This window comes from Salvelinus fontinalis, chromosome 39 (genome assembly GCF_029448725.1).
Source record: "Salvelinus fontinalis isolate EN_2023a chromosome 39, ASM2944872v1, whole genome shotgun sequence".
NCBI classification, from domain to species: Eukaryota; Metazoa; Chordata; class Actinopteri; order Salmoniformes; family Salmonidae; genus Salvelinus; species Salvelinus fontinalis.
The window spans coordinates 3,160,200-3,232,288 of record NC_074703.1 but is presented as its reverse complement, the minus strand read 5'-3'; the positions used below and the strand labels follow the sequence as shown (position 1 = coordinate 3,232,288).

General features: G+C 43.5%; 2 protein-coding genes across 5 annotated transcripts in view; one reads left to right on the top strand and one right to left on the bottom strand.

The window, feature by feature from the left end:
- Window positions 1-631, bottom strand: part of LOC129838868 (ras-related protein Rap-1b) — a 125,683-nt gene extending 125,052 nt beyond the window's left edge. The window contains exon 1 of the mRNA XM_055906101.1: window positions 523-631. The gene's annotated coding sequence lies outside the window, so the exon portion shown is untranslated. The remainder of the gene's footprint in view (window positions 1-522) is intronic.
- Window positions 632-32,935: 32,304 nt separating this feature from the next.
- On the top strand, window positions 32,936-61,054 carry mdm1 (Mdm1 nuclear protein). Of its 4 annotated transcripts, none has more exons than XM_055905190.1 (13): window positions 32,936-33,100; window positions 33,912-34,017; window positions 35,739-36,040; window positions 36,369-36,509; window positions 38,305-38,493; window positions 39,882-40,024; window positions 40,532-40,628; window positions 42,316-42,354; window positions 46,791-47,005; window positions 47,367-47,597; window positions 49,234-49,373; window positions 57,663-57,731; window positions 59,155-61,054. In XM_055905190.1, the coding sequence occupies exons 1-13, from the start codon at window positions 33,083-33,085 to the stop codon at window positions 59,262-59,264; spliced, it is 1,800 nt and encodes a 599-aa protein (XP_055761165.1). In that variant the 5' UTR covers window positions 32,936-33,082; the 3' UTR covers window positions 59,265-61,054. The 4 variants fall into 4 exon arrangements, with proteins under 4 accessions (XP_055761165.1, XP_055761166.1, XP_055761167.1 ...); XM_055905193.1 differs by lacking the exon at window positions 32,936-33,100 and adding an exon at window positions 33,165-33,334; XM_055905191.1 differs by lacking the exons at window positions 57,663-57,731; window positions 59,155-61,054 and adding an exon at window positions 50,580-50,813.
- The last annotated feature ends 11,035 nt before the right edge of the window (window positions 61,055-72,089 follow it).

Genomic DNA, 72,089 nt, shown 5'->3' with positions numbered 1-72,089 from the left:
TGATAACCGCTTGAATAATTCCAGGCGTCCTGTTATGGTAATTGATAAGAATTCAGTGTCCCAAAGAACGTGTTTAATTCTAGACAATCGAATAACTTTTCCATTTCCGTTGTAACTTCAACCCCGTCACGGGAAGGATATCGGTCAAAACGCTGTTATTTTTGTTATCCAACCGCGCGACCGAGAACTGTGGCTGGATACAAACCGCGGAGAATGCCGCGTTCTGCATTATGCATGACAAGAAAGAAATTAATTGTCTGACAAAACATTATGAGTTGGATTGTTTCACTCTCTGCTCCGCCATATTCTAGGCATTTGACCTGCGCTTCCGCAAACCGTGTGTTGTGCATCCCCAGAAACCGGTCTCCGGTTTTCATTTGCAATAATGGATCATTCTACCTCAAAAACTGGCATCATGTGCGCCTATTACGCATTATCCCGAGCGGCCTAAAACGCCGCAAACATGCCACAGATAGTAACAAAATCTCAGCCAATAGAAATGTGTGTAGATACGGTACTTACAGTTATCCTCCGTAGCTCCAATCTGTTAGCACCTCTAGTCGCTCGGTCTGTCGCTTCTCTCTGGGTGAGGTTTTGCGTTTTCTCATGACGTTGCAGCCTCGTTTTGAAACGAGCACCGCTCTCGACAGTGCTCAGCTATTGCAGTAGCTGTAACATAGCCTAGTGTAGACATTCCGCAATACATGATTTCATACCAATAATATCTGATTGACAAACAATGAGCTTTATTATACAATGCACCATAGGAAGCCTACCCCAGCATTCAGTGGAGGCTCCTCAAGGGAGGACCATCCTCCTCAGGGAATTTAATAAAATATTTAAATAGTGACAAATAAAACAAGGTATCCTCTTTAGATAAAACTATATTAAATATATTCACTTGACCAAATAATTGATTAAAATACACTGTTTTGCTATGAAGGTTTACATTAACTAGGACTTGCCTAGTTTTTAAAAACAAGGTTAAATGAGCCTCAACAGCACTCTGTAGAGGAGCACCAGATGACAGCCAGCTCCCATCCTTCCACCTGGGTGCATTGACTTAAATACAAAGCCTACACTTTTACATTTTAGCAGTCACTCTTACGTAGAGCGACTTACAGTAGTGAGTACATACATTTTCATACTGGTCACCCGTTGTAATCAAACCCATAACCCTGGCTTTACAAGCACAATGCTCTACCTAACTGAGCTACACAGGACCCAGGAGGCTCATGGTTCTCACCCGCTTCCATAGACTTGCACAGTAATTATGACAACTTCTGGATGAAGGGGAAGCAAGAGAGAGAGCTGAGCTATATTGCGTTGTATTTTCTTTCACTTAGCTAGCGAATGCAGCTTAGTAGTTTAGCCTACTGAAACACCCTGCTCAAACAGAGGGATGCTACGTTAGCTAGCTGGCTATGACTATCCAACACTGGAACTCTTCCAAGTCAAATTAAGCTTTTGGTTTTATTCATTTATTGCTACTGCAGGGGGCTCTGCTAAACTGCTTGCTGACTGTACACTGTACTGCGTGATGATTATTAGCGGGTTTACCAACGAGTTAGTTCTAATAGCTATGTTGACTCTGACGTTAGCTAATATTAATGGTGACCACGATGTAGGCTGTGTGTAGCGGTTAGCGGTTATGATATGAAGGTTTGGCTTGGAAAGTTTTTTTTCGCCTGCTCACAGACAGCTGAATGTTGTGCTCTGAAGTCCACAAGTGAAGGGAAAAGGTGAGAGGAGGAGAGCGCAAAGATGCGAGGAATTATAGCTACAACGATCAAAGTGATCATGCTGTTTGTACGTGGCTGCTATGAAAGTGAACTGTTTGCGTGTGATCAGGGGTGTATTTATTCAGCCGATTCTGTTGAAAAACGTTTCTTAAGCGGAACGAAACTGGGATAAACATAACTGAATTTGTCCAATAGAAACTCTCGTTTGCAACTGTTGGACTAATGATTACACCCTAGATCAGCTAGATGCAGACAAGAGTGTTCAAGGAGGTATTGAATGTGTCACTGTCTGTCACAAATTTCTCTCGACCTGTGCACCTACCATGTAAACGTTCATTCACAGGCAAGGTTGTATGATGGGTATAGGGAAAATGTGAGTATCATGTAGACGCCTAAACCTGTCGATGTTACATTGAGCTGGGTGAATGGAATATGAATGACAGTCATCCAATAGGCTGTAAAATAAAATAAGAAAATGATCGTCCTCTCTCAGCTTAAACGGCAGTGACTGCCACTGCTAGGATTATGGTCCTGATCATTATTTATCATATATATAGGACCAATTAACAGCTGTCTATTCATTCACCATAACATACACATGATCATTACTCATCATACATATAGGACCAATTAACAGCTGTCTATTCATTCACCATAACATACACATGGTCATTACTCATCATACCTATAGGACCAATTAACAGCTGCCTATTCATTCACCATAACATACACATGGTCATTACTCATCATACCTATAGGACCAATTAACAGCTGTCTATTCATTCACCATAACATACACATGGTCATTACTCATCATACCTATAGGACCAATTAACAGCTGTCTATTCATTCACCATAACATACACATGGTCATTACTCATCATACCTATAGGACCAATTAACAGCTGTCTATTCATTCACCATAACATACACATGGTCATGTTTGTCACCTTCAAAGTCAAAATCATTGTGACCCTGGTCATATTGTCTGGGGGTTTCTGGGTAATATGCCTCCACAATTTAGTCCTTTTGACATTCTCTCTGTCTTCATCTGCAATGTCTCTCTGTCTGGTTGTTGTAGGACTTTATACATTAGTGAAATGAGATTACAGCTCCAAATGTGATCCATGTTGCTGCTCTATCCGGTCTGTTACTGTGAGCTCTGTGACTGTCCGGGACACCAAGTCACAATACAGTACAGTGTAGCTGTGAGCTCTGTGACTGTCCAGGACACCAAGTCACAATACTGTACAGAGTAGATGTGAGCTCTGTGACTGTCCGGGACACCAAGTCACAATACTGTACAGAGTAGATGTGAGATCTGTGACTGTCCGGGACACCAAGTCACAATACAGCACAGTGTAGCTGTGAGCTCTGTGACTGTCCAGGACACCAAGTCACAATACTGTACAGAGTAGATGTGAGATCTGTGACTGTCCGGGACACCAAGTCACAATACAGTACAGAGTAGATGTGAGCTCTGTGACTGTCCGGGACACCAAGTCACAATACAGTACAGAGTAGATGTAAGATCTGTGACTGTCCGGGACACCAAGTCACAATACAGTACAGAGTAGATGTGAGCTCTGTGACTGTCCGGGACACCAAGTCACAATACAGTACAGAGTAGATGTGAGATCTGTGACTGTCCAGGACACCAAGTCACAATACAGCACAGTGTAGATGTGAGATCTGTGACTGTCCAGGACACCAAGTCGCAATACTGTACAGAGTAGATGTGAGATCTGTGACTGTCCATGATGGGGTGAGGAGAGGGAGATGGGGTGAGAGGAGGGAGGTTGGGGTGAGGAGAGGGGGATGGGGTGAGAGGAGGGAGGTTGGGGTGAGAGGAGGGAGGTTGGGGTGAGGAGAGGGGGTTGGGGTAAGGAGAGGGGAATGGGGTGAGAGGGGGGAGGTTGGGGTGAGGAGAGGGGGATGGGGTGAGAGGAGGGAGGTTTGGGTGAGGAGAGGGGGATGGGGTGAGAGGAGGGAGGTTGGGGTCAGGAGAGGGGGGGTTGGGGGGAGGAGAGGGGGATGGGGTGAGAGGGGGGTTGGGGTGAGGAGGGGGGAGGAGAGGGGGATTGGGTGAGAGGGTGGGGGTTGTGTTAAACAGCTGTTATCTAAATCTTTCTGAAGTGGCCCAGTAATTTGACATGTGAAGTGACACCGTCTGCAGAGAAGCCGACCCTGTCAGATACATGTGAAGTGACAGCGTCTGCAGAGAAGCCGACCCTGTCGGATACATGTGAAGTGACAGCGTCTGCAGAGAAGCCGACCCTGTCGGATACATGTGAAGTGACACCGTCTGCAGAGAAGCCGACCCTGTCGGATACAGACCACCAGATGTACGCCTCAACAAAGCAAAACCATAAGTGTCGTTTAGCCAAATTCAATTATCACGCTGGATTACCGTGGTTCAAACGGTAACACGCCCACCGTCTCCCTCCGACACGGTCCCCGTCTGAACAGCCGAGCGTGTTACAGGGGTAACGCGCCCACCGTCTCCCTCCGACACGGTCCCCGGTCCCCGTCTGACCAGCCGAGTGTGTTACAGGGGTAACGCTCCCACCGTCTCCCTCCGACGCGGTCCCCGTCTGAACAGCCGAGCGTGTTACAGGGGTAACGCTCCCACCGTCTCCCTCCGACGCGGTCCCCGTCTGAACAGCCGAGCGTGTTACAGGGGTAACGCTCCCACCGTCTCCCTCCGACGCGGTCCCCGTCTGAACAGCCGAGCGTGTTACAGGGGTAACGCTCCCACCGTCTCCCTCCGACGCGGTCCCCGTCGTGTTACAGGGGTAACGCTCCCACCGTCTCCCTCCGACGCGGTCCCCGTCTGAACAGCTGAGCGTGTTACAGGGGTAACGCTCCCACCGTCTCCCTCCGACGCGGTCCCCGTCTGAACAGCCGAGCGTGTTACAGGGGTAACGCTCCCACCGTCTCCCTCCGACACGGTCCCCGTCTGAACAGCCGAGCGTGTTACAGGGGTAACGCGCCCACCGTCTCCCTCCGACGCGGTCCCCGTCTGAACAGCCGAGCGTGTTACAGGGGTAACGCTCCCACCGTCTCCCTCCGACACGGTCCCCGTCTGAACAGCCGAGCGTGTTACAGGGGTAACGCTCCCACCGTCTCCCTCCGACGCGGTCCCCGTCTGAACAGCCGAGCGTGTTACAGGGGTAACGCTCCCACCGTCTCCCTCCGACGCGGTCCCCGTCTGAACAGCCGAGCGTTACAGGGGTAACGCTCCCACCGTCTCCCTCCGACGCGGTCCCCGTCTGAACAGCCGAGTGTGTTACAGGGGTAACGCTCCCACCGTCTCCCTCCGACCCGGTCCCCGTCTGAACAGCCGAGTGTGTTACAGGGGTAACGCTCCCACCGTCTCCCTCCGACCCGGTCCCCGTCTGAACAGCCGAGTGTGTTACAGGGGTAACGCTCCCACCGTCTCCCTCCGACGCGGTCCCCGTCTGACCAGCCGAGCGTGTTACAGGGGTAACGCTCCCACCGTCTCCCTCCAACACGTTACAGGGGTAACGCTCCCACCGTCTCCCTCCGACGCGGTCCCCGTCTGAACAGCCGAGCGTGTTACAGGGGTAACGCTCCCACCGTCTCCCTCCGACGCGGTCCCCGTCTGAACAGCCGAGCGTGTTACAGGGGTAACACGCCCACTGTCTCCCTCCGACAGGGGTGGTCACGTCTCCAGAGGGACGGAGACCACATCACGACTCCCTCCTAAATGGCATTCTATTCCCTATGTAGTGCACTACTTTTGAGCTGAGTCCTACGGGGGAATAGGGGTGTCGTTGGGGATGTTGCCGAAGGCTGAGCAGAACAGAGGGAGTGGGCTCACATTCCTACTGCAGGAGAAGCATACTTGGCATTCCTACTGCAGTCGGTCAGTCAGTGAGTCTCTCTCAATGAGCCTTTTGATTTCTATCGGGCTCTCAGACTTACATGTTAGTCATTTAGCAGACGTTACGTGACTTGCTCCAGGGCACATCGGCAGATTTTTCAACCAGTCGGCTCTGGGATTCAAACCAGAGAGAGAGAGAGAGAGAGAGAGAGAGAGAGAGAGAGAGAGAGAGCGAGAGAGAGAGAGAGAGAGAGAGAGAGAGAGAGAGAGAGAGAGAGAGAGAGTCATTCAGAAAGAGAGAGAGAGAGAGAGAGAGAGAGAGAGGGAGGGAGAGAGAGACAGAGAGAGAGAGACAGAGAGAAGGAGGGAGAGACAGAGAGAGAGAGAGAGACAGAGAGAGAGAGAGAGAGAGAGGTGAGACAGAGAGAGAGAGAGAGGGAGAGAGAGAGAGATGCAATAGCACTCTGTGAGACAGGGCCACTTTCACTCAGCTGGAAGTTACTGGCAGAGCGCTGGGATTTGGTTGTTTGAAGAAAAGTGTGTTGAAGTCACGCAGAGGAAGAGTGGTGTCAGAGTGCTGGTGTCAGACCAGGGTTGTGCTTCTGGCACGGTACATTCAGGACAGGCAGCTACTAACCCTACTGCTGATAGTCAAGACCATCTCTATCACCGGCATATAAAGCTCCAGGCCTCAGGATCTCTGAATACCTCTCTCTCTCTCAGTACATGCTGAAACATGCAGAGGGTAGCGTGTCTATCGAGGGAAAATCCTCTAGAAACCTTCTATTGCTCTGCTATACAATCAGGAATTCTGGACACATCAGTGGATTATCACACAGGAAACCATATAGAAAATATTGATACAACATTTTTTAAATTGAACATAGGAGTTGACAATGACCATAGGAGTTGGCTATACACCACAAACAGATCTGGGACCAGCCTGGAGCTGTAGCGTTTAGCTAATCATGTGGAATATCACCAGGAGCCGTGCCAATACAGCATAGCTCTCTGTCCTCTACCACCTCCTCCTCAACAGGAAGGATACAGCAGGAACTCTCTGTCCTCTCCCACCTCCTCCTCAACAGGAAGTATACAGCAGGAACTCTCTGTCCTCTACCACCTCCTCCTCAACAGGAAGTATACAGCAGGAACTCTCTGTCTTCTCCCACCTCCTCCTCAACAGGAAGTATACAGCAGGAACTCTCTGTCCTCTCCCACCTCCTCCTCAACAGGAAGTATACAGCAGGAACTCTCTGTCCTCTACCACCTCCTCCTCAACAGGAAGTATACAGCAGGAACTCTCTGTCCTCTCCCACCTCCTCCTCAACAGGAAGTATACAGCAGGAACTCTCTGTCCTCTCCCACCTCCTCCTCAACAGGAAGTATACAGCAGGAACTCTCTGTCCTCTCCCACCTCCTCCTCAACAGGAAGTATACAGCAGGAACTCTCTGTCCTCTCCCACCTCCTCCTCAACAGGAAGTATACAGCAGGAACTCTCTGTCCTCTACCACCTCCTCCTCAACAGGAAGTATACAGCAGGAACTCTCTGTCCTCTACCACCTCCTCCCCAACAGGAAGTATACAGCAGGAACTCTCTGTCTTCTCCCACCTCCTCCTCAACAGGAAGTATACAGCAGGAACTCTCTGTCTTCTCCCACCTCCTCCTCAACAGGAAGTATACAGCAGGAACTCTCTGTCCTCTACCACCTCCTCCCCAACAGGAAGGATACAGCCTAGCTGTCTCTCTTCTCTTGTCTTCCTTCTGGGGCGGAGCCTAGCTGTCTCTCTTCTCTTGTCTTCCTTCTGGGGCGGAGCCTAGCTGTCTCTCTTCTCTTGTCTTCCTTCTGGGGCGGAGCCTAGCTGTCTCTCTTCTCTTGTATTCCTTCTGGGGCGGAGCCTAGCTCTCTCTCTTCTCTTGTCTTCCTTCTGGGGCGGAGCCTAGCTGTCTCTCTTCTCTTGTCTTCCTTCTGGGGCGGAGCCTAGCTCTCTCTCTTCTCTTGTCTTCCTTCTGGGGCGGAGCCTAGCTGTCTCTCTTCTCTTGTCTTCCTTCTGGGGCGGAGCCTAGCTCTCTCTCTTCTCTTGTCTTCCTTCTGGGGCGGAGCCTAGCTCTCTCTCTTCTCTTGTCTTCCTTCTGGGGCGGAGCCTAGCTCTCTCTCTTCTCTTGTCTTCCTTCTGGGGCGGAGCCTAGCTCTCTCTCTCTTCTCTTGTCTTCCTTCTGGGGCGGAGCCTAGCTCTCTCTCTTCTCTTGTCTTCCTTCTGGGGCGGAGCCTAGCTCTCTCTCTTCTCTTGTCTTCCTTCTGGGGCGGAGCCTAGCTCTCTCTCTTCTCTTGTCTTCCTTCTGGGGCGGAGCCTAGCTCTCTCTTCTCTTGTCTTCCTTCTGGGGCGGAGCCTAGCTCTCTCTCTTCTTTTGTCTTCCTTCTGGGGCGCAGCCTAGCTTTCTCTCTCTTCTCTTGTCTTCCTTCTGGGGCGGAGCCTAGCTCTCTCTCTCTTCTCTTGTCTTCCTTCTGGGGTGGAGCCTAGCTCTCTCTCTCTTCTCTTGTCTTCCTTCTGGGGCGGAGCCTAGCTCTCTCTCTCTTCTCTTGTCTTCCTTCTGGGGCGGAGCCTAGCTCTCTCACTTCTCTTGTCTTCCTTTTGGGGCGGAGCCTAGCTCTCTCTCTCTTCTCTTGTCTTCCTTCTGGGGCGGAGCCTAGCTCTCTCTCTCTTCTCTTATCTTCATGACATTTGTCCATGATCATCTATTCTTAGGCTGTCCCAAATGGCACCCTATTTCCATATTAAGTGCTCTACTTTTGACACATACTGATAGTTAAGGGTTCATGAGGAGAAGAAAGGAGACAGGAAAAGAGAGTGTTTCTGGAGAAGTTTCTAGTGATGAAGAGGCAGAGGAAGGACGTGTGTCTTAGAGCCATCTGTTTCTGTGAGAGAGTGCTTCTTCAACCACTACTTACTGACACATGCCCACTTGACCACTGTCAAATGTAGTGCACTAACATGGAAAAGGGTGGCATTTGGGACACCCAGTATAGTGAGTTATCAACAAGTTAAATCCTATGGAATATATTACATTTGAGTATCATAACATGAAGCATCGTGTGGAGCCCGGCGTAACCAGTTAACACAGCTACCAACTAACCCGGCTATGAACACGTTACTCTGTAATTACCAGGCAACCACGCAGTCACACGACCCAATTTGCTAAGCAACAACTAGGTAAACACAATGTGATGTACAAGCTCACTTCCTGTGACCAATATGTTAGCAGCTCAAAGGATGGTGAACACAACGTGCTGTAACATGGACAGTGGTTTGACAGTGTTGCAACATCAAGCATGTATTCTTCAGACAAACCTAACATCCTACTAAACATCCTACTAGACATCCTACTAAACATCCTACTAAACATCCTACTAAACATCCTACTAGACATCCTACTAGACATCCTACTAGACATCCTACTAGACATCCTACTAGACATCCTACTAGACATCCTACTAAACATCCTACTAGACATCATTATAAACATCCTACTAAACATCCTACTAGACATCCTACTAGACATCCTACTAGACATCCTACTAGACATCCTACTAAACATCCTACTAGACATCATTATAAACATCCTACTAAACATCCTACTAGACATCCTACTAGACATCCTACTAAACATCCTACTAGACATCATTATAAACATCCTACTAAACATCCTACTAAACATCCTACTAAACATCCTACTAGACATCCTACTAAACATCCTACTAGACATCCTACTAAACATCCTACTAGACATCCTACTAAACATCCTACTAAACATCCTACCAAACATCCTACTAAACATCCTACTAGACATCCTACTAAACATCCTACTAGACATCCTACCAAACATCCTACTAAACATCCTACTAAACATCCTACTAAACATCCTACTAAACATCCTACTAAACATCCTACTAGTCATCCTACTAGACATAATACTAGACATCATACTAGACATCCTACTAGACATCCTACTAGACATCATTATAAACATCCTACTAGACATCCTACTAAACATACTACTAGACATCCTACTAAACATCCTACTAAACATCCTACTAGACATCATTATAAACATCCTACTAAACATCCTACTAAACATCCTACTAGACATCCTACTAAACATCCTACTAAACATCCTACTAGACATCATTATAAACATCATACTAGACATCCTACTAAACATACTACTAGACATCCTACTAAACATCCTACTAAACATCCTACTAGACATCATTATAAACATCCTACTAAACATCCTACTAAACATCCTACTAGACATCCTACCAAACATCCTACTAGACATCCTACTAGACATCATTATAAACATCCTACTAAACATCCTACCAAACATCCTACTAAACGTCCTACCAAACATTCTACTAAACGTCCTACTAAACATAATTCTAAAAATCCTACTAAACATCCTACTAGACATCATTATAAACATCCTACTAAACATCCTACTAAACATCCTACTAAACATCCTACTAAACATCCTACTAAACATCCTACTAAACATCCTACTAAACATCCTACCAGACATCCTACCAGACATCCTACTAAACATCCTACTAAACATCCTACCAAACATCCTACTAAACATCCTACTAAACATCCTACTAAACATCCTACTAAACATCCTACTAGACATCCTACTAGACATCCTACTAGACATCCTACTAAACATCCTACTAGACATCCTACTAAACATCCTACTAGACATCATACTAGACATCCTACTAGACATCATACTAGACATCCTACTAAACATCCTACTAGACATCCTACTAGACATCAAACTAAACATCCTACTAGACATCCTACTAGACATCCTACTAAACATCCTACTAAACATCCTACTAAACATCCTACTAGACATCCTACTAGACATCCTACTAAACATCCTACTAGACATCCTACTAAACATCCTACTAGACATCCTACTAGACATCCTACTAAACATCCTACTAGACATCCTACTAAACATCCTACTAGACATCCTACTAAACATCCTACTAAACATCCTACTAGACATCCTACTAAACATCCTACTAGACATCCTACTAAACATCCTACTAAACATCCTACTAAACATAATTCTAAACATCATACTAGACATCCTACTAAACATCCTACTAAACATCCTACTAAACATAATTCTAAACATCCTACTAAACATCCTACTAAACATCCTACTAAACATCCTACTAGTCATCCTACTAAACATAATTCTAAACATCCTACTAGACATCCTACTAAACATCCTACTAAACATAATTCTAAACATCCTACTAAACATCCTACTAGTCATCCTACTAAACATCCTACTAAACATCCTACTAAACATCCTACTAGACATCCTACTAGACATCCTACTAAACATCCTACTAGTCATCCTACTAAACATAATTCTAAACATCCTACTAAACATCCTACTAGTCATCCTACTAAACATCCTACTAAACATCCTACTAAACATAATTCTAAACATCCTACTAAACATCCTACTAGTCATCCTACTAAACATCCTACTAAACATCCTACTAAACATCCTACTAGTCATCCAGCCAAAGTAAAAGTAGGTTATAGATGTCGTGAAATAAAACCTTCATAAACCGTTTATAAGACGTAGGTCTAAAAGTCTTAAGACAAAATGCCTGCTGTAAGGAGACTCTGGATCACCCGTTTAGGCTACGACTTGGCTTATAATGATTTGTGAAGCATATATGTAGTGCTCTTCACGAATGCCTTCATAAAGCCTTAAAATGGTAATTAGTTGTCTGTTAAAAAGAGGGACAGTAGCAACAGGAAGGAACACTGTTAGAGATCTGTTAAGGGGCCTCCGTCAACAGAACAGTATAATTAAACTACAGGAATGAACGACAGAGAGAATGTTTGTTTCCCCTCTTTCCGGAGAGTTCTGGAATGTTGCTGATTGGCGGTGCTCGTCGACAGACCTCATCTTCCCTGACGGACATACAGGGACACGGCGCCGGTTGGACACGGCGCCGGTTGGCCACGGCAACCAACCAACCGCTGGCCCGGATGAAGGGAATGGGGATCCGAGAGTGAGCTGAGGGGTAAAGGGGAGAGGCCTAGTCACTTCCTGTCAGAGAGCAGGAGAGGAGCGTGTTCTGAAAGAGGAAGGGTTTGTTGGGAAATGGAGCTGATAACATGAAAATCCTGGTGAAGCTACGAAAATGTACTGACAGCAGGGTTGTTATACTGATACTCACACAAAGTGTGAAGGGAGAGAAGTCAGAGGACAGACACACACACACACACACACACACACACACACACACACACACACACACACACACACACACACACACACACACACACACACACACACACACACACACACACACAGACACAGACACAGACAGAGACAGACACACACACACACACACACACACACACACACACACACACACACACACACACACACACACACACACACACACACAATGCTTATGTTACTAGCTCTTAACGATACAGTAAAATGTCAAGCAAGTACATAAATAATCAAAAGATCTGAATCAAGAAATGTTGTAACAAATCCAACGAACAACCCAAATAACACTGTAACAGTAATCCAAATGAACAACCCAAATAGCACTGTAACAGTGATCCAAATGAACAACCCAAATAGCACTGTAACAGTGATCCAAATGAACAACCCAAATAGCACTGTAACAGTGATCCAAATGAACAACCCAAATAGCACTGTAACAGTAATCCAAATGAACAACCCAAATAGCACTGTAACAGTAATCCAAATGAACAACCCAAATAGCACTATAACAGTAATCCAAATGAACATCCCAATTAACACTGTAACAGTGATCCAAATGAACAACCCAAATAGCACTGTAACAGTGATCCAAATAAACAACCCAAATAGCACTGTAACAGTAATCCAAATGAACAACCCAAATAGCACTGTAACAGTAATCCAAATGAACAACCCAAATAGCACTGTAACAGTGATCCAAATGACCAACCCAAATTGGACTGTAACAGTAATCCAAATGAACAAACCAAATAACACTGTAACAGTGATCCAAATGCAGTCTATACGTATCTACACCGGAGGAGTTTACACAAGATATACTAGAATGATATGTACGGCAGTAGATATACTAGGAATGATATGTACAGCAGTAGATATACTAGAATGATATGTACGGCAGTAGATATACTAGGAATGATATGTACAGCAGTAGATATACTAGGAATGATACGTACAGCAGTAGATATACTAGGAATGATATGTACAGCAGTAGATATACTAGGAATGATATGTACAGCAGTAGATAAACTAGGAATGATATGTACAGCAGTAGATACACTAGGAATGATATGTACAGCAGTAGATACACTAGGAATGATATGTACAGCAGTAGATACACTAGGAATGATATATACAGCAGTAGATACACTAGGAATGATATATACAGCAGTAGATATACTAGGAATGATATGTACAGCAGTAGATACACTAGGAATGATACATACAGCAGTGAGATATACTAGGAATGATATGTACAGCAGTAGATATACTAGGAATGATATGTACAGCAGTAGATACACTAGGAATGATATGTACAGCAGTAGGTCTATTAAGGTGAGCCATGTATAAATAAATAAGCGGTGTGTATAAACGGTGTCACTAAAATTCCATGTACAGCAGTATAAATATTATAATGAGCTATGTGTCGAGAATACAGTGTATAAATACACAGTAACTAACCCCATGACAAAATGGACAGAATTACAGGAAATTAGCTTCTGGTCCAGTGTCCGAAATAAGAATATATATATATATATATGTGTATATGATGGTGTGTATAGACAGTAGTTATACAGGATGGTGTGTATAGACAGTAGTTATATAGGATGGTGTGTATAGACAGTATAGACAGTAGTTATACAGGATGGTGTGTATAGACAGTAGTTATACAGGATGGTGTGTATAGACAGTATAGACAGTAGTTATATAGGATGGTGTGTATAGACAGTAGTTATATAGGATGGTGTGTATGGACAGTAGTTATATAGGATGGTGTGTATAGACAGTAGTTATATAGGATGGTGTGTATAGACAGTAGTTATATAGGATGGTGTGTATAGACAGTAGTTATAAAGGATGGTGTGTATAGACAGTATAGTCAGTAGTTATATAGAATGGTGTGTATAGACAGTAGTTATATAGGATGGTGTGTATAGACAGTAGTTATATAGGATGGTGTGTATAGACAGTAGTTATATAGGATGGTGTGTATAGACAGTATAGACAGTAGTTATATAGGATGGTGTGTATAGACAGTAGTTATATAGGATGGTGTGTATAGACAGTAGTTATATAGGATGGTGTGTATAGACAGTAGTTATATAGGATGGTGTGTATAGACAGTAGTTATATAGGATGGTGTGTATAGACAGTATAGCCAGTAGTTATATAGGATGGTGTGTATAGACAGTATAGACAGTAGTTATATAGGATGGTGTGTATAGACAGTATAGACAGTAGTTATATAGGATCGTGTGTATAGACAGTAGTTATATAGGATGGTGTGTATAGACAGTAGTTATATAGGATGGTGTGTATAGACAGTAGTTATACAGGATGGTGTGTATAGACAGTATAGACAGTAGTTATATAGGATGGTGTGTATAGACAGTAGTTATATAGGATGGTGTGTATAGACAGTAGTTATATAGAATGGTGTGTATAGACAGTAGTTATACAGGATGGTGTGTATAGACAGTAGTTATATAGGATGGTGTGTATAGACAGTAGTTATATAGGATGGTGTGTATAGACAGTAGTTATATAGGATGGTGTGTATAGACAGTAGTTATATAGGATGGTGTGTATAGACAGTATAGACAGTAGTTATATAGGATGGTGTGTATAGACAGTACAGACAGTAGTTATATAGGATGGTGTGTATAGACAGTAGTTATATAGGATGGTGTGTATAGACAGTATAGACAGTAGTTATATAGGATGGTGTGTATAGACAGTAGTTATATAGGATGGTGTGTATAGTCAGTAGTTATATAGGATGGTGTGTATAGACAGTATAGACAGTAGTTATATAGGATGGTGTGTATAGACAGTAGTTATATAGGATGGTGTTTATAGACAGTAGTTATATAGGATGGTGTGTATTGACAGTAGTTATATAGGATGGTGTGTATAGACAGTAGTTATATAGGATGGTGTGTATAGACAGTAGTTATATAGGATGGTGTGTATAGACAGTAGTTATATAGGATGGTGTGTATAGACAGTATAGACAGTAGTTATATAGGATGGTGTGTATAGACAGTAGTTATATAGGATGGTGTGTATAGACAGTATAGACAGTAGTTATATAGGATGGTGTGTATAGACAGTAGTTATATAGGATGGTGTGTATAGTCAGTAGTTATACAGGATGGTGTGTATAGACAGTAGTTATATAGGATGGTGTGTATAGACAGTATAGACAGTAGTTATATAGGATGGTGTGTATAGACAGTATAGACAGTAGTTATATAGGATGGTGTGTATAGACAGTATAGACAGTAGTTATATAGGATGGTGTGTATAGACAGTAGTTATACAGGATGGTGTGTATAGACAGTAGTTATATAGGATGGTGTGTATAGACAGTAGTTATATAGGATGGTGTGTATTGACAGTAGTTATATAGGATGGTGTGTATAGACAGTAGTTATACAGGATGGTGTGTATAGACAGTAGTTATATAGGATGGTGTGTATAGACAGTATAGACAGTAGTTATATAGGATGGTGTGTATAGACAGTAGTTATATAGGATGGTGTGTATAGACAGTAGTTATATAGGATGGTGTGTATAGACAGTAGTTATATAGAATGGTGTGTATAGACAGTAGTTATACAGGATGGTGTGTATAGACAGTAGTTATATAGGATGGTGTGTATAGACAGTAGTTATATAGGATGGTGTGTATAGACAGTAGTTATATAGGATGGTGTGTATAGACAGTAGTTATATAGGATGGTGTGTATAGACAGTATAGACAGTAGTTATATAGGATGGTGTGTATAGACAGTACAGACAGTAGTTATATAGGATGGTGTGTATAGACAGTAGTTATATAGGATGGTGTGTATAGACAGTATAGACAGTAGTTATACAGGATGGTGTGTATAGACAGTATAGACAGTAGTTATATAGGATGGTGTGTATAGACAGTATAGACAGTAGTTATATAGGATGGTGTGTATAGACAGTATAGACAGTAGTTATATAGGATGGTGTGTATAGACAGTAGTTATACAGGATGGTGTGTATAGACAGTAGTTATATAGGATGGTGTGTATAGACAGTAGTTATATAGGATGGTGTGTATTGACAGTAGTTATATAGGATGGTGTGTATAGACAGTAGTTATACAGGATGGTGTGTATAGACAGTAGTTATATAGGATGGTGTGTATAGACAGTATGGACAGTAGTTATACAGGATGGTGTGTATAGACAGTAGTTATATAGGATGGTGTGTATAGACAGTATGGACAGTAGTTATATAGGATGGTGTGTATAGACAGTAGTTATATAGGATGGTGTGTATAGTCAGTATAGACAGTAGTTATATAGGATGGTGTGTATAGACAGTATAGACAGTAGTTATACAGGATGGTGTGTATAGACAGTATGGACAGTAGTTATACAGGATGGTGTGTATAGACAGTAGTTATATAGGATGGTGTGTATAGACAGTATGGACAGTAGTTATATAGGATGGTGTGTATAGACAGTAGTTATATAGGATGGTGTGTATAGACAGTAGTTATATAGGATGGTGTGTATAGACAGTATAGACAGTAGTTATATAGGATGGTGGGTATAGACAGTAGTTATACAGGATGGTGTGTATAGACAGTAGTTATATAGGATGGTGTGTATAGACAGTAGTTATATAGGATGGTGTGTATAGACAGTAGTTATATAGGATGGTGTGTATAGACAGTATAGTCAGTAGTTATATAGGATGGTGTGTATAGACAGTAGTAATATAGGATGGTGTGTATGGACAGTATAGACAGTAGTTATATAGGATGGTGTGTATAGACAGTAGTTATATAGGATGGTGTGTATAGACAGTATAGACAGTAGTTATATAGGATGGTGTGTATAGACAGTAGTTATATAGGATGGTGTGTATAGACAGTAGTTATATAGGATGGTGTGTATAGACAGTATAGACAGTAGTTATATAGGATGGTGTGTATAGACAGTAGTTATATAGGATGGTGTGTATAGTCAGTATAGACAGTAGTTATACAGGATGGTGTGTATAGACAGTAGTTATATAGGATGGTGTGTATAGACAGTAGTTATATAGGATGGTGTGTATAGACAGTAGTTATACAGGATGGTGTGTATAGACAGTAGTTATATAGGATGGTGTGTATAGACAGTATAGACAGTAGTTATATAGGATGGTGTGTATAGACAGTAGTTATATAGGATGGTGTGTATAGTCAGTATAGACAGTAGTTATACAGGATGGTGTGTATAGACAGTAGTTATATAGGATGGTGTGTATAGACAGTAGTTATATAGGATGGTGTGTATAGACAGTAGTTATACAGGATGGTGTGTATAGACAGTAGTTATATAGGATGGTGTGTATAGACAGTATAGACAGTAGTTATATAGGATGGTGTGTATAGACAGTAGTTATATAGGATGGTGTGTATAGACAGTATGGACAGTAGTTATATAGGATGGTGTGTATAGACAGTAGTTATATAGGATGGTGTGTATAGACAGTATAGACAGTAGTTATATAGGATGGTGTGTATGGACAGTAGTTATATAGGATGGTGTGTATAGACAGTATAGTCAGTAGTTATATAGGATGGTGTGTATAGACAGTATAGACAGTAGTTATATAGGATGGTGTGTATGGACAGTAGTTATATAGGATGGTGTGTTAAGACAGTAGTTATATAGGATGGTGTGTATAGACAGTATAGACAGTAGTTATATAGGATGGTGTGTATAGACAGTAGTTATATAGGATGGTGTGTATAGACAGTAGTTATATAGGATGGTGTGTATAGACAGTAGTTATATAGGATGGTGTGTATAGACAGAATAGACAGTAGTTATATAGGATGGTGTGTATAGACAGTAGTTATATAGGATGGTGTGTATAGACAGTAGTTATATAGGATGGTGTGTATAGACAGTAGTTATATAGGATGGTGTGTATAGACAGTAGTTATATAGGATGGTGTGTATAGACAGTAGTTATATAGGATGGTGTGTATAGACAGTAGTTATATAGGATGGTGTGTATAGACAGTAGTTATATAGGATGGTGTGTATAGACAGTATAGTCAGTAGTTATATAGGATGGTGTGTATAGACAGTAGTAATATAGGATGGTGTGTATGGACAGTATAGACAGTAGTTATATAGGATGGTGTGTATAGACAGTATAGACAGTAGTTATATAGGATGGTGTGTATAGACAGTAGTTATATAGGATGGTGTGTATAGACAGTAGTTATATAGGATGGTGTGTATAGACAGTATAGACAGTAGTTATATAGGATGGTGTTTATAGACAGTATAGACAGTAGTTATATAGGATGGTGTGTATAGGCAGTAGTTATACAGGATGGTGTGTATAGACAGTAGTTATATAGGATGGTGTGTATAGACAGTAGTTATATAGGATGGTGTGTATAGACAGTATAGACAGTAGTTATATAGGATGGTGTGTATAGACAGTATAGACAGTAGTTATATAGGATGGTGTGTATAGACAGTAGTTATATAGGATGGTGTGTATAGACAGTAGTTATATAGGATGGTGTGTATAGACAGTATAGACAGTAGTTATATGGGATGGTGTGTATAGACAGTAGTTATATAGGATGGTGTGTATAGACAGTAGTTATATAGGATGGTGTGTATAGACAGTATAGTCAGTAGTTATATAGGATGGTGTGTATAGACAGTATAGACAGTAGTTATATAGGATGGTGTGTATAGACAGTAGTTATATAGGATGGTGTGTATAGACAGTATAGACAGTAGTTATAGAGGATGGTGTGTTAAGACAGTAGTTATATAGGATGGTGTGTATAGACAGTAGTTATATAGGATGGTGTGTATAGACAGTAGTTATATAGGATGGTGTGTATAGACAGTAGTTATATAGGATGGTGTGTATAGACAGTAGTTATATAGGATGGTGTGTATAGACAGTATAGTCAGTAGTTATATAGGATGGTGTGTATAGACAGTATAGACAGTAGTTATATAGGATGGTGTGTATAGACAGTAGTTATATAGGATGGTGTGTTAAGACAGTAGTTATATAGGATGGTGTGTATAGACAGTAGTTATATAGGATGGTGTGTATAGACAGTAGTTATATAGGATGGTGTGTATAGACAGTAGTTATATAGGATGGTGTGTATAGACAGTATAGACAGTAGTTATATAGGATGGTGTGTATAGACAGTATAGACAGTAGTTATATAGGATGGTGTGTATAGACAGTAGTTATATAGGATGGTGTGTATAGACAGTATAGACAGTAGTTATATAGGATGGTGTGTATAGACAGTAGTTATATAGGATGGTGTGTATAGACAGTAGTTATATAGGATGGTGTGTATAGACAGTAGTTATATAGGATGGTGTGTATAGACAGTAGTTATATAGGATGGTGTGTATAGACAGTAGTTATACAGGATGGTGTGTATAGACAGTAGTTATATAGGATGGTGTGTTAAGACAGTAGTTATATAGGATGGTGTGTATAGACAGTAGTTATATAGGATGGTGTGTATAGACAGTAGTTATATAGGATGGTGTGTATAGACAGTAGTTATATAGGATGGTGTGTATAGACAGTAGTTATATAGGATGGTGTGTATAGACAGTATAGACAGTAGTTATATAGGATGGTGTGTATAGACAGTATAGACAGTAGTTATATAGGATGGTGTGTATAGACAGTAGTTATATAGGATGGTGTGTATAGACAGTATAGTCAGTAGTTATATAGGATGGTGTGTATAGACAGTAGTTATATAGGATGGTGTGTATAGACAGTATAGACAGTAGTTATATAGGATGGTGTGTATAGACAGTAGTTATATAGGATGGTGTGTATAGACAGTAGTTATATAGGATGGTGTGTATAGACAGTATAGACAATAGTTATATAGGATGGTGTGTATAGACAGTAGTTATATAGGATGGTGTGTATAGACAGTATAGACAGTAGTTATATAGGATGGTGTGTATAGACAGTAGTTATATAGGATGGTGTGTATAGACAGTAGTTATATAGGATGGTGTGTATAGACAGTAGTTATATAGGATGGTGTGTATAGACAGTAGTTATATAGGATGGTGTGTATAGACAGTATAGACAGTAGTTATATAGGATGGTGTGTATAGACAGTAGTTATATAGGATGGTGTGTATAGACAGTATAGACAGTAGTTATATAGGATGGTGTGTATAGACAGTAGTTATATAGGATGGTGTGTATAGACAGTATAGTCAGTAGTTATATAGGATGGTGTGTATAGACAGTAGTTATATAGGATGGTGTGTATAGACAGTATAGACAGTAGTTATATAGGATGGTGTGTATAGACAGTAGTTATATAGGATGGTGTGTATAGACAGTAGTTATATAGGATGGTGTGTATAGACAGTAGTTATATAGGATGGTGTGTATAGACAGTAGTTATATAGGATGGTGTGTATAGACAGTATAGACAGTAGTTATATAGGATGGTGTGTATAGACAGTAGTTATATAGGATGGTGTGTATAGACAGTATAGTCAGTAGTTATATAGGATGGTGTGTATAGACAGTAGTTATATAGGATGGTGTGTATAGACAGTATAGACAGTAGTTATATAGGATGGTGTGTATAGACAGTATAGACAGTAGTTATATAGGATGGTGTGTATAGACAGTAGTTATATAGGATGGTGTGTATAGACAGTATAGACAGTAGTTATATAGGATGGTGTGTATAGACAGTAGTTATATAGGATGGTGTGTATAGACAGTAGTTATATAGGATGGTGTGTATAGACAGTAGTTATATAGGATGGTGTGTATAGACAGTAGTTATATAGGATGGTGTGTATAGACAGTATAGACAGTAGTTATATAGGATGGTGTGTATAGACAGTAGTTATATAGGATGGTGTGTATAGACAGTATAGTCAGTAGTTATATAGGATGGTGTGTATAGACAGTATAGTCAGTAGTTATATAGAATGGAGTGTATAGACAGTATAGACAGTAGTTATATAGGATGGTGTGTATAGTCAGTAGTTATATAGAATGGAGTGTATAGACAGTATAGACAGTAGTTATATAGGATGGTGTGTATAGACAGTAGTTATATAGGATGGTGTGTATAGACAGTAGTTATATAGGATGGTGTGTATAGACAGTATAGACAGTAGTTATATAGGATGGTGTGTATAGACAGTAGTTATATAGGATGGTGTGTATAGACAGTAGTTATATAGGATGGTGTGTATAGACAGTAGTTATATAGGATGGTGTGTATAGACAGTAGTTATATAGGATAATGTGTATAGACAGTATAGACAGTAGTTATACAGGATGGTGTGTATAGACAGTATAGACAGTAGTTATACAGGATGGTGTGTATAGACAGTAGTTATATAGGATGGTGTGTATAGACAGTATAGTCAGTAGTTATATAGGATGGTGTGTATAGACAGTAGTTATATAGGATGGAGTGTATAGACAGTATAGACAGTAGTTATATAGGATGGTGTGTATAGACAGTAGTTATATAGGATGGTGTGTATAGACAGTATAGACAGTAGTTATATAGGATGGTGTGTATAGACAGTATAGACAGTAGTTATATAGGATGGTGTGTATAGACAGTATAGACAGTAGTTATATAGGATGGTGTGTATAGACAGTAGTTATACAGGATGGTGTGTATAGACAGTATAGACAGTAGTTATACAGGATGGTGTGTATAGACAGTAGTTATATAGGATGGTGTGTATAGACAGTATAGTCAGTAGTTATATAGGATGGTGTGTATAGACAGTAGTTATATAGAATGGAGTGTATAGACAGTATAGACAGTAGTTATATAGGATGGTGTGTATAGACAGTAGTTATATAGGATGGTGTGTATAGACAGTAGTTATATAGGATGGTGTGTATAGACAGTATAGACAGTAGTTATATAGGATGGTGTGTATAGACAGTAGTTATATAGGATGGTGTGTATAGACAGTAGTTATATAGGATGGTGTGTATAGACAGTAGTTATATAGGATGGTGTGTATAGACAGTAGTTATATAGGATAATGTGTATAGACAGTATAGACAGTAGTTATACAGGATGGTGTGTATAGACAGTATAGACAGTAGTTATACAGGATGGTGTGTATAGACAGTAGTTATATAGGATGGTGTGTATAGACAGTATAGTCAGTAGTTATATAGGATGGTGTGTATAGACAGTAGTTATATAGGATGGTGTGTATAGACAGTATAGACAGTAGTTATATAGGATGGTGTGTATAGACAGTATAGTCAGTAGTTATATAGGATGGAGTGTATAGACAGTAGTTATATAGGATGGTGTGTATAGACAGTATAGACAGTAGTTATATAGGATGGTGTGTATAGACAGTATAGACAGTAGTTATATAGGATGGTGTGTATAGACAGTAGTTATATAGGATGGTGTGTATAGACAGTAGTTATATAGGATGGTGTGTATAGACAGTAGTTATATAGGATGGTGTGTATAGACAGTAGTTATATAGGATGGTGTGTATAGTCAGTAGTTATATAGGATGGTGTGTATAGACAGTAGTTATATAGGATGGTGTGTATAGACAGTATAGACAGTAGTTATATAGGATGGAGTGTATAGACAGTATAGACAGTAGTTATATAGGATGGTGTGTATAGACAGTATAGACAGTAGTTATATAGGATGGTGTGTATAGACAGTATAGACAGTAGTTATACAGGATGGTGTGTATAGACAGTATAGACAGTAGTTATATAGGATGGTGTGTATAGACAGTATAGACAGTAGTTATATAGGATGGTGTGTATAGACAGTAGTTATATAGGATGGTGTGTATAGACAGTATAGACAGTAGTTATATAGGATGGTGTGTATAGACAGTAGTTATACAGGATGGTGTGTAGACAGTAGTTATATAGGATGGTGTTTATAGACAGTAGTTATATAGGATGGTGTGTATAGTCAGTAGTTATATAGGATGGTGTGTATAGACAGTATAGACAGTAGTTATATAGGATGTTGTGTATAGACAGTATATGAATAGAAAAGGTGTGTACAGCAGTAGTTATATATAGGATGAGCCTGAACTAGAATACAGTATATAGTGTTCGGTTCAAAACTAGATAAGCTTAACCGAGTTTAATTCTTCCCAAAGGGTCGATACAGCTGCATTCAGACAAAACATGTTTCCACCAACACAAGTATATATACTCCAGTTTAGATGCTCTCCTTCTTCTGTCCAACCCTTTACATCTGTTATGGTTCGACAGGAAGAGGAAGTGATGGGGTAATTTTCACGCCCTGACCTGAGAGATCTCTGTTTTCTTTATATTTTGGTTAGGTCAGGGTACTGGGGGGAGGCTAGTAACAGTGACTATAGTTTAGGGTACTGGGTGGAGGCTAGTAACAGTGACTATAGTTTAGGGTACTGGGTGGAGGCTAGTAACAGTGACTATAGTTCGGGGTACTGAGGGGAGGCTAGTAACAGTGACTATAGTTCAGGGTACTGAGGGGGAGGCTAGTAACAGTGACTATAGTTCAGGGTACTGAGGGGGAGGCTAGTAACAGGGCCTCAGTGGTCTCTCTCTACACCAGGCACTAACAGGGTCCCAGTGGTCTCTGGGTCTCTCTCTAGAGCAGGCACTAACAGGGCCCCAGTGGTCTCTGGGTCTCTCTCTACAGCAGAACAAGGCCCCAGTGGTCTCTGGGTCTCTCTCTAGAGCAGGCACTAACAGGGCCCCAGTGGTCTCTGGGTCTCTCTCTAGAGCAGGCACTAACAGGGCCACAGTGGTCTCTGGGTCTCTCTCTAGAGCAGACACTAACAGGGCCCCAGTGGTCTCTGGGTCTCTCTCTAGAGCTGGCACTAACAGGGCCCCAGTGGTCTCTGGGTCTCTCTCTAGAGCAGGCACTACCAGGGCCCCAGTGGTCTCTGGGTCTCTCTCTAGAGCAGGCACTAACAGGGCCCCAGTGGTCTCTGGGTCTCTCTCTACAGCAGAACAAGGCCCCAGTGGTCTCTGGGTCTCTCTCTAGAGCAGGCACTAACAGGGCCCCAGTGGTCTCTGGGTCTCTCTCTACAGCAGAACAAGGCCCCAGTGGTCTCTGGGTCTCTCTCTAGAGCAGGCATTAACAGGGTCCCAGTGGTCTCTGGGTCTCTCTCTAGAGCAGGCACTAACAGGGTCCCAGTGGTCTCTGGGTCTCTCCCTAGACCAGGCACTAACAGGGTCCCAGTGGTCTCTGGGTCTCTCTCTAGAGCAGGCACTAACAAGGCCCCAGTGGTCTCTGGGTCTCTCTCTAGAGCAGGCACTAACAGGGCCCCAGTGGTCTCTGGGTCTCTCTCTAGAGCAGGCATTGAAAGGGCCTCAGGAAGGATATGCCTGTATCATAACATGTTGCTTGAAGAGTTTGATACTGGTTCTCTATAGTCCATCCACCTCCATAACACCTGGACATGTGATGAGGGTCACCACACTGTTACTTCACCCACTCAGACGTGACAGATGGATGACAGAGAGGGAGCGAGAGAAAAGGTCAATGGTTGTCGCGTGGCTTTGTAAACAGCCCCTCCAGAAAGTGAGTCCATTATGTGGCATTGTATACAGGCCCTGAAAGAGCAGGCTCTCATCAGTAAGATAGGAGTACTGGAGCAGCTATGACTCAGAGAAGCATTGCTCACCCTCCTCCCCCTCCTCCTCCTTCTCCTCCTCCCCCTCTGCCTGGGATCGAGGTCAGACAGCGCTAATGAAGTTACTCCAAGTACCCTTTTTACGTGTCCAATTCAATGCCCTCCCTCGCTTTTCTCTCATGTTTTTCTCCAGTGTGTGTGTGTGTGTGTGTGTGTGTGTGTGTGTGTGTGTGTGTGTGTGTGTGTGTGTGTGTGTGTGTCTATGTGTGCACGTGTGTCCTACACAAGCAAATAGAATCATGAATCCATTGTTCTTCCCACATGAAAGTTTCCTCACCAGGGGTATTAACAGATCACTGATGTCCACATGAAAGTTTCCTCACCAGTGGTATTAACAGATCACTGACGTCCACATGAAAGTTTCCTCGCCAGTAGTATTAACAGATCACTGATGTCCACATGAAAGTTTCCTCACCAGTGGTATTAACAGATCACTGATGTCCACATGAAAGTTTCCTCACCAGGGGTATTAACAGATCACTGATGTCCACATGAAAGTTTCCTCACCAGTAGTATTAACAGATCACTGATGTCCACATGAAAGTTTCCTCACCAGTGGTATTAACAGATCACTGATGTCCACATGAAAGTTTCCTCACCAGTAGTATTAACAGATCACTGATGTCCACATGAAAGTTTCCTCACCAGTAGTATTAACAGATCACTGATGTCCACATGAAAGTTTCCTCACCAGTGGTATTAACAGATCACTGATGTCCACATGAAAGTTTCCTCACCAGTAGTATTAACAGATCACTGATGTCCACATGAAAGTTTCCTCACCAGTAGTATTAACAGATCACTGATGTCCACATGAAAGTTTCCTCACCAGTGGTATTAACAGATCACTGATGTCCACATGAAAGTTTCCTCGCCAGTAGTATTAACAGATCACTGATGTCCACATGAAAGTTTCCTCACCAGTGGTATTAACAGATCACTGATGTCCACATGAAAGTTTCCTCACCAGGGGTATTAACAGATCACTGATGTCCACATGAAAGTTTCCTCACCAGTGGTATTAACAGATCACTGATGTCCACATGAAAGTTTCCTCACCAGTGGTATTAACAGATCACTGATGTCCACATGAAAGTTTCCTCACCAGGGGTATTAACAGATCACTGATGTCCACATGAAAGTTTCCTCACCAGTAGTATTAACAGATCACTGATGTCCACATGAAAGTTTCCTCACCAGTGGTATTAACAGATCACTGATGTCCACATGAAAGTTTCCTCACCAGTGGTATTAACAGATCACTGATGTCCACATGAAAGTTTCCTCACCAGGGGTATTAACAGATCACTGATGTCCACATGAAAGTTTCCTCACCAGGGGTATTAACAGATCACTGATGTCCACATGAAAGATTCCTCGCCAGTGGTATTAACAGATCACTGATGTCCACATGAAAGTTTCCTCGCCAGTGGTATTAACAGATCAATGATGTCCACATGAAAGTTTCCTCAGCAGTGGTATTAACAGATCACTGATGTCCACGTTAAGGTTTCCTCATAATTTTCCTTCCTCATAATTTTCCTTCCTCATGATGCCATCTAGTTTGTGAAGTACACCAGTCCCCCTGCACCAAAGCACCCCCACAACATGCCACCCCCGTGCTTCACGGTTAGAATGGTGTTCTTCGGCTTGCAAGCATCCCCCTTTTTCCTCCAAACATAACGATGGTCATTATGGCCAAACAGTTCTATTTTTGTTTCATCAGACCAGAGGACATTTCTCCAAAAAGTACGATCTTTGCCCCCATGTGTAGTTGCAAACGACAAGGTCTTTTGCTGTTGTTCTGGCATTGATTTTCACTATTCGCACCAAAGTACATTCATCTCTAGGAGACAGAACACGTAACACGTATGACACGCGCGGTATGACGGCTGCGTGGTCCCATGGTGTTTATACTTGCATACTATTGTTTGTACAGATGAACGTGGTACCTTCAGGCATTTGGAAATTGCTCCCAAGGATGAACCAGACTTGTGGAGGTCTAGAATTTTTTTTCGGAGGTCTTGGCTGATTTCTTTTGATTTCCCCATGATGTCAAGCAAAGAGGCACTGAGTTTGAAGGTTGGCCTTGAAATATATCCACAGGTACACCTCCAATTGACTCAAATGATGTCAATTAGCCTATCAGAAGCTTCTAAAGCCATGACATCATTTTCTGGAATTTTCCAAGCTGTTTAAAGGCACAGTCAATTTAGTGTATGTAAACTTCTGACCCACTGGAATTGTGATACAGTGAATTATCAGTGAAATAATCTGTCTGTAAACAATTGTTGGAAAAATGACAAAGTAGATGTCCTAACCAACTTGCCAAGACTATAGTTTGTTAACAAGAAATGTGTGGAGTGGTTGAAAAATGAGTTTTAATGACTCCAACCTAAGTGTATGTAAACTTCCGACTTCAACTGTATGTGTTCAGCACTTTTGAAATCTACAGCGACAGAATTCTGAACATGGGCCATTCTTACAGTATTCTCCCTGTACACCAAGTCAGAACCGTAGGATAAATAAAGAGGGCATATAAGCAGACAATGAAAGCTCTTACAATATTCGATGACGATATTTCTCTAAAACAGGCTATAGGCTACATGTGCACCACCAAGTCAGAACAGTAGGCTAAATCATGAAGGGGAAAGGGACAAAATTATTCGGGGAGGCACATGTGCTACTAACAGCTTACTACACAACATACACTTAGTATTACTTTCTTAGCTACAGTATACATATCTCCCTGGCATATTACCTCATTTATGCAGCAGCATACAAGACATTTTTGGACTCACCTTGTTGTGCTCTGCTCACTTAAACAGGAAGGTGGCGTGGCGGTCCTTCATGGGCAAATTTAGTCAAAGTCTGGCATTCTCTGGATTTATGGTGCTTTCAAGAAAACTGGGATCTCTGAAAAAAAACAAGGTTGAATCATGACGTTAGTGATCTTCAGGTCGGAGCTCTAGAAAGAGGCCCGAGTTCCCGAACTTGAAATTCAGAGTTGGATGACTGTTCAAAACTTTTCCAGTTGTCTTGAAATCACTGAAGTCTCACATTTCCCAGGTCCGAGTTTCCAGTTGTCTTGAACTCACTGAAGTCTCACATTTCCCAGGTCCGAGTTTCCAGTTGTTTTGAACTCACTGAAGTCATGCTGGATTTACAGCATGACCAATGTCGAATGTTTATCTATTTAAGCTTGGAAAAGAGACCCTTCAACCCAGACTTGGACCACACATCCACTCCATTGAATAGCAGGCTCGTGACTGCTTTGCAATGCTTGCAGTTAGTCACTGATTCCTTCCAAACCACTCATTGTTGAATTTGCAAATTTCAGTCCAATCAAAGCTACTGTAGATATAACGTGATTTGAGGTCATTTTATCTGTGGCCAATGACCTTGGGCCTTCTTGGATGGGCACTTCTAATGTAACTCTACTTCCTTCTACCTTATTGTGGTCATTACTATAGAAATGGCAGTTCTTTGACCTGTTGCCCTCATGTCTTTATATGTCATTTATATCAACTCAGTTACACCACTAGGTTCTCCCTCGTTTCAGTAGAATCCCCATTTTGTCTGTCTAATCAGACTAGTAAAAAACCAGCTGAAATCAAAACCAGCTGAGATGTATTGATCAGGTGTGCGTCCCCAAATGGAAGCGTGTTCCCTATGTAGTGCACTACTTTTGAGTCCTGTGGGCCACTATAAAGGCAATAGGGTGCCATTTGGGATGCAAGCCTAGTTCTATGCGTGCTATACTTCACCTTTCGGTCAGCTCTCACTAAAGCCTCTGTCCATATGAACGCGATGTCACTGATGAGCTCTGACAGGAATGATTGTTACAACTCCTGTTATCCACACTCAAAGAGGGTGTGTGTGTGAGAGAGTGTGTTTGTCTAAGGGTGATTAGGGGCCAGCAGAGGAAGCATCTCTCTCTCTCTCTCTCTCTCTCTCTCTCTCTCTCTCTGTCTCGGTCTCTCCCTCCCTCCTTCTCCATCCCTGCTCTGAGGTATATCAAAGCCTGCGTTGTCAGGGAGACAGCCTGCATGCATTAATAGTGTGTTTTCTCTCTCTTAATTAGCAGTGTAAATATTCTCTCCCTTTTCCCTCTCTTTCTCTTCCTCCTTCTCTTCGTCCAGTCAGCCAATAGGATTGTAGCCCTGGAGTCTCAGCCAATAGTATTGTAGCCCTTGAGTCTCAGCCAATAGGAGTGTAGCCCTGGAGTCTCAGCCAATAGTATTATAGCCCTGGAGTCTCAGCCAATAGTATTGTAGCCCTGGAGTCTCAGCCAATAGTATTGTAGCCCTGGAGTCTCAGCCAATAGTATAGTAGTCCTGGAGTCTCAGCCAATAGTATAGTAGTCCTGGAGACTCAGCCAATAGTATTGTAGTCCTGGAGTCTCAGCCAATAGTATAGTAGTCCTGGAGTCTCAGCCAATAGTATAGTAGTCCTGGAGTCTCAGCCAATAGTATAGTAGTCCTGGAGTCTCAGCCAATAGTATAGTAGTCCTGGAGTCTCAGCCAATAGTATAGTAGTCCTAGAGTCTCAGCCAATAGTATAGTAGTCCTGGAGTCTCAGCCAATAGTATAGTAGTCCTGGAGTCTCAGCCAATAGTATAGTAGTCCTAGAGTCTCAGCCAATAGTATAGTAGTCCTGGAGTCTCAGCCAATAGTATAGTAGTCCTGGAGTCTCAGCCAATAGTATAGTAGTCCTGGAGTCTCAGCCAATAGTATAGTAGTCCTGGAGTCTCAGCCAATAGTATAGTAGTCCTGGAGTCTCAGCCAATAGTATAGTAGTCCTGGAGTCTCAGCCAATAGAATAGTAGTCCTGGAGTCTCAGCCAATATTATAGTAGTCCTGGAGTCTCAGCCAATAGTATAGTAGTCCTGGAGTCTCAGCCAATAGAATAGTAGTCCTGGAGTCTCAGCCAATAGTATAGTAGTCCTGGAGTCTCAGCCAATAGTATTATAGCCCAGGAGTCTCAGCCAATAGTATTGTAGTCCTGGAGTCTCAGCCAATAGTATAGTAGTCCTGGAGTCTCAGCCAATAGTATTGTAGTCCTGGAGTCTCAGCCAATAGTATAGTAGTCCTGGAGTCTCAGCCAATAGTATAGTAGTCTTGGAGTCTCAGCCAATAGTATAGTAGTCTTGGAGTCTCAGCCAATAGTATAGTAGTCTTGGAGTCTCAGCCAATAGTATAGTAGTCTTGGAGTGGTGAACTGAGCCGCGTCGCATCAGAGGCTCTGGTCAATAGGAGTGCCCTATATAAGGAATAGGTTATCATTTGGGACTCAAAACTGTTGAACTGGTGAACTGTGGGTCTGTAGTGACCTTTGACCCTTTGAGGATGAGAAAACAAAGAACAGCTGTGGAGCCCTGGAGGGTGTGTGTATGTGTATGTGTGTGTGTGTGTGTGTGTGTGTGTGTGTGTGTGTGTGTGTGTGTGTGTGTGTGTGTGTGTGTGTGTGTGTGTGTGTGTGTGTGTGTGTGTGTGTGGTTGAGTCATGTGGTAATTGGTGTTGTCATGTAATTGAGGAGCAGTCTCATCGTTGCCGGCACTTAGTTCATAACACAAAGAGAGCTACACGTCTGTGACAAGAGGGCCTCTTTTCTCTCTGAGTGTGAGGGAGGACGAACAAGTGGGTGTGTGTGTGTGTGGAGCTGTTTAAAGCGTGTGAGGCTGAACAAGGCCTGCTGTGGTCCCGAACTGAGCTCATCCCATCAGAGACACTGGGCGCCCAGTCTGTGTGTGTGTCTCTGATTGGACCGTGCCTAGCTCTAACGGTAAGCCAGCCCTGGCAAAGATCAGATCAGTACAATCCCTGTGAGAATCAGTGCCAGTCGCTACCCACAACAGTTTTCAATGAAGATGTTTTGTCAGGAAGTGAATTTTAAAATCACTTCCTGAATTGACTGAATTGCCCCCCAAACCTGCTGCTTCTGTCATAAAATGAGAGAACAGATGTGTATTTATTTAACAAGTCAGACCCAATGAACCCTTCATATTACCTGTCCTCTATTCCTCTCTTCATCTCCCACATCCAAACGCGCCTCTATCAATGAGACACAGTAGGAAACAGACGGTAAGAGAGCCAGGCAGCCAGGCTCAGTGTTGCAGCAACACGAGTGACATGGTCGACAGGTGAACTGAAGAGGTCTCGGTGGCACGAGTACAATTTTTAATATTGCATCATTAGTATACATTATCATTAAGGCCTAGTAAACATGGACACTCAGGTTCACTCATTTATATAATATAATATTTAGTTATTATAATAATTGTTGTTACTCTAATAGCCCTAATACATTACTGCACATAGCCATGTTGCAAATGACTGACACTGAGCTGATTGTAGCTATCGAAGGGTTTTAGCGCCCCCTTCTGGGCATTCTAAACCCCTGCATAAACTGGCTATTCTTTCATGTTGCGGAACACTTTCAAACTGGAATCAATAAAATAGAGAGGACAAAATACCAACTTCAATAGATATTATTAGGCTGAAGACAATGTAGGCTACCTCTCTCTGTCTCTGTCTATTATTAGGCTGAAGACAGTGTAGGCTACCTCTCTCTCTGTCTATCTATTATTAGGCTGAAGACAGTGTAGGCTACCTCTCTCTGTCTCTGTCTATTATTAGGCTGAAGACAGTGTAGGCTACCTCTCTCTCTGTCTCTGTCTATTATTAGGCTGAAGACAGTGTAGGCTACCTCTCTCTGTCTATCTATTATTAGGCTGAAGACAGTGTAGGCTACCTCTCTCTCTCTCTCTGTCTATTATTAGGCTGAAGACAGTGTAGGCTACCTCTCTCTGTCTATTATTAGGCTGAAGACAGTGTAGGCTACCTCTCTCTCTGTCTATCTATCTATTATTAGACTGAAGACAGTGTAGACTACCTCTCTCTCTGTCTATCTATCTATTATTAGGCTGAAGACAGTGTAGGCTACCTCTCTCTCTGTCTATCTATCTATTATTAGGCTGAAGACAGTGTAGTCTACCTCTCTCTCTGTCTATCTATCTATTATTAGACTGAAGACAGTGTCGGCTACCTCTCTCTCTGTCTATCTATCTATTATTAGACTGAAGACAGTGTAGACTACCTCTCTCTCTGTCTATCTATCTATTATTAGACTGAAGACAGTGTAGGCTACCTCTCTCTCTGTCTATCTATCTATTATTAGACTGAAGACAGTGTAGGCTACCTCTCTCTCTGTCTATCTATCTATTATTAGACTGAAGACAGTGTAGGCTACCTCTCTCTCTGTCTATTATTAGACTGAAGACAGTGTAGGCTACCTCTCTCTCTCTCTATTATTAGGCTGAAGACAGTGTAGGCTACCTCTCTCTCTGTCTATTATTAGGCTGAAGACAGTGTAGGCTACCTCTCTCTCTGTCTATTATTAGGCTGAAGACAGTGTAGGCTACCTCTCTCTCTGTCTATTATTAGGCTGAAGACACTGTAGGCTACCTCTACCTCTCTCTCTGTCTATTATTAGGCTGAAGAAAGTGTAGGCTACCTCTCTCTCTTTGTTCTTAAGTGACTTGCCAAGTTAAATAAAGGTTACATTTTATTTTTATATGTTAACTGAACTGTCGTTTATGGTGAAACTATTCCTTATCAAATATTTTTTTTCAAATTAAACATTGAACATCTAACAGTCAGATCATACAGTGTAAAAGCAGGTGAGCTGATTCTGCTTCTTTTGGTCATTTTCTGCTGTTTTGTGGTGGAAAACGGAGCGGGTCGAGTGTAGTAACACGTTAACCCTGTTACCCAATTTGTTCTTGTGAAGCTTGCATTCAATTGCCACTCCCTGAATCACACAACAAGCTTCCATTTCCCGTCACAAGGGGATTCATGACTGATTTAGGATGAAAACGTCCACCCTGTTACTTTATTTGGCACTTAATAGGCACTTACTGTTGTACTTTTATATTTAACCTCTTGAGATGGAAAAACGTGTACAAAATAAGTTTCAAACAATGCGAAAAAAACATCAACAAAATAACACGGTTGGTTAAGAGCCCATAAAACGGCAGCCATCCTCACCGGCGCCATATCAGTCCGTAGAAGGTGTGAAGTTTTCCAAGTGCATGTCCATGACACAACTGAACATCTAGCAAAAATCCATATTCTATTCTGGTGGAAATGAAAACGGGAGGAGAATGTGTCAACAGTTGAGGAGCATAGGTATGACACATGGCGACACAGCTACTAGAAATCAACCCCTCTAAATTACAACAGGTTTGCTCATCACGCATGCGCGTTTCGACGCTTTGCCAAGGCAACGCAAAGACGCGTCTGTAACTGTCCAGATACCTTGCAGAAGTAACTACAACTTGCAACAATAATAACCTAGCTGGAAAATACAGACACAGTTTTCCCAAACGCCTGCAGAACTTTAACAACAACAAAAAAATGCCAGTACATTTCAAGGTAAACAAATGTACTTTTTCATTGAACGAGTGCAATAGAAATTCAACTCTTGGCTTTGGTTAGCGCAGTGTTTTGAAACACGACGTCAGGTATCTACGTCACCGCTTAGAGTGAGGAGAAGAGGTTTCGATTGATACAGAAATGGAAACATTGCTTCATTCGCACAAATACATGTTAGTTTACTAACATCGTGCATTGCGATTACAGCGGATAAACAATCTTCGACGATTGCAGGTATAGCTAGCTAGACGGGGAAACAATCAAATCCCACTTCCAAGGTGTCGGTTATTAGCTTGGTTAGCTACGTGTTTACTAACACGTTACAATGGTATAAAGCGGATAAGCTAACGTAAACTAGCTGCCAGTGGCTATTTCGTGTTTTTATTGATAAATAGAGAGACATAGTAACGCGCTGGTTCTAGCCTTCAAATAAATGTGTCAACTGCATGACATTGTAAATGGCAATAGAGGATTTGTTTAATGTGGTGTATTGCGTTAGTATGATTAATCAGCCTAGATAAAGACAGTGGTACAGTATGGTTTATAAACTGTGGCCTATACAGCTGCTAACTTGCTAGATATACTGTAGCTGCGAACTCAGTTCACAGATTTCATTCAAACAAATGGAGCCAATCTGTTTCCTAGGCAACATCTGACCAACACGAATCATGCAAATGTTTGCGCGTGCATGACGCGTACGGTTCTTTTAAAGGCATGCTATTTGCTAAATTTATCCCACTTAAACAATATAGTAAGTCATGTTTTCTTAAACTATTTGCTAATGTTTGGATTGTCACACTCACATGCACAGGGCATCAGTGAGTACAAGAAGAAATTTAAAGACCGGGTAGCGCGCTCCAGAAGCGCCTCTCCTCAGCGACGGATGCGCTTAGCTGGACTTCGATCTGACCAGATGGGTAAGATTTATTGATTGATTGATTGATTGATATAGACCCTTTTCCAGTACACGACACACTGACGTCACGCACAGATGCCCGTGACTCTTGGCTGCATTGAAAAAAGCTGTCGCTATCTGCGCCAATTCAACAAAGCCTGAATTTAATTTTTTATCACTTCTAAACAAAATAACTTTTTGGGGTTTTCGGACGCGTACAATTATGTTTTGATTCTTGCTTGAACAGTCGCTAAGATCATATTTGGATGTGAACTTTGCAAAATTACTTTTTTTTGGATGCAGCAGGTGTTGGCTAGAATGTTAACGTTCATTGACATACTGTAGTCTGTAGCAAAAGCTAGCCAAAGAGCCATTTTACTGGTTGAAGTGTAAAAAAAAACAAAAAGGATAATGCAATCAAATTTGTGATAATGACACACACATTATATTAAGCAGGACACTCATACAAGCCTTAAAATCCAGTTATAATCCAAAAGTAGTGTGAAATGCACTCATAAACAACATGTAAATAGAGGCGTTTTTTTGTGTTCTGTCACCAACTTGCTTGTATTGCCCTCCTGCGGCAATGTTTGCAAAAACAGAAAGGGGTCTATATGACCCGGTAACAGTATAAAATGCCAAGTTTACATATCAAGCATCATTCATATTCCTGTCGTGCATCTTCATCTTTAAAGCACTGAGCCCAACTCTACTACTCTGCTTTTACTATTTACATTTGAGTCATAGTGAGTGAATACATTTCCATACTGGTCCTCCGTGGGAATAGAACCCACAACCCTGGCTTTGTAAGCACCATGCTCTACCACCTGAGCCACATGGTCAACTTTCATCTCTCTATCATTCATATTACACCAGGTATCAGTAGAGACACTATCATCTCATCTCTCTATCATCCATATTACACCAGGTATCAGTAGAGACAATATCATCTCTCCTTCTGTCATCCATATTACACCAGGTATCAGTAGAGACACTATCATCTCTCCTTCTATCATCCATATTACACCAGGTATCAGTAGAGACACTATCATCTCTCCTTCTATCATCCATATTACACCAGGTATCAGTAGAGACACTATCATCTCTCCTTCTATCATCCATATTACACCAGGTATCAGTAGAGACACTATCATCTCATCTCTCTATCATCCATATTACACCAGGTATCAGTAGAGACACTATCATCTCTCCTTCTATCATCCATATTACACCATGTATCAGTAGAGACACTATCATCTCATCTCTCTATCATCCATATTACACCAGGTATCAGTAGAGACACTATCATCTCTCCTTCTATCATCCATATTACACCAGGTATCAGTAGAGACAGTATCATCTCTCCTTCTATCATCCATATTACACCAGGTATCAGTAGAGACACTATCATCTCTCCTTCTATCATCCATATTACACCAGGTATCAGTAGAGACAGTATCATCTCTCCTTCTATCATCCATATTACACCAGGTATCAGTAGAGACACTATCATCTCTCCTTCTATCATCCATATTACACCAGGTATCAGTAGAGACACTATCATCTCTCCTTCTATCATCCATATTACACCAGGTATCAGTAGAGACACTATCATCTCTCCTTCTATCCATATTACACCAGGTATCAGTAGAGACACTATAATCTCTCCTTCTATCATCCATATTACACCAGGTATCAGTAGAGACACTATCATCTCTCCTTCTATCATCCATATTACACCAGGTATCAGTAGAGAGCCTCAGTTTCTGTCCAAGAGGAAGGTGCCCTCCTCCCACACGCCCCAGGTGTCCAGCTCCTTCCAATGGAACCCCACCACCACAGAGCCCCCACAGAGACGGGATGAGACCCCCAGACCTGGTACCTCTCCCCTGGCTCCTACCCCAGAGAGAGTCCACACCCCTCTGGCCCCTAGGGGTCCCCCTTCTCCAGGGGACCCTCAACGAGGCCCGACCACTCTTCAGGGCCAGACTCACACCCGGAGCCCCCTGGCTACTGTAGAGAGAAAGGACCAAGTTTTCAATGGGGTGAGAATGGTTGTTATGTATTTCATGTATGCAAATACATGTGCTTTATTTAGCTTGGGGTTTGCACTTTTGAGACTATTCCATTGGCTCCATTGTACCAGGCAAACTAAATCAAGCGCAGCTCATGTATTTGAAAGGACCATTTGACACACGAATTTGACCCAGGCCTTCTAAGCAGCCCGTGGCCTGTGCAGCAGACACTTATTTTTTTGTTTGTTTAACCTTTATTTAACGAGGCAAGTCAGTTAAGAACAAATTCTTATTTACAATGACGGACAGTGAGTTATTACTAGTTACCTGTGTAGTAAAGTGAGAAATGTGATTCCAGGTTGACCATGTGTTGAGGAGGAAGGCAGGGCTGAAGTCGTCTGGACAGAGGACTGCACTACAGAACTCAGAGTACAGGAAACAGTTTCCGTGGAAGACACCTGTAGCTGGCCACGCCTCCCCACTGCTGGCTGCAGAACAGGTGTTAGTTGTTCCACTCATATCCTCATCTTGTCTGAACGTATACAACCCCAAACATCCATAACATCCATGTTAAAGCCCTGATAGCCACACGTTTGACATGTGTAGGCATTTCCTGGTCATAGAGGGGCCATATGCACAAGTATTAAGTAAGATTCACTGCTTCTTGTTACACCCTGAACCCAGGATTGGTCACCCCTTCTGCCCCATTACTAGTTAGTCTTGAAAACCCGACCGTCGGCCACACAGTGACTATGACCTGGTTTTAATGAGGGAGTCTTTTGGCCTAGAGGAGCTACGTCACTACCTATGTCGATAAGGGGGGAACAATTCTGGGGACTCGCCTAACTAATCATGAGGCAGACATGCCAGAACGCTGGGATATAAAACCAAACTTTGCAGTGGTTTTAGTTGAGCTAGTTGATGTAAACTATAGTACCAGGTATCCTAGTGGTTTTAGTTGAGCTAGTTGATGTAAACTATAGTACCAGGTATCCTAGTGGTTTTAGTTGAGCTAGTTGATGTAAACTATAGTACCAGGTATCCTAGTGGTTTTAGTTGAGCTAGTTGATGTAAACTATAGTACCAGGTATCCTAGTGGTTTTAGTTGAGCTAGTTGATGTAAACTATAGTACCAGGTATCCTAGTGGTTTTAGTTGAGCTAGTTGATGTAAACTATAGTACCAGGTATCCTAGTGGTTTTAGTTGAGCTAGTTGATGTAAACTATAGTACCAGGTATCCTAGTGGTTTTAGTTGAGCTAGTTGATGTAAACTATAGTACCAGGTATCCTAGTGGTTTTAGTTGAGCTAGTTGATGTAAACTATAGTACCAGGTATCCTAGTGGTTTTAGTTGAGCTAGTTGATGTAAACTATAGTACCAGGTATCCTAGTGGTTTTAGTTGAGGTAGTTGATGTAAACTATAGTACCAGGTATCCTAGTGGTTTTAGTTGAGCTAGTTGATGTAAACTATAGTACCAGGTATCCTAGTGGTTTTAGTTGAGGTAGTTGATGTAAACTAGCTACTGGGGCGGCAGGTAGCCTAGTGGTTAGAGTGTTGGGCCAGTAACCGAAAGGTTGCTGGATCAAATCCCCGACCTGACAGGGTAAAAACAGTGGGTTAACAAGGCAGTTAACTCACTGTTCCCCGGGCCCTGAGCAAGGCAGTTAACCCACTGTTCCCCGTCCCTGAGCAAGGCAGTTAACCCACTGTTCCCCGGGCCCTGAGCAAGGCAGTTAACCCACTGTTCCCCGTCCCTGAGCAAGGCAGTTAACCCACTGTTCCCCGGGCCCTGAGCAAGGCAGTTAACCCACTGTTCCCCGGGCCCTGAGCAAGGCAGTTAACCCACTGTTCCCCGGGCGCCAAAGATGTGGATGTTGATTAATGCAGCCCTCCGCACCTCTCTGATTCAGAGGGGTTGGGTTACATGAGGAAGACACATTTCAGTTGAAGGCATTCAGTTGTACAACTGAGTAGGTCTCTACTTGCGAACTATAACCTCTGTGATCTCCATGTTGCTAGCTACTATTTAGTATTTTATTCAAGAGGATAAAGTAGTGATGTAGGAAGTGACGTAGTTCCTCTATGCCAAAAGAGTCCATCATTGAAACCAGACCTCAGTCACTGTGTTGCCCAGGGTCGGGTTTTCAAAACATGACTAGTTCGAGAGATAGGCTATTTACCCAAGCTGTGGAGCAGAGATACTGTTTTGTCAAACAGCCAGTAGATGGTAGCAGAGTATTTGAGTATGAATCAACTATGAGTTACAGTATATTTCCTGCGTGGTCTTCTCCAGATGCTGTACACCAGCCACCGGTCCATCCCTCCCTTCAAATCGAACCCGGTGGTGGTGTTGGAGAGTGAGTACAGCAGGAACTTTAAAGCCTCTCCTCCTCCCAGAGGACCACGACTACGCAGCCATGGAGACGGGGACCAGGTGCCTCTGTTCCAGAGAGAGAATGTTTCCCCAGAGAAAGCATCAAAGGTACTTTTCCAAGTTCTACTCAGTCCAACAACGCCACACTACAACTCAATCTTTGTTCTGGTAATTGATTTATTCAGCCTCTTATGTACCAGACTTTACAAACGTGTCTTCGCTGGCCAGAGACCAGCACTCAAACCAGATCTGATTCTGGGTGCCAAGATTAGGCCACAATATAATACTCCCAGCGTTGGCAATATCTTCAACGCTACCTTTTGTATTTCAATAAGGAAGCAGATAGCCCTACTTACTTATAACAAGTATTTGTAACTGATTTCTGGGAAGAAACGGATACATTAGGTTACATTAGACTGCAAGGTTTTTCTCTGTTTATTGACATTTCAAAAACCCCTTGGAGGAATACAATGAACACTTAGAACGTCCAATATGAAAGGGGAATACAATGCACACCTAGAACGTCCAATATAAAAGAGGAATACAATGCACACCTAGAACGTCCAATATTAAAGAGGAATACAATGCACACCTAGAACGTCCAATATGAAAGAGGAATACAATGCACACCTAGAACGTACAATATTAAAGAGGAATACAATGCACACCTAGAACGTCCAATATGAAAGAGGAATACAATGAACACCTAGAACGTCCAATATGAAAGAGGAATACAATGCACACCTAGAACGTCCAATATGAAAGAGGAATACAATGCACACCTAGAACGTCCAATATGAAAGGGGAATACAGTGAACACTTAAAACTTCCAATATGAAAGGGGAATACAATGCACACCTAGAACTTCCAATATGAAAGAGGAATACAATGCACACCTAGAACGTCCAATATGAAAGAGGAATACAATGAACACTTAGAACGTCCAATATGAAAGAGGAATACAATGCACACCTAGAACGTCCAATATGAAAGAGGAATACAATGCACACCTAGAACGTCCAATATGAAAGGGGAATACAATGCACACCTAGAACTTCCAATATGAAAGGGGAATACAGTGAACACTTAAAACTTCCAATATGAAAGAGGAATACAATGCACACCTAGAACGTCCAATATGAAAGAGGAATACAATGCACACCTAGAACTTCCAATATGAAAGGGGAATACAGTGAACACTTAAAACTTCCAATATGAAAGTAAATAAAGCAGTTATTTAGATCATGTACTCCACATGCCACGCTGGATTCACCCACTGGAGTGTACTGGAGGTTTGGTGGTATTTCTGTACTGGTTCTACTGGTTCTATCCCCAGATTCCTCTGACTGACTGACTGGTTGCATCCCAAATGGCCCCCTATTCCCTATATAGGGATCTGGTCAAAAGTAGTGCACTATGTAGGGTATAGGGTGCCATTTGGGACGACGCAGTCTTTACGAATGGCTCTGTTCTGTTTGTTGCGATGATGACATCAGAGCAAGCGGAAGAAGAAGAGGGAAGAGAGAGAGAGAAAGTCCAGCGTCGTAGCGGAGAACATTCCAGTTCCACAGCCTCAGGAGCAACGGGCGGACCAGGAAGTGAAGTCACAGAGCCCCCAGAAGGCACATCTTCCCCACAGGTGAGATCAGCGGTCAGTTGTGATTACAGGGTAGATTGTAGGGTGAAGTTACCTCTACACGCTGATCCTGGGTTAATTTAGCATTCTTTCCCACTAATGGTTAAGGTTAGGATTGGGGGAGCTGATCCTAGACCTGTCCCTTTGGGAAACTTCACCTGGAGTCAGAGGTCAGGGGTCGGGAAGGGGAAGTAGGAGGGGAAAGAGAGAGGCAACCTGTCAGTAATAGGAAGTTTCTCATGTATTGTATATTGTCTCTTTCCATCTTCACTTCCTGCTATGTGTCATGCAGTATTTTGGTAATAATTACTGGTAACACTGCTCTCTCTCTCTCTGAGAATCATATGGAACTTCTCCAATGGACAGCAGCAGGGTTTGGTCATTCACATGTGGCCTATTCAACTAATACATTTTAGTTTAGAAATGATAATGCCAAGTGCAATGCTAAATGATCACTGAATATACATGATCTGACTTGGCCTGTCTGTGTGTTTCTGTCCCTCTCTCCAGAAAGGTGAAATCAGAGTATAACGCCAACTTCCGCTCTCCGCTGAACTACATATATAAGGACGGAGCCTGGGTCAAGGCTACCACGGTAGGAGAGGAGGTCAGTAGTTATTACACTGTCTACCACGGTAGGAGAGGAGGTCAGTGGTTATTACACTGGCTACCACGGTAGGAGAGGAGGTCAGTGGTTATTACACTGTCTACCACAGTAGGAGAGGAGGTCAGTGGTTATTACACTGGCTACCACGGTAGGAGAGGAGGTCAGTGGTTATTACACTGGCTACCACGGTAGGAGAGGAGGTCAGTAGTTAATACACTGTCTACCACGGTAGGAGAGGAGGTCTCGTTATTACACTGTCTACCACGGTAGGAGAGGAGGTCAGTAGTTATTACACTGTCTACCACAGTAGGAGAGGAGGTCAGTAGTTATTACACTGTCTACCACGGTAGGAGAGGAGGTCAGTAGTTATTACACTATCTACCACGGTAGGAGAGGAGGTCAGTGGTTACCACACTGTCTACCACGGTAGGAGAGGAGGTCTAGTTATTACACTGTCTACCATGGTAGGAGAGAAGGTCAGTGGTTATTACACTGTCTACCACGGTAGCAGAGGAGGTCAGTAGTTATTACACTGTCTACCACGGTAGGAGAGGAGGTCAGTAGTTATTACACTGTCTACCACAGTAGGAGAGGAGGTCAGTAGTTATTACACTGTCTACCACGGTAGGAGAGGAGGTCAGTAGTTATTACACTATCTACCACGGTAGGAGAGGAGGTCAGTGGTTACCACACTGTCTACCACGGTAGGAGAGGAGGTCTAGTTATTACACTGTCTACCATGGTAGGAGAGGAGGTCAGTGGTTATTACACTGTCTACCATGGTAGGAGAGAAGGTCAGTGGTTATTACACTGTCTACCACGGTAGCAGAGGAGGTCAGTAGTTATTACACTGTCTACCACGGTAGGAGAGGAGGTCAGTAGTTATTACACTGTCTACCACGGTAGGAGAGGAGGTCAGTGTAGTTATTACAGTGTCTACCGCAGTAGGAGAGGAGGTCAGTAGTTATTACACTGTCTACCACGGTAGGAGAGGAGGTCAGTGTAGTTATTACAGTGTCTACCGCAGTAGGAGAGGAGGTCAGTGTAGTTATTACAGTGTCTACCACGGTAGGAGAGGAGGTCAGTAGTTATTACAGTGTCTACCACGGTAGGAGAGGAGGTCAGTGTAGTTATTACACTGTCTACCACGGTAGGAGAGGAGGTCAGTGTAGTTATTACACTGTCTACCGCAGTAGGAGAGGAGGTCAGTGTAGTTATTACAGTGTCTACCACAGTAGGAGAGGAGGTCAGTGTAGTTATTACACTGTCTACCGCAGTAGGAGAGGAGGTCAGTGTAGTTATTACAGTGTCTACCACAGTAGGAGAGGAGGTCAGTGTAGTTATTACACTGTCTACCGCAGTAGGAGAGGAGGTCAGTGTAGTTATTACAGTGTCTACCACAGTAGGAGAGGAGGTCAGTAGTTATTACAGTGTCTACCACAGTAGGAGAGGAGGTCAGTGTAGTTATTACAGTGTCTACCACAGTAGGAGAGGAGGTCAGTGTAGTTATTACAGTGTCTACCACAGTAGGAGAGGAGGTCAGTGTCGTTATTACAGTGTCTACCACAGTAGGAGAGGAGGTCAGTGTAGTTATTGTATAAAGTAATGACCTACAGGCTCTAAGTAAATGTCATGGATATGGCTGAAGTCTCTATAACTCATTCTCTCTTCCCATCCTCCATTGCAGGGGCGTGACAGTCATCATAGTCACGTTTGGTATCACGAGGTAACACGGTCTATTCTCCCCGCTGTTCTACTGTACCTTCCTTCTCTTTTGGCTGTTGGCAATGACCCCTTCCCTCCTCTCACGTTTATATCAAACTGAGTGATGATACACGAGTGAACGGAACACCTGTGTATCCACCTTAGAAGCAATACAATGAGCAAAAATTGTTTCCATTGTTGAGTTTCAGAAAGGTCCCATACCTGATATCTAGGCCTGAGATTGTTGATTTTCAGAGAGGCCCCATACCTGATATCTAGGCCTGAGATTGTTGATTTTCAGAGAGGCCCCATACCTGATATCTAGGTCTGAGATTGTTGATTTTCAGAGAGGCCCCATACCTGATATCTAGGCCTGAGATTGTTGATTTTCAGAAAGGCCCCATACCTGATATCTAGGCCTGAGATTGTTGATTTTCAGAAAGGCCCCATACCTGATATCTAGGCCTGAGATTCTTGATTTTCAGAAAGGCCCCATACCTGATATATAGGCCTGAGATTGTTGATTTTCAGATAGGCCCCATACCTGATATCTAGGCCTGAGATTGTTGATTTTCAGAAAGGCCCCATACCTGATATCTAGGCCTGAGATTGTTGATTTTCAGAAAGGCCCCATACCTGATATCTAGGCCTGAGATTGTTGATTTGATAGGTTGCTGTAAAGATGAATTGTGAGTGCGTGCGTGTATGAGAACACGGTGTGTGTGTGTGTGTGTGTGTGTGTGTGTGTGTGTGTGTGTGTGTGTGTGTGTGTGTGTGTGTGTGTGTGTTTGTGTGTGTATGAGAACACGATGTGTGTGTGTGTGTGTGTGTGTGTGTGTGTGTGTGCGTGTGTGTGTGTGTGTGTGTGTGTGTGTGTTTCAGGCAGTGTCAGCGTCAGTACAGTGAGTCAGCAGGAGGTTGGTTAGACAGTGTTCTTCTCTCTATTCAACCTGAACATGCTGGGTGGTTAACCGTACCTTGTACGACACGTGGAAACCTGGCCCATCAACTTCATGGAACATGTACTAAATATAGTCTAGATGTGGAAGAACTTTCTAGAAAACGATTACCATTTGTCTTCTAAGTAAAGTAGTGTAATACACACCAATATAATGAAGGAATTATTAGGACCGTTAGTTGGTCTACGGTGATACCAAGTCTGATTGATCTGATGTTCCACTCCAGGATCGGGCTCCAAGCCATTTCCAGTGGGCTCTAGTTTTATTGAGGAAATCAACGAGGACAGAAAGAGAGGTTTTTGTTCGTCAGCTGAATGAGGATTTTCTGTTGAATTTCAGTTTAATCTACCTCTAATACCAGTCTATCATTCTACCAGTCTACCAGTCTATCAGTCTACCAGTCGACCAGTCTATCAGTCTACCAGTCTATTCCGTCTTCCCTATATTCCGTCCTCCCTATTTACCTAGGTTCAGATGCCAGCCTAGGTTCAGATGCCAGCTCAGTGTGTGTTGTATCGTGCCCTGGCTTTGCTTGTGTGCAAGAGAAGAGAAGATATGGCCTCTGCCTGCTTGTCAGTCATCTGTTGCATCATTGTGTGTGTCTTAAATCTATTGATAACACTTTCTGTGTTTAGAACTCTCTACCACACACCTGTGATCAGTATCAGAGGAAAGTTGACTTTGCAGCTAAAAAAACGACAACTAAACATGAGTCTGCTGCCTTTGCTTCTGATGCCACAGATACTGCAAGGCCCCTCTTACCACGTGCTGTTAATGTGATGCCACAGATACTGCAAGGCCCCCCTTACCATGTGCTGTTAATGTGATAACACATACTGCAAGGCCCCCCTTACCATGTGCTGTAAATGTGATAACACAGATACTACAAGGCCCCTCTTACCATGTGCTGTTAATGTGCTTGAAATGCTTCTGTACAGTATTCATATGAAGTTCTTCAGGAACTGGATTTAAACCATAACCTGGTCCCAGGTCAGTCTCTCGCCGTCTCCATTTCTATCATTGTCAAGACAAACATGTTTGGTATGATGATTCCATAAGTTAGTTGACAAGAGAGCAGAAACAGACCCGGCACCAGGCTAGGTTCCAGCTATATAACATAAAGAATCTGTGTTGTCACTGAGCCGTGTCACAGACCCGGCACCAGGCTAGGTTCCAGCTATATAACATAAAGAATCTGTGTTGTGACTGAGCCGTGTCACAGACCCGGCACCAGGCTAGGTTCCAGCTATATAACATAAAGAATCTGTGTTGTGACTGAGCCGTGTCACAGACCCGGCACCAGGCTAGGTTCCAGCTATATAACATAAAGAATCTGTGTTGTGACTGAGCCGTGTCACAGACCCGGCACCAGGCTAGGTTCCAGCTATATAACATAAAGAATCTGTGTTGTGACTGAGCCGTGTCACAGACCCCGCACCAGGCTAGGTTCCAGCTATATAACATAAAGAATCTGTGTTGTGACTGAGCCGTGTCACAGACCCGGCACCAGGCTAGGTTCCAGCTATATAACATAAAGAATCTGTGTTGTCACTGAGCCGTGTCACAGACCCGGCACCAGGCTAGGTTCCAGCTATATAACATAAAGAATCTGTGTTGTGACTGAGCCGTGTCACAGACCCGGCACCAGGCTAGGTTCCAGCTATATAACATAAAGAATCTGTGTTGTGACTGAGCCGTGTCACAGACCCGGCACCAGGCTAGGTTCCAGCTATATAACATAAAGAATCTGTGTTGTGACTGAGCCGTGTCACAGACCCGGCACCAGGCTAGGTTCCAGCTATATAACATAAAGAATCTGTGTTGTCACTGAGCCGTGTCACAGACCCGGCACCAGGCTAGGTTCCAGCTATATAACATAAAGAATCTGTGTTGTCACTGAGCCGTGTCACAGACCCGGCACCAGGCTAGGTTCCAGCTATATAACATAAAGAATCTGTGTTGTGACTGAGCCGTGTCACAGACCCGGCACCAGGCTAGGTTCCAGCTATATAACATAAAGAATCTGTGTTGTGACTGAGCCGTGTCACAGACCCGGCACCAGGCTAGGTTCCAGCTATATAACATAAAGAATCTGTGTTGTGACTGAGCCGTGTCACAGACCCGGCACCAGGCTAGGTTCCAGCTATATAACATAAAGAATCTGTGTTGTCACTGAGCCGTGTCACAGACCCGGCACCAGGCTAGGTTCCAGCTATATAACATAAAGAATCTGTGTTGTCACTGAGCCGTGTCACAGACCCGGCACCAGGCTAGGTTCCAGCTATATAACATAAAGAATCTGTGTTGTGACTGAGCCGTGTCACAGACCCGGCACCAGGCTAGGTTCCAGCTATATAACATAAAGAATCTGTGTTGTCACTGAGCCGTGTCACAGACCCGGCACCAGGCTAGGTTCCAGCTATATAACATAAAGAATCTGTGTTGTCACTGAGCCGTGTCACAGACCCGGCACCAGGCTAGGTTCCAGCTATATAACATAAAGAATCTGTGTTGCCACTGAGTCGTGTCACAGACCCGTCACCAGGCTAGGTTCCAGCTATATAACATAAAGAATCTGTGTTGCCACTGAGCCGTGTCACAGACCCGTCACCAGGCTAGGTTCCAGCTATATAACATAAAGAATCTGTGTTGTCACTGAGCCGTGTCACAGACCCGGCACCAGGCTAGGTTCCAGCTATATAACATAAAGAATCTGTGTTGTGACTGAGCCGTGTCACAGACCCGGCACCAGACTAGGTTCCAGCTATATAACATAAAGAATCTGTGTTGTGACTGAGCCGTGTCACAGACCCGGCACCAGGCTAGGTTCCAGCTATATAACATAAAGAATCTGTGTTGTGACTGAGCCGTGTCACAGACCCGGCACCAGGCTAGGTTCCAGCTATATAACATAAAGAATCTGTGTTGTGACTGAGCCGTGTCACAGACCCGGCACCAGGCTAGGTTCCAGCTATATAACATAAAGAATCTGTGTTGTCACTGAGCCGTGTCACAGACCCGGCACCAGGCTAGGTTCAAGCTATATAACATAAAGAATCTGTGTTGTGACTGAGCCGTGTCACAGACCCGGCACCAGGCTAGGTTCCAGCTATATAACATAAAGAATGTGTGTTGTCACTGAGCCGTGTCACAGACCCGGCACCAGGCTAGGTTCCAGCTATATAACATAAAGAATGTGTGTTGTGACTGAGCCGTGTCACAGACCCGGCACCAGGCTAGGTTCCAGCTATATAACATAAAGAATCTGTGTTGTGACTGAGCCGTGTCACAGACCCGGCACCAGGCTAGGTTCCAGCTATATAACATAAAGAATGTGTGTTGTGACTGAGCCGTGTCACAGACCCGGCACCAGGCTAGGTTCCAGCTATATAACATAAAGAATCTGTGCTCAGTCACACCTGTCTGGCTGGAGCAGCCTGCTACTTTTAATGATCAAATGAATGCTATCAGCCAACCGATCAATCAACCGTCCTCGCAGGTCCGAGAGCTTCGTAAGAAAGCGGAGGCCTACAGACAGAGGGCGTGGGGGACCCATTTCTCCCGCCTCCACCTCAACCAGATCCTGTCGGACCAGAACCAGCTGTGGGAGGCCTCCACCCCTTCCTCCTCTAACCTCAGCTCTGGGACAGGTTCAGGGGACGGGGAGGAAGACGGCAGCAGGAGCCCTACCCCCCAGGCTCTGGAGCTCGCTAGGTGAGGCAGACAGACCACAGAGCTGGCTGTAGCATGCCGTTAGCATGTCTTTAGTGTGGGCTGGATGTGTAGTAAGCCTGTCTCAGGGGTTCCCATAGATGGGATGCAACTCTCGGGCCTCAACATCGGGCCTTTGTAAGCATAGAATGAAATGGAAATCAAGTGTAGCCAAATGATTTGACTTAGAAGCAGAGCCACATATTTCTGTGTAGAAGCCACAGAGCTAGGTGGGTGGTTGACCAAGCTATATGGAGTAGGGGAAACTGATGCGGAGAGTCCTTTACTGGGGTCTTAATAAATCTGACCTATTAAGGTCATGTGCTCTGTGTGTGTCCCTCATCCTCTCCCTGCGTGTCTGTAGGGTTGACAGTAGCTCCAGCTCCGTAGCCGGACCCCCTCCCCTCACCCCAGTGTCCAGTAGAAGGAGCTCCACCCGGGGGGCTGGAGACACAGCAGGCCTCCCTGGAGCCCCTAACCCTGGAGCCCCTACCCTACCTGTTCAGAGGAGACTAGCCTGGGAGGAGGAGACAGGGGCTGGGGGTGGAACGGGGGAGAAGAGAGAGGAAGAAGAGGACAAGGAGAGAAAGGATGAGTATGTGGTTGTTTCATTCCCTCTCCATTTCCTGTTGATTTCTGTATTCATTGAGTGGCTTTGAGTTCTGAGTTACCTCCACTCTGTTTATATCCATATTGGAGACGGTCAGTTCTGTTACCTCCACTCTGTTTATATCTATATTGGAGACGGTCAGTTCTGTTACCTCCACTCTGTTTATATCTATATTGGAGACGGTCAGTTCTGTTACCTCCACTCTGTTTATATCTATATTGGAGACGGTCAGTTCTGTTACCTCCACTCTGTTTATATCCATATTGGAGACGGTCAGTTCTGTTACCTCCACTCTGTTGTTATCCATATTGGAGACGGTCAGTTCTGTTACCTCCACTCTGTTGTTATCCATATTGGAGACGGTCAGTTCTGTTACCTCCACTCTGTTTATATCCATATTGGAGACGGTCAGTTCTGTTTCCTCCACTCTGTTTATATCCATATTGGAGACGGTCAGTTCTGTTACCTCCACTCTGTTTATATCCATATTGGAGACGGTCAGTTCTGTTTCCTCCACTCTGTTTATATCCATATTGGAGACGGTCAGTTCTGTTTCCTCCACTCTGTTCATATCTATATTGGAGACGGTCAGTTCTGTTACCTCCACTCTGTTTATATCTATATTGGAGACGGTCAGTTCTGTTACCTCCACTCTGTTTATATCTATATTGAAGACGGTCAGTTCTGTTACCTCCACTCTGTTTATATCCATATTGGAGACGGTCAGTTCTGTTACCTCCACTCTGTTGTTATCCATATTGGAGACGGTCAGTTCTGTTACCTCCACTCTGTTGTTATCCATATTGGAGACGGTCAGTTCTGTTACCTCCACTCTGTTTATATCCATATTGGAGACGGTCAGTTCTGTTTCCTCCACTCTGTTGTTATCCATATTGGAGACGGTCAGTTCTGTTACCTCCACTCTGTTTATATCCATATTGGAGACGGTCAGTTCTGTTACCTCCACTCTGTTTATATCTATATTGGAGACGGTCAGTTCTGTTACCTCCACTCTGTTTATATCCATATTGGAGACGGTCAGTTCTGTTACCTCCACTCTGTTGTTATCCATATTGGAGACGGTCAGTTCTGTTACCTCCACTCTGTTTATATCCATATTGGAGACGGTCAGTTCTGTTACCTCCACTCTGTTGTTATCCATATTGGAGACGGTCAGTTCTGTTACCTCCACTCTGTTTATATCCATACTGGAGACGGTCAGTTCTGTTACCTCCACTCTGTTGTTATCCATATTGGAGACGGTCAGTTCTGTTACCTCCACTCTGTTTATATCCATACTGGAGACGGTCAGTTCTGTTACCTCCACTCTGTTGTTATCCATACTGGAGACGGTCAGTTCTGTTACCTCCACTCTGTTTATATCCATATTGGAGACGGTCAGTTCTGTTACCTCCACTCTGTTGTTATCCATATTGGAGACGGTCAGTTCTGTTACCTCCACTCTGTTGTTATCCATATTGGAGACGGTCAGTTCTGTTACCTCCACTCTGTTTATATCCATATTGGAGACGGTCAGTTCTGTTACCTCCACTCTGTTTATATCCATATTAGATAACTCTGTCTGTCTGTCCGTCCGTCCGTCCGTCTGTCTGTCTTCTAGGCTGAGGGTGCTGGACCATCGTTCGTCGTCTGTAGCAGGCTCCCACAGCTCCAGAGAGGGTGGCAGGATGCCCACACCCACACTGCAAAGGATCGCTACTGTTCAGAGAACTCACCACGACCTGACTACTCCAGCCACTGGTAACCTAGTAACCTAGCAGATATATTGTTGACATATTGTTTTTGTGACCAACTTTTTGTTCTCATTATTTGTTGTTGAGAGAGGTGTTACTGGTACAAAAACAATCAAATAAATGATCCAGGAGCTGTGTGTGGTCCGGCCCAGTCTGGCTTTGTCTCCAAGGACCTCCAGGGGCAGGTTCACTAGGACCATAAACTAGGTGACAGTGGAAACAAACCCACTAACTAGTGTGTTGAGACAGGTTCACTAGGACCATAAACTAGGTGATAGTGGAAACAAACCCACTAACTACTGTGTTGAGGCAGGTTCACTAGGACCATAAACTAGGTGATAGTGGAAACAAACCCACTAACTAGTGTGTTGAGGCAGGTTCACCGTGACCATAAACTAGGTGACAGTGGAAACAAACCCACTAACTAGTGTGTTGAGACAGGTTCACTAGGACCATAAACTAGGTGATAGTGGAAACAAACCCACTAACTAGTGTGTTGAGGCAGGTTCCCCGTGACCATAAACTAGGTGACAGTGGAAACAAACCCACTAACTAGTGTGTTGAGGCAGGTTCACCGTGACCATAAACTAGGTGATAGTGGAAACAAACCCACTAACTAGTGTGTTGAGACAGGTTCACCGTGACCATAAACTAGGTGATAGTGGAAACAAACCCACTAACTAGTGTGTTGAGACAGGTTCACCATGACCATAAACTAGGTGATAGTGGAAACAAACCCACTAACTAGTGTGTTGAGGCAGGTTCACTAGGACCATAAACTAGATGATAGTGGAAACAAACCCACTAACTAGTGTGTTGAGGCAGGTTCACTAGGACCATAAACTAGGTGATAGTGGAAACCCACTAACTAGTGTGTTGAGACAGGTTCACCATCTTCCCACCTTAGCTTGCATCCAACCTACACCTTTTTCCAAAAACTCTTTATCTTCACAGTTCAGTTATGGGTCACATCAATATAATACACTAAAACTCACTATTTTCAACATTTTACATGACAAGTGAATCATTTAGCAAGACACTCATATCCAGAGCATCTTATAGACGGTACCATTCAGTTTAGCAGCAAAACAACCACATATCACAGTCAAGATCAAAGCGTGATTCATTACTTCTGTTCTGTGTTGAATTTTTAAAAAACTTTATCGTTCCCCCCAGAGGGTAAACGTGATAACCTTGTCTAATGTCTTGTCAGGAGGTGCTATCCTGGTGTCTCCTCCTAAGACGGAGGCTAACGGTTGGGTGAAGAGAAGTGAACCTCCGTTGGGTAAAACCCGTTCCCCATTTAAACACCTCTCTCTGGCCTCGCCACAACGAGCAGTCAGACAGGTAACACTCGACACCGCTGGATATTGGGATAGTGTGTAGAGCTTCTCCTTGGTGAGAAGAGACATAGTGTTTATAGGCAGGGTTACTGTAGAAACACGTTGTGATAACTGCTGTGCTGATGGAAAAAAAAAGCTTTATAAATCGATAGGTGCCTCTAGTCTGGTTAATGCTATCTGTGTTACAGATGCCTCTAGTCTGGTTAATGCTATCTGTGTTACAGATGCCTCTAGTCTGGTTAATACTATCTGTGTTACAGATGCCTCTAGTCTGGTTAATGCTATCTGTGTTACAGATGCCTCTAGTCTGGTTAATGCTATCTGTGTTACAGATGCCTCTAGTCTGGTTAATACTATCTGTGTTACAGATGCCTCTAGTCTGGTTAATGCTATCTGTGTTACAGATGCCTCTAGTCTGGTTAATGCTATCTGTGTTACAGATGCCTCTAGTCTGGTTAATGCTATCTGTGTTACAGATGCCTCTAGTCTGGTTAATGCTATCTGTGTTACAGATGCCTCTAGTCTGGTTAATACTATCTGTGTTACAGATGCCTCTAGTCTGGTTAATGCTATCTGTGTTACAGATGCCTCTAGTCTGGTTAATACTATCTGTGTTACAGATGCCTCTAGTCTGGTTAATACTATCTGTGTTACAGATGCCTCTAGTCTGGTTAATGCTATCTGTGTTACAGATGCCTCTAGTCTGGTTAATGCTATCTGTGTTACAGATGCTTCTAGTCTGGTTAATGCTATCTGTGTTACAGATGCCTCTAGTCTGGTTAATACTATCTGTGTTACAGATGCCTCTAGTCTGGTTAATGCTATCTGTGTTACAGATGCCTCTAGTCTGGTTAATGCTATCTGTGTTACCGATGCCTCTAGTCTGGTTAATGCTATCTGTGTTACAGATGCCTCTAGTCTGGTTAATGCTATCTGTGTTACAGATGCCTCTAGTCTGGTTAATACTATCTGTGTTACAGATGCCTCTAGTCTGGTTAATACTATCTGTGTTACAGATGCCTCTAGTCTGGTTAATGCTATCTGTGTTACAGATGCCTCTAGTCTGGTTAATGCTATCTGTGTTACAGATGCCTCTAGTCTGGTTAATGCTATCTGTGTTACAGATGCCTCTAGTCTGGTTAATGCTATCTGTGTTACAGATGCCTCTAGTCTGGTTAATGCTATCTGTGTTACAGATGCCTCTAGTCTGGTTAATACTATCTGTGTTACAGATGCCTCTAGTCTGGTTAATACTATCTGTGTTACAGATGCCTCTAGTCTGGTTAATACTATCTGTCATCACGGTAACTATCCTGGTACCTACTGTAGTAGTGTGGTACTATCTGTCACCACGGTAACTATCCTGGTACCTACTGGTACCTACTGTAGTAGTGTGGTACTATCTGTCACCACGGTAACTATCCGTAGGACCAACTAGTACCTACTGTAGTAGTGTGATACTATCTGTCATCACGGTAACTATCCTGGTACCTACTGTAGTAGTGTGATACTATCTGTCATCATGGTAACTATCCGTAGGACCAACTGGTACCTACTGTAGTAGTGTGATACTATCTGTCACCATGGTAACTATCCTTTAGGACCAACTAGTACCTACTGTAGTAGTGTGATACTATCTGTCACCATGGTAACTATCCGTAGGACCAACTAGTACCTACTGTAGTAGTGTGATACTATCTGTCATCATGGTAACTATCCGTAGGACCAACTAGTACCTACTGTAGTAGTGTGATACTATCTGTCATCATGGTAACTATCCTGGTACCTACTGTAGTAGTGTGATACTATCTGTCATCATGGTAACTATCCATAGGACCAACTGGTACCTACTGTAGTAGTGTGATACTATCTGTCACCATGGTAACTATCCTTTAGGACCAACTAGTACCTACTGTAGTAGTGTGATACTATCTGTCACCATGGTAACTATCCGTAGGACCAACTAGTACCTACTGTAGTAGTGTGATACTATCTGTCATCATGGTAACTATCCGTAGGACCAACTAGTACCTACTGTAGTAGTGTGATACTATCTGTCATCATGGTAACTATCCTGGTACCTACTGTAGTAGTGTGATACTATCTGTCATCATGGTAACTATCCGTAGGACCAACTAGTACCTACTGTAGTAGTGTGGTACTATCTGTCACCATGGTAACTATCCGTAGGACCAACTAGTACCTACTGTAGTAGTGTGATACTATCTGTCACCATGGTAACTGTCCGTAGGACCAACTAGTACCTACTGTAGTAGTGTGATACTATCTGTCATCATGGTAACTATCCTGATACCTACTGTAGTAGTGTGATACTATCTGTCATCATGGTAACTATCCTGATACCTACTGTAGTAGTGTGATACTATCTGTCATCATGGTAACTATCCGTAGGACCAACTAGTACCTACTGTAGTAGTGTGATACTATCTGTCATCATGGTAACTATCCTGGTGCCTACTGTAGTAGTGTGATACTATCTGTCATCATGGTAACTATCCTGGTACCTACTGTAGTAGTGTGATACTATCTGTCATCATGGTAACTATCCTGGTACCTACTGTAGTAGTGTGATACTATCTGTCACCATGGTAACTATCCTGGTACCTACTGGTTCCTACTGGTACCTACTGTAGTAGTGTGATACTATCTGTCATCATGGTAACTATCCTGGTACCTACTGGTTCCTACTGGTACCTACTGTAGTAGTGTGATACTATCTGTCATCATGGTAACTATCCTGGTACCTACTGGTACCTACTGTAGTAGTGTGATACTATCTGTCATCATGGTAACTATCCTGGTACCTACTGTAGTAGTGTGATACTATCTGTCATCATGGTAACTATCCTGATACCTACTGGTACCTACTGTAGTAGTGTGATACTATCTGTCATCATGGTAACTATCCTGGTACCTACTGTAGTAGTGTGATACTATCTGTCATCATGGTAACTATCCTGATACCTACTGGTACCTACTGTAGTAGTGTGATACTATCTGTCATCATGGTAACTATCCTGGTACCTACTGTAGTAGTGTGATACTATCTGTCATCATGGTAACTATCCTGATACCTACTGTAGTAGTGTGATACTATCTGTCATCATGGTAACTATCCTGATACCTACTGTAGTAGTGTGATACTATCTGTCATCATGGTAACTATCCTGGTACCTACTGTAGTAGTGTGATACTATCTGTCATCATGGTAACTATCCTGGTACCTACTGTAGTAGTGTGATACTATCTGTCATCATGGTAACTATCCTGGTACCTACTGGTACCTACTGTAGTAGTGTGATACTATCTGTCATCATGGTAACTATCCTGGTACCTACTGTAGTAGTGTGGTACTATCTGTCATCATGGTAACTATCCTGGTACCTACTGTAGTAGTGTGATACTATCTGTCATCATGGTAACTATCCTGATACCTACTGTAGTAGTGTGATACTATCTGTCATCATGGTAACTATCCTGGTACCTACTGTAGTAGTGTGATACTATCTGTCATCATGGTAACTATCCTGGTACCTACTGTAGTAGTGTGATACTATCTGTCATCATGGTAACTGTCCTGGTACCTACTGTAGTAGTGTGATACTATCTGTCATCATGGTAACTATCCTGGTACCTACTGTAGTAGTGTGATACTATCTGTCACCATGGTAACTATCCTGGTACCTACTGTAGTAGTGTGGTACTATCTGTCACCATGGTAACTATCCTGGTACCTACTGTAGTAGTGTGATACTATCTGTCATCATGGTAACTATCCTGGTACCTACTGTAGTAGTGTGATACTATCTGTCATCATGGTAACTATCCTGGTACCTACTGTAGTAGTGTGATACTATCTGTCATCATGGTAACTATCCTGGTACCTACTGTAGTAGTGTGATACTATCTGTCACCATGGTAACTATCCTGGTACCTACTGTAGTAGTGTGGTACTATCTGTCACCATGGTAACTATCCTGGTACCTACTGTAGTAGTGTGATACTATCTGTCATCATGGTAACTATCCTGGTACCTACTGTAGTAGTGTGATACTATCTGTCATGGTAACTATCCTGGTACCTACTGTAGTAGTGTGATACTATCTGTCATCATGGTAACTGTCCTGGTACCTACTGTAGTAGTGTGATACTATCTGTCATCATGGTAACTATCCTGGTACCTACTGTAGTAGTGTGATACTATCTGTCATCATGGTAACTATCCTGGTACCTACTGTAGTAGTGTGATACTATCTGTCATCATGGTAACTATCCTGGTACCTACTGTAGTAGTGTGATACTATCTGTCATCATGGTAACTATCCTGATACCTACTGTAGTAGTGTGATACTATCTGTCATCATGGTAACTATCCTGATACCTACTGTAGTAGTGTGATACTATCTGTCATCATGGTAACTATCCTGGTACCTACTGTAGTAGTGTGATACTATCTGTCATCATGGTAACTATCCTGATACCTACTGGTACCTACTGTAGTAGTGTGATACTATCTGTCATCATGGTAACTATCCTGATACCTACTGGTACCTACTGTAGTAGTGTGATACTATCTGTCATCATGGTAACTGTCCTGGTACCTACTGTAGTAGTGTGGTACTATCTGTCTACAAACAGCGTCAGCAGTTGAACTGAAAGTCTAAATTTCCTTGGTTTTTGACTGATCAAACCACTTTTACATTACTGGCATATGTGATGCTGTATCTGCAACTTTAGTTCAACCGGTGTGACGTAGTCCCATCACATCATCATCCTATAGTCATGGGCCAATCAAAACACTGCATTGCCTCATCAAAGACAGTTTAGGAGACTTACACGATCATATATATGTGACAATGAGCGTCATTTACCGTTGATGGGAGGTGTGTGTCAGGTTTCCGCCATCTCTACAGTATATAGGTCAGTCTGACTGAGTCCCTGTGGGGTGGGGTGTCTGTCTGTCTGTCTGTCTGTCTGTCTGTCTGTGTCTCTCGCTCTCTCTCTCGCTCTACTGCTGAGACATCTTTACAGTTTGTGGCTTTTCTCAGCATATTCTACTGTTCATTAACAAAACCTGGTCCCAGATCTGTTTCTACTGTCCTGTCAAGTTGTCACTTACAGGGTAGGTTATGTAAGCAGCATATACCCAGATCTGTTGCTGTCTCACCAACAGATCTGCCACCAGGCTACCTGTTGAATAGCATAACCTGGACGTGAGCAGGAAACAGAGTTGTAGTCCGCTCCTCATTCCTTCCCGCCAGACCAGATATTGTCTAGTGTTGTAGTTCCCAGCTGCTGCTTTCTCCTCAGGACAAAAGATACAGAAGTCGATGCCAGGGTATCACAATTGGGGGAATTCCTTTTCTCTCTCCCAGAGTCCTTCACCTCTTTCTCTTCCTCACATCTCCCTCCATTCCTGACTCCACTCCAGAACCCCCCCCCCCACCCCCCCATTCAGTTTATTTTCAAAATAATAGGCCTACACCTGAGGTAGAAACACCTGAGGTAGAAAAACCTGAGGTAGAAAAACCTGAGGTAGAAACACCTGGTGTAGAAACACCTGGGGTAGAAACACCTGAGGTAGAAACACCTGGGGTAAGAAACACCTGGGGTAGAAACACCTGGGGGAAGAAACACCTGGGGGAAGAAACACCTGGGGGAAGAAACACCTGGGGTAGAAACACCTGGGATAGAAACACCTGGTGTAGAAACACCTGGGATAGAAACACCTGGGGTAGAAACACCTGGTGTAGAAACACCTGGGGTAAGAAACACCTGGGGTAAGAAACACCTGGGGTAAGAAACACCTGGGGTAGAAACACCTGGGGTAGAAACACCTGGGGTAGAAACACCTGGGGTAGAAACACCTGGGGTAAGAAACACCTGGTGTAGAAACACCTGGGGTAGAAACACCTGGGGTAGAAACACCTGAGGTAGAAACACCTGGGGTAGAAACACCTGGTGTAGAAACACCTGGGGTAAGAAACACCTGAGGTAGAAACACCTGGGGTAGAAACACCTGAGGTAGAAACACCTGAGGTAGAAACACCTGGGGTAGAAACACCTGGGGTAGAAACACCTGGTGTAAGAAACACCTGAGGTAGAAACACCTGGGGTAGAAACACCTGGGGTAAGAAACACCTGGGGTAAGAAACACCTGAGGTAGAAACACCTGAGGTAGAAACACCTGGGGTAAGAAACACCTGGGGTAAGAAACACCTGAGATAGAAACACCTGAGGTAGAAACACCTGGGGTAGAAACACCTGGGGTAGAAACACCTGAGGTAGAAACACCTGAGGTAGAAACACCTGGGGTAGAAACACCTGGTGTAGAAACACCTGGGGTAGAAACACCTGGGGTAGAAACACCTGGTGTATAAACACCTGGTGTAGAAACACCTGGGGTAAGAAACACCTGGGGTAAGAAACACCTGAGGTAGAAACACCTGAGGTAGAAACACCTGGGGTAAGAAACACCTGGAGTAAGAAACACCTGGGGTAGAAACACCTGGGGTAGAAACACCTGAGGTAGAAACACCTGGGGTAGAAACACCTGGGGTAGAAACACCTGAGGTAGAAACACCTGGGGTAAGAAACACCTGGAGTAAGAAACACCTGGAGTAAGAAACACCTGGGGTAGAAACACCTGGGGTAAGAAACACCTGGGGTAGAAACACCTGGGGTAGAAACACCTGGGGTAGAAACACCTGGGGTAGAAACACCTGGGGTAAGAAACACCTGGGGTAAGAAACACCTGGGGTAAGAAACTACTATTGAGTTGATTGGAAGACAACAGACTATAAATGCAGCAGTATTGTGCATCGTGTGTAATAACATGGAACGCTAAAATGTACTGTTATCTAGGCATTTACATGTACCCCCTAAACAACAACAACTAACAGAACAGGTGTCCATTGTCTTCTCTAATCCAGGTAATTTAGGCCTGAGGACGTCTGAGCTGCTGCTGTGTCCTGGTGGGGGCTGTGGAACTGATGATGAAGGTAATGTAGCAGCAACAAGCTTCTTCACATTAGTCTGATAATGAAGGTAATGTAGCAGCAACAAGCTTCTTCACATTAGTCTGATGATGAAGGTAATGTAGCAGCAACAAGCTTTTTCACATTAGTCTGATGATGAAGGTAATGTAGCAGCAACAAGCTTCTTCACATTAGTCTGATGATGAAGGTAATGTAGCAGCAACAAGCTTCTTCACATTAGTCTGGTGATGAAGGTAATGTAGCAGCAACAAGCTTCTTCACATTAGTCTGATAATGAAGGTAATGTAGCAGCAACAAGCTTCTTCACATTAGTCTGATAATGAGGGTAATGTAGCAGCAACAAGCTTCTTCACATTAGTCTGATAATGAAGGCAATGTAGCAGCAACAAGCTTCTTCACATTAGTCTGATGATGAAGGTAATGTAGCAGCAACAAGCTTCTTCACATTAGTCTGATAATGAAGGTAATGTAGCAGCAACACATTAGTCTGATAATATGTACATTTTCTGGTTCATTTAGAAACCTAAACTTAGATATGTGTTTTTGGTTGTTGAATCAATTAGACATGCCCATTTCAGGCTTAATAAAATGTATTTTATTTTTTATCTGGATAACTCCTTTACCCTGTTTTGTAGTATGTCCTGGACTACTGGATAAGTTAAAGCTCAGTTTATCACAAGTAGACTAACTAGGCTGATGTTGGTCTTCAGTGTTAAAGTCAGGCTTAGGGTTAATTTCAGTGTTAAAGTCAGGCTTAGGGTTAATTTCAGTGTTAAAGTCAGGCTTAGGGATAATTTCAGTGTTAAAGTCAGGCTTAGGGATAATTTCAGTGTTAAAGTCAGGCTCAGGTGTAATTTCACTGTTAAAGTCAGGCTCAGGGGTAATTTCAGTGTTAAAGGCAGGCTCAGGGGTAATTTCAGTGTTAAAGTCAGGTTTAGGGGTAATTTCAGTGTTACAGGCAGGCTCAGGTGTAATTTTAATGTTAAAGGCAGGCTTAGGGGTAATTTCAGTGTTAGTCAGGCTTAGGGGTAATTTCAGTGTTAGTCAGGCTCAGGGGTAATTTCAGTGTTAAAGTCAGGCTCAGGGGTAATTTCAGTGTCAGGCTTAGGGGTAATTTCAGTGTTACAGTCAGGCTTAGGGGTAATTTCAGTGTTACAGTCAGGCTCAGGGGTAATTTCAGTGTTACAGTCAGGCTCAGGGGTAATTTCACTGTTAAAGTCAGGCTCAGGGGTCATTTCAGTGTTAAAGTCTTGATACAAGGGAAGTGACACCCCCTCTTACACTAAACAAAATGAGACATTTGCTTCAAAATCTCCATGACATAAAACATAAAGGACAGCTGAGGTTCTAAATCTTTGGGAGTCAGCTGATCACTCTCTCCCCGACCTGGCTAACCTTTGACCCCTGACCCTTGGTGACCCTCCAGATGACAGGATGTCCCAGATCTCATCCAGGTCAGCAGCGTCCTGCTCCATGGCCTCCCAGGTCCTGGACCGAGCCCAGAGGAGGAAGGACCACTTCTGGGGGAAGAGATAACAGGAAGCACTGACCCCCCCTCACAATGCATCCCAAATGGAACCCTATTCCCTATGTAGTGCACTACTGTTAAGAGGAGGAAGGATTACTTCTGGGGGGAGAGATAACAGGAAGCACTGACCCCCCCCCCCCTCACAATGTATTCCAAATGGAACCCTATTCCCTATGTAGTGCACTACTGTTAAGAGGAGGAAGGGTGACTTCTGGAGGAAGAGATAATAGGAAGCACTGACCCCCCCTCACAATGTATTCCAAATGGAACCCTATTCCCTATGTAGTGCACTACTGTTAAGAGGAGGAAGGATGACTTCTGGGGGAAGAGATAACACCACTGACACTTACTATGTCCTAAACAGCACCCTAATCCCTATGTAGTGCACTACCTTTGTCTCTGAGGGACGATATGACAACACTGACACACACTATGTCCTAAACAGCACCCTAGTCCCTATGTAGTGCACTACCTTTGTCTCTGAGGGAAGATATGACAACACTGACACACATTATGTCCTAAACAGCACCCTATTCCCTATGTAGTGCACTACCTTAGGCCAGACCCTTGAGAGGAATATATTGGAGACAGGGTGTGATGTCAACAGTGACAGTAGCATCACAGCCTATAGCCCAACCACTGGAGATAGGAAGACAATCAATTGCTATGGGTTTGTATAACCAGAGTGTCCAGACTACTAGACTGAATCTGGCTTTATATGACCAGAGTGTCCAGACTACTAGACTGAATCAGGGTTTATATAACCAGAGTGTCCAGACTACTAGGGTGAATCTGGGTTTATATAACCAGAGTGTCCAGACTACTAGGGTGAATCTGGGTTTATATAACCAGAGTGTCCAGACTACTAAGGTGAATCTGGGTTTATATAACCAGAGTGTCCAGACTACTAGGGTGAATCTGGGTTTATATAACCAGAGTGTCCAGACTACTAGGGTGAATCTGGGTTTATATAACCAGAGTGTCCAGACTACTAGACTGAATCAGGGTTTATATAACCAGAGTGTCCAGACTACTAGGGTGAATCTGGGTTTCTATAACCAGAGTGTCCAGACTACTAGGGTGAATCTGGGTTTATATGACCAGAGTGTCCAGACTACTAGGGTGAATCTGGGTTTATATAACTAGAGTGTCCAGACTACTAGACTGAATCCGGGTTTATATAACTAGAGTGTCCAGACTACTAGGGTGAATCTGGGTTTATATGACCAGAGTGTCCAGACTACTAGGGTGAATCTGGGTTTATATAACCAGAGTGTCCAGACTACTAGACTGAATCAGGGTTTATATAACCAGAGTGTCCAGACTACTAGACTGAATCAGGGTTTATATAACCAGAGTGTCCAGACTACTAGACTGAATCTGGGTTTATATAACCAGAGTGTCCAGACTACTAGACTAAATCTGGGTTTATGTAACCAGAGTGTCTGGGAAACCGTCCCTATTTGTATTGAATTTAGTTCAGATGTTTTGTAATAATGTATTGAATGAAGTGTAAAGAACTAAGGTTTGTAGTTATTTTTAAATGATTTAGTATTTTATACGGAGAACTACTTTTATTGTAATTGATATTTTTACTGTATTATCAAATCTGCATTGTTCATATATTTCTTGATACAACTATCCTTGTTGGAACGTGAATTATGCACTACCACCGCTACTATGAATCAACATTGATGCAATTGAAACATGTTGTATAAGTTTGAAATAGAGATGCACTGCGTGTTTTGAATACAACAACTGTTGAAAGGAAATGATTAAATAAATGTTGGAACAGTCAGTATCCATTAGCTATCTCATTGACTTCGTGTACATAGAATACGTTTGTAGTAATTCACTGCGATATTGTTGTTCCGTGGGTGATGAACGTGCTTCATTTCATCAACATGTGATTGACTGCTTCCCAAATAGCACCCTATTAACAGAGCCCTCAGAAGATATTCACACCCCTTGACTTTTTCCACATTTTGTTGTCTTGCAGCGTGAGTTTAACATGGATTAAATTGAGATTTTGTGTGACTGTCCCAACACACAATACCCCATAATATCATAGTAGAATTTGAATTTATACAAATTAAAAATTGAAATGTCTTGATTAAATAAGTATTCAAACCCTTTGTTATGGCAAGGCTAAATTAGTTCAGGAGTATAAATGTGCTTAACAAGTCACATAAGAAGTTGCCTGACCTCACTCTGTGTGCAATAATAGTGTTTAAACATGATTTTTAAATGACTACCTCATCTCTGTACCCCACACATACAATTATATGTAAGGTCCATCAGTCGAGCAGGGAATTTCAAACAGAGATTCAACCACGAAGACCAGGGAGGTTTTCCAATGCCTCGCAAAGAAGGGCACCTATTGGTAGATGGGTAGAAATAAATAAAAGCAGACATTGAATAACCCTTTGAGAATTGTGAAGTTATTTATTTCACTTTGGAAGGTGTATCAATACACCCAGTCACTGCAAAGATACAGGCCTCCTTCCTAACTCAGTTGCCGGAGAGGAAGGAAACTGCTCGGGGATTTCACAAAGAGGCCAATGATGACTTTAAAACAGTTACAGAGTTTAATTGCTGTGATAGGAGAAAACTGAGGATGGATCAACAACATTGTAGTTAGTCCACAATACCGACCTAAATCACAGAGGGAAAAGAAGAAAGCCTGTACAGAATAAAAAATATTCAAAAACATGCACCTTGTCTGCAATATGGCACTAAAGTAATACTGCAAAAAATGTGGCGAAGAAATTAACTTTGTCTTGAATACAAAGTGTTATGTTCAGGGCAAATCCATCACATCAATGAATACCACTCTTCATATTTTTAAGCATGATGGTGGCTGCATCATGTTATGGGTATGCTTGTCATCGGCACAGACTAGGGAGTTTTTTAGGATAAAAAATGTCATCCTAGAGGAAAACCTGGATCAGTCTGCTTTCCACCAGACACTGGGAGATCCATGCACCTTTCAGCAGGACAGTAACCTACAACACAAGGTCAAATATACACTGGACTTACTTACCAAGATGACATTGAATGTTCCTGAGTTGCCTAGTTACAGTTTTGACTTAAATCGGCTTGGAAATCTCTGGCAAGACTTGAAAATGCCTACCTTGCAATGATCAACAACCAACTTGACAGATCTTTAAGAATTTTAAATGTTGTACAATCCAGGTGTGCAAAGCTCTCAGAGACTTACCCAGAAAGACTCACAGCTGTAATCACTGATTTCAACATGTATTTACTCAGAGGTGGGAATACTTATGTAAGTTTGATATTTTTGTATTTAATTTTCAATAAATCTGCAAAAATTTCATTATTTGTCATTATGGGATAGATGTGTGAGAAACAAAATACATTTAATTAACTTTGAATTCAGGCTGTAACGCAACAAAACGTGCAATAAGTCAAGAGGTATGAATACCTTCTGATGTCATTACTTTTGACCAAGAACCATGGTTGGTCTGACATACCCAGGTAACAGGTCATTTACCAGGAAGGAACCATGGTTGGTCTGTCATACCCAGGTAACAGGTCATTTACCAGGAAGGAACCATGGTTGGTCTGACATAGCCAGGTAACAGGTCATTTACCAGGAAGGAACCATGGTTGGTCTGACATACCCAGGTAACAGGTCATTTACTAGGAAGTAACCATGGTTGGTCTGTCATACCCAGGTAACAGGTCATTTACCAGGAAGGAACCATGGTTGGTCTGTCATACCCAGGTAACAGGTCATTTACCAGGAAGGAACCATGGTTGGTCTGTCATACCCAGGTAACAGGTCATTTACCAGGAAGGAACCATGGTTGGTCTGTCATACCCAGGTAACAGGTCATTTACCAGGAAGGAACCATGGTTGGTCTGACATACCCAGGTAACAGGTCATTTACCAGGAAGGAACCATGGTTGGTCTGTCATACCCAGGTAACAGGTCATTTACCAGGAAGGAACCATGGTTGGTCTGACATACCCAGGTAACAGGTCATTTACTAGGAAGTAACCATGGTTGGTCTGTCATACCAAGGTAACAGGTCATTTACCAGGAAGGAACAATGGTTGGTCTGTCATACCCAGGTAACAGGTCATTTACCAGGAAGTAATCATGGTTGGTCTGTCATACCCAGGTAACAGGTCATTTACCAGGAAGGAACCATGGTTGGTCTGACATACCCAGGTAACAGGTCATTTACCAGGAAGGAACCATGGTTGGTCTGACATACCCAGGTAACAGGTCATTTACCAGGAAGGAACCATGGTTGGTCTGTCATACCCAGGTAACAGGTCATTTACCAGGAAGGAACCATGGTTGGTCTGTCATACCCAGGTAACAGGTCATTTACCAGGAAGGAACCATGGTTGGTCTGACATAGCCAGGTAACAGGTCATTTACCAGGAAGGAACCATGGTTGGTCTGACATAGCCAGGTAACAGGTCATTTACCAGGAAGGAACCATGGTTGGTCTGACATAGCCAGGTAACAGGTCATTTACCAGGAAGGAACCATGGTTGGTCTGTCATAGCCAGGTAACAGGTCATTTACCAGGAAGGAACAATGGTTGGTCTGTCATACCCAGGTAACAGGTCATTTACCAGGAAGTAATCATGGTTGGTCTGTCATACCCAGGTAACAGGTCATTTACCAGGAAGGAACCATGGTTGGTCTGACATACCCAGGTAACAGGTCATTTACCAGGAAGGAACCATGGTTGGTCTGACATACCCAGGTAACAGGTCATTTACCAGGAAGGAACCATGGTTGGTCTGACATAGCCAGGTAACAGGTCATTTACCAGGAAGGAACCATGGTTGGTCTGTCATACCCAGGTAACAGGTCATTTACCAGGAAGGAACCATGGTTGGTCTGACATAGCCAGGTAACAGGTCATTTACCAGGAAGGAACCATGGTTGGTCTGACATAGCCAGGTAACAGGTCATTTACCAGGAAGGAACCATGGTTGGTCTGTCATAGCCAGGTAACAGGTCATTTACCAGGAAGGAACCATGGTTGGTCTGACATAGCCAGGTAACAGGTCATTTACCAGGAAGGAACCATGGTTGGTCTGACATAGCCAGGTAACAGGTCATCAGGTAATATAACCAGGTAACAGCCCATGATGTGTGGCTCAGTGAAAACACACTGGTTTATCCCTCATGCCCATTTCAATGTTGTATGACATGGTACTCCGTACAATGACGCATGAAAACAGCTTTCATAAGATAACACATGGAACAATATGGCCGACACTGGTCTGCTTAAAAAAAAAAACTCCCGCTGTGTTTGAGGATAGTTGCTCACCCTCCGGCCAATAACAAGGGAAAATGCCCCGAGTTGTGAAAGAGCCTAGTGGTTTCCTCTATGGCTGAACAAAGGTAGTGTCCAAAATGGCACCCTATTCCTTATATAGTGCACTACTTCTGACCAGAGCCTTATGGGCCCTGTTCAAAAGTAGTGCACTACATAGGGAATAGGGTGCCATTTGGGATGAACCCAAGCTCTCAGAGGGTCACTTGGCAACTCCTGTGTGCTGAATCTGCCTCAATCTGTCTCAAGTGCACCAGCTCTCCTTTATTGGGTTAAGTCCCAAATGGTACCCTATTCACTACATAGTGGACTACTTATGACCAGAGCCTTATGGGCCCTGTTCAAAAAGTAGTGCACTGTAGAGGAAATATGGTGCCATTTGGACTGCGGGATATGATCTACTGTAAACATCATGATGTGTGTAGAGCCTGGGCCTAAACGGTTGATCTGTTTGCAGTGTTGTCATATATTTCATTTCATCAAGGGGAATTTACAGTTAGCGTTATACACTTACTCTATCGGGTGTTCCAGCATCCTAAACCACTTGAGGAGAACAAAACTGACGCAATCAGTTCAAATATGAATTAACTGGGTGACGTAGGCACAACATCCAGAACCTTGGCCATCAGTTCTCTTTTTGACGAATGACTGATTCCACGTCATTCATTTAGCAACACACATTTATTTATCTTATGTCATATTTTTGTCCATAAATCAACTTCCCTTTTTTTCTGCCTATGATGTTATTTTTGTGTACATTTCTGTATAGTTTTGAGTTCGGTGTAATAACGTTGACCTGGTTACCCCAGGTAGGGAGGCCGGAAGGGAGGGGGGATACCCGCGGATTGACCTGAATGCAGAGAAAGGAAGGAACCACAATGACGTCTCCAAGACAATATAAATACTGTCCCTACCAGGTAGAAAACATGACAACCTACCAAACCAACCCGTAAGGTAAGCAGCCTAATCTGCGATCTTGGTTGTAGTATTACAACAGGTCTCTCTTGCTAAATAGATGTATGATCACCTGTAGCGTGTATTTTCTATCAATAGGATTAGAAAAGGCTGACCTAAATCAAAACATGTTTTCTGACTGTAATTTATTCTTTCCAGGTGAACTGTGATATTTTCGCATTATTATTCAAACGAAGAAAGACAAAATCTCCCGGTGCCAATATGAAGTTCAGTACGGTCCAACTCGTAGCCGCTGTGGTAGTGGTGATGAGCGTCTGTCTGCTGCGCGAATCCGTGGCGCACTCCATCCATCGCCCGCTCAGCGCCCCGCTGCACAGCGCGGATACCGACACCATGGTACAGCTGGTGGCTCAACATGTAAGTTCCTTTATCATATTTCATATTCCATAATGGCTTATAATTGTAGGACTAAACTAAATATATTATATTTGTAGAACTAATAGCTTATTATTTTGTCCTTTTATGCGGGTTTATTTAATTATGATTAGGACTTTAAAACGCCTAATAATACCATTCCTGTATGTTTCAACAGGCGCAGAGTTCTGACACCGATACGGACACTAAACTGATGCCAGACATCGATACTAAAAAGGTCTGTCTATTAAACCAATGAGTAATGTCATGTTAATCCATGTCTAGCTACATTATTGTACAGCTTGGTGTTAAATGGTATTTAGTTTAGTGTTGTATGTTCTATTCCTACCACCTGATGCAGCTGTAGACAATACTACTCATATCATACTAATGAATTGATGCCTTTGAACTGAACTTTGAACTGATGTCTCCAATGGCAGAACCACAGAGACATCTGCTGCCTGCATGCTAACATCCTGGACTTCTACCTGAGTAACATCCTGACCACTAAGGAGAAGCAGGACAAGCATCATCCTAAACTCCCTGCCCTGAAGGAAGACCTGGCCCGAGTCAGCAGAGACCTGAAGGAACATGGCTGTGTAAGTTCTCCTCTCTGTCGTCTGCTTCATCTACACTCTTATGTTTCATCCCCCTCTCTCTTCATCCATTCTTTACCTTATCAACACACTGCTATGTTTCATCCCCCTCTCTCTTCATCCATTCTTTACCTTATCAACACACTGCTATGTTTCACTCTGTCTGTCTCTCTCTCTCTGTCGCTCTCTCTGTCTCTCTCTGTCTCTCTCTTCCTCTCTCTTCCTCTCTCTTCCTCTCTCTTCGTGTCTCCTCTCTCTCTTAGTCAGAGATCTAAAGTGTGATATTGTGTAGAGATGGTGTTTATATCACTTAGAGAAATGGACTGATTTTCCCTCTCTTTCTTCTAGGCTATTAAACACTACAATGACCACCACCACAGCATTGCTTTCCGCAAGAAGTTGGCCGAGGTAATTCTCCATTATCCCTGTACAGACTTGATAATTTTCATACTTATCACATAGAAACATGATAAACAAAGTTATGAACAAGAGTTAATGCATTAATCCAAGTTAAAATGAATCCCTTGAACATTTGATTGAATGTGATCTTTGTCTAAAACCTAATTGTTTTTGGTTTCTTGTTTCAGATGGAGGAGGGGAAAGGGATAAAGAAAGCCATTGGAGAGATTGACATCCTCTTCACCTTCCTGAAAGACTTCTGTGTGCACGCCTAGATCCAAATACAGGATTCAAATACATCCTATATCATCACATAGAGATCTACACCTAGATCCAACACATCTACATCATCACATAGAGATGTACATCTAGATCCAACACATCTATATCATCACATAGAGATGTACATCTAGATTTTAGTCATCCTATGTTTCTGTACCTTATATCTTAGAAGGATATTGTGTTTTTTTGTATTCATTTTGCATTGCTAATTTATTATTGATCTATTTATTGTTGTTACTAAGAAACATGCAAACTGGTGAAATGTATTTCAAATGCATCACGAATCTGTTCACATCAAATGAGCAGGGTCTTGAGCATTTCATATGTAGCCACATTGTGGCCCTTACTTTCTACATCTTGTGCTGGACACAATAATAATACTATATTTATTAAGCTTTTTGGAGAATATATTTAAACAGAGAATTTATTCAATTTTTAAGTTATTATCATTGTTAAATTATTATGAAATGTTTAAGTTATTTATACATCTATTGAGCAAATATGTATTTTGTTATAAAGTGATTGTATTTATATAGGAAGTGAATGCAGCTGTCTGTAACATGAGGAAATGTATTGAATTTGCCACAGTGTTTGTAACCTAAGATTCCTAAAATAAAAAACGTTTCAAAAGCACATTCTTCTTGTCAAATATATTACTGTGTCTTTACACAGTGTACGTTATAGACTTAGACAGAGGTAGAATAACTTTAAATGTGTTCAGCAGTAGTTATATAGGAGGAGCCTTGACTAGAATACAGTGTAGACTTAGACAGAGGTAGAATCACTTGATTTTTCCAGAATGATCTATAGACGCTGAACACACAAACACATTAAATTCACACATTCAACACACACACATATATAACTATATAAGTCTACTTCCATAGAAATACATTGTTCACTGTGTACAGCGACCACAGAGCAAGGTTTAAGGGTGAATTCATCAATAAATGGTTCCTAAATTGATTGGGCCAGTTTCCCGGAGATTCTCCATTGAGTCCATCCAGTACTAGACGTAATCTGTGTCTGGAAAACATCTACAGACTGTGATATAGAAATAGGAATGATTTTCAGTAAAATTACACAGGCAAGTTAGACCTTCATTATTATAGAAAACAATATATAATATCTCTCAATTCAGTGAGAGTTGATGACAGAAACAGAGGTGCTGTCATTATACTCAATAAAACATATGATCTAGACCTTGGATGGTCATTACTGATAGTGTCTGGAACACACAATAACATGAACTATCGTTAACGTGTGTGTGTGTCTCCAAGTGTGTGTACTTGTGTTTGTGTCTAAATGTGTGTGTGTGTGTGTGTGTGTGTGTGTGTGTGTGTGTGTGTGTGTGTGTGTGTGTGTGTGTGTGTGTGTGTGTGTGTGTGTGTGTGTGTGTGTGTGTGTGTGAGTGTGGGTGTGTTTGTGCATGAGTGTGTGTATTGTGTCATGCAGAGAGCATGTATCAACAGTGGGATTGTCCAATCAGGAAGTTTTACCTGCTTCCTCAGTTCAGGTAAATGACAACATGATGACACCTGACACCTGAGACAGGTAAACACTTACTTCCTGGTTCCTATCTGCTCTTCTCTGTTCAGATGCAGGCCAGGGGAAGCAGCTGGCGAGGATTTGGCCGGATGCGTGGCCGGGGGTGTGGCCGGGGGCGTGATCGGGGGCGTGGCCGGGGGCGTGGCCGGGGGAGTGGCCGGGCCAGGTTCTTGTATTCCACCTCTGGAGTGTTTAAGGTGATGAAACACAGACAGAGAGATAAAAACCTGGAGTTTTTACAGCTATTTCCTGTTCCACATCAGCAGAGGAAACGGAGGGCTTTCAGAGAGGAAACAAAGGATGTATCTTCCTGAGAATTACCCAGAATTACCCCATGGTGACAGTGACTGTGACCCCCCACCACACCCCTCAGCTCCTAACTGAGACCCCCCCACCATCACACCTCTCAGCTCCTAACTGTGACCCCCCCACCACACCCCTCAGCTCCTAACTGAGAATTACCCAGAATTACCCCATGGTGACAGTGACTGTGACCCCCCCACCACACCTCTCATCTCCTAACTGAGAATTACCCAGAATTACCCCATGGTGACAGTGACTGTGACCCCCCCACCACACCTCTCATCTCCTAACTGTGACCCCCCCACCACCACACCCCTCAGCTCCTAACTGAGAATTACCCATAATTACCCCATGGTGACAGTGACTGTGACCCCCCCACCACACCTCTCATCTCCTAACTGTGACCCCCCCACCACCAAACCCCTCAGCTCCTAACTGAGAATTACCCATAATTACCCCATGGTGACAGTGACTGTGACCCCCCCACCACACCTCTCATCTCCTAACTGTGACCCCCCCACCACCACACCCCTCAGCTCCTAACTGAGAATTACCCATAATTACCCCATGGTGACAGTGACTGTGACCCCCCCACCACACCTCTCATCTCCTAACTGTGACCCCCCCACCATCACACCTCTCAGCTCCTAACTGTGACCCCCCGCCACACCTCTCAGCTCCTAACTGTGACCCCCCCACCATCACACCTCTCAGCTCCTAACTGTGACCCCCCGCCACACCTCTCAGCTCCTAACTGTGACCCCCCCACCATCACACCTCTCAGCTCCTAACTGTGACCCCCCCCACCACCACACCTCTCAGCTCCTAACTGTGACCCCCCACCACCAACACCTCTCTCAGCTCCTAACTGTGACCCCCCCACCACCACACCTCTCAGCTCCTAACTGTGTCCCCCCACCACCAACACCTCTCTCAGCTCCTAACTGTGACCCCCCCACCATCACACCCCTCAGCTCCTAACTGTGACCCCCCCACCATCACACCTCTCAGCTCCTAACTGTGACCCCCCGCCACACCTCTCAGCTCCTAACTGTGACCCCCCCACCATCACACCTCAGCTCCTAACTGTGACCCCCCGCCACACCTCTCAGCTCCTAACTGTGACCCCCCCACCATCACACCTCTCAGCTCCTAACTGTGACCCCCCCCACCACCACACCTCTCAGCTCCTAACTGTGACCCCCCACCACCAACACCTCTCTCAGCTCCTAACTGTGACCCCCCCACCACCACACCTCTCAGCTCCTAACTGTGTCCCCCCACCACCTACACCTCTCTCAGCTCCTAACTGTGACCCCCCCACCATCACACCCCTCAGCTCCTAACTGTGACCCCCCCACCATCACACCTCTCAGCTCCTAACTGTGACCCCCCCACCATCACACCTCTCAGCTCCTAACTGTGACCCCCCCCCACCACCACACCTCTCAGCTCCTAACTGTGACCCCCCCCCCCCACCACCACACCTCTCAGCTCCTAACTGTGACCCCCCCCCACCACACCTCTCAGCTCCTAACTGTGACCCCCCCCCCACCACCACACCTCTCAGCTCCTAACTGTGTCCCCCCACCACCACACCTCTCAGCTCCTAACTGTAACCCCCCCCCCCCCCCACCCCCACACCTCTCAGCTCCTAACTGTGAACCCCCCTACCACACCTCTCAGCTCCTAACTATGACCCCCCCCCCACCACCACCATACCTCTCAGCTCCTAACTGTGAACCCCCCCACCACCACACCTCTCAGCTCCTAACTGTGACCCCCCCACCACCACCACACCTCTCAGCTCCTAACTGTGACCCCCCCCACCACCACACCTCTCAGCTCCTAACTGTGACCCCCCCCCCCCCACCACACCTCTCAGCTCCTAACTGTGACCCCCCCCCCCACCACACCTCTCAGCTCCTAACTGTGACCCCCCCCCACCACCACACCTCTCAGCTCCTAACTGTGACTCCACCACCACACCTCTCAGCTCCTAACTGTGACCCCCCCCCCACCACCACACCTCTCAGCTCCTAACTGTGACCCCCCCACCACCACCACACCTCTCAGCTCCTAACTGTGATCCCCCCACCACCACACCTCTCAGCTCCTAACTGTGACCCCCCCCCCCACCACCACACTTCTCAGCTCCTAACTGTGACCCCCCCACCACCACACCTCTCAGCTCCTAACTGTGACCCCCCACCACCACACCTCTCAGCTCCTAACTGTTACCCCCCCCACCACACATCTGAGCTCCTAACTGTGACCCCCCCCCCACCACCACACCTCTCAGCTCCTAACTGTGACCCCCCAACCACCACCACACCTCTCAGCTCAGCTCCTAACTGACCTAACCCAGTTCTAATGACAGAGGTCTAACCCAGTTTTTATGACAGAGACCTAACCCAGTTATTATGACAGAGACCTAACCCAGTTATTATGACAGAGACCTAACCCAGTTCTTATGAAGAGACCTAACCCAGTTCTTATAACAGAGACCTAACCCAGTTCTAATGACAGAGACCTAACCCAGTTCTAATGACAGAGACCTAACCCGGTTCTAATGACAGAGGTCTAACCCAGTTCTAACGGCAGAGACCTAACCCAGTTCTTATGACAGAGACCTAACCCAGTTCTAATGGCAGAGACCTAACCCGGTTCTAATGGCAGAGACCTAACCCAGTTCTTATGACAGAGGTCTAACCCAGTTCTAATGGCAGAGACCTAACCCGGTTCTAATGACAGAGACCTAACCCAGTTCTAATGACAGAGGTCTAACCCAGTTCTAACGGCAGAGACCTAACCCAGTTCTTATGACAGAGACCTAACCCAGTTCTTATGACAGAGACCTAACCCAGTTCTTATGACAGAGGCCTAACCCAGTTCTTATAACAGAGGCCTAACCCAGTTCTAATGACAGAGACCTAACCCAGTTCTAATGACAGAGACCTAACCCAGTTCTTATGACAGAGGCCTAACCCAGTTCTTATGACAGAGGTTTAACCCAGTTCTTATGACAGAGGCCTAACCCAGTTCTTAT

Coding starts and splice junctions, on each gene's coding strand:
- mdm1 (XM_055905190.1), top strand. Junction 36,041..36,368: donor AGGACCAAGTTTTCAATGGG/GTGAGAATGGTT, acceptor ATGTGATTCCAG/GTTGACCATGTGTTGAGGAG. Junction 40,025..40,531: donor AAGGCACATCTTCCCCACAG/GTGAGATCAGCG, acceptor CCCTCTCTCCAG/AAAGGTGAAATCAGAGTATA.